Genomic DNA, 72,089 nt, shown 5'->3' with positions numbered 1-72,089 from the left:
TGCTTTGGGCCTCCGGGAAGCCGACCTAAAAACCCACCAGCACGGTGTAGTAGGCTTAGGCGACCACTTCATAAAGCCTGATGGAACAGTGACCCTACCTGTCTCCATAGGGTTGGGTCGAGAGAGAAGATCGGTGATGGCGGAGTTCGTAGTCCTCCAAGACTCGACGGCCTACAACATCATCATGGGGAGAAAGACCATCAATGACCTCTAGGAAGCGATCAGCACAAGAATGTTAGTAATGAAATTCGTCACGGATAGAGGAGCTGTGGGATCCATAAGAGAGGACCTAGAAACGGCAGTCGCTTGCGACAACGCCAGCCTCTCCCTGAGAAAGAAGTCCAAAGAAGCGTCAGGAGTGTTCCTCGTCAACCTAGATGCTAGAGTCGGCGACAACCCTAGACCCGAGCCAGAGGGGGACCTGGAAAAGTTTAGGGTCGGCGACACGGAGGAGAAGTTCACGTTCGTGAACAGAAACCTCCCACATGAATTGAAGGAACCTTTAGTGGAAATGATTAGGGCCAATGGTGATCTATTCGCTTGGACGCCAGCCAATATGCTGGGGATAGACCTCCAATTCATGTCACATCACTTGGTCGTCAAGCCAGAAGCCCGACCAGTGGCTTAAAGGAGAAGGAAGATGTCGCAGGAAAGAGCGGAGGAGGTGGCCAAGCAAACGGCCAGTCTCCTCGAAGCGGGGTTTATCCGAGTACTAGACTACTCAACATGGCTGCCCAATGTAGTTCTGGTAAAAAAGAACAGCGGGAGATGGAGGATGTGTGTGAATTACTCCGATCTCAACAAAGTATGCCCCAAAGACTGCTACCCCCTTCCCAACATCGATGCACTCGTCGATGCGGCGGCGGGGTACCGGTATCTAAGCTTTATGGATGCCTATTCTGGCTACAATCAGATACCGATGCACTGGCTTGACAAGGACAAAACAGCATTCATAACATCGGAAGGAATCTATTGCTACAAGGTGATGCCATTCGGGCTGAAAAATGCAGGGGCCACCTACCAAAGGCCGGTGAACAAGATATTTAGCGAACTCATAGGCAAAACGGTGGAAGTCTATGTGGATGATATCCTAGCAAAGACTACACGGCCTGACGACCTTCTGAGCAACCTGGGAAATGTGTTCGCATCCCTCTGACAACACGGCATGAGGCTCAACCCGCTCAAGTGCGCCTTTGCCATGGAGGCAGGAAAGTTTCTAGGATTTATGATAACCCAAAGGGGAGTGGAAGCCAACCCTGAAAAATGCCAAGCAATACTCCAAATGAAGAGTCCGGGCTGTGTCAAAGACATTTAGAGGCTGGTAGGAAGGCTCACCACGTTATCCCGCTTCCTGGGAGTGTCAGCAGCGAAGGCCCTACCCTTCTTCAACCTGATGAGAAAAGGTATAGCGTTTGAATGGACTCCTGCATGTGAGGAAGCATTCAATTACTTCAAGGAGATCTTGGCAACACCTCCGGTACTCGGGAAGCCTAAGGACGGAGAACTGCTATACCTATACCTGGCCATAACGGGGGAAGTCCTTGCAGCGGTTCTGGTGCGGGAAGAGGGGAAGGCTCAGCAACCAGTCTACTTCGTGAGCAGAGCGCTACAAGGAGCGGAGCTGAGGTATAGCAAACTGGAGAAACTAGCACTAGCACTCCTGACATCTTCCTGTAGACTAAGGCAATACTTCCAGGGCCACCAGATTGTCGTGAGAACGGACCAAGGAATCCGGCAAGTGCTCCAAAAACCCGATTTAGCGGGAAGAATAATGACTTGGTCCATTGAGCTCTCCCAATATAATTTACGATACGAACCTCGGCATGCGATTAAGGCACAAGCAATGGCAGACTTCCTGGTAGAAGTGACAGGGGACCCAACCGAAGAAACGAGCATACGGTGGAGGCTCCACGTGGACGGGGCCTCCAACCAAGCGTCTGGGAGAGCCGGGATCATCTTGGAAAGCCCATCTGGGGTCATATATGAACAATCGATCAAATTCGAGTTCCCCGTATCGAACAACCGAGCAGAGTACGAAGCCCTCTTGGGAGGCTTAGCCCTAGCCAGGGAGGTCGGGGCAACGAGGCTGGAAGTATGTAGCGACTCACAGGTCGTTACCTCACAAGTGAATGGAAGCTACCAAGCCAGAGACTCGCTGTTACAGAAGTACTTAGAGAAGGTCAGGGAGTTGAGAAAGCTATTCGAGGAGGTCACAATCCAACATGTTCCAAGGGAAAGGAACACACGGGCAGACCTCCTATCCAGGCTAGCAAGCACGAAACCGGGAGTCGGCAACCGATCTCTCATCCAGGGCATGGTAAAGGAGCCAGCGGTTGCCCTCCACTTGACAAAACTGGGTCCCTCCTGGTTGGATCCCATCACTAATTTCCTGGAAAGTGGCAAACCTCCTGACGACGAAAAAGCAGCTAAAGCATTGAGAAGGGAGGCAGCCAAATACGCGATCATTCAGGGACAACTGTTTAAAAAGGGACTCAGCCAGCTCCTATCGAAGTGCCTGCATCCTGACCAGATGGACTACGTACTCAGAGAAGTCCACGAAGGGTGCTGCGGCCACCACATCGGGGGCAAAGCCCTAGCGAGGAAGCTCATCCGAGCCAGATACTACTGGTCATCAATGATGGCAGATTCCAAAGAATTTGTGAGAAAATGCGTCAAGTGTCAAGAGAACGCCAACTTTCACAAAGCACCGGCTTTCGAACTAAGCTTGCTAACGTGTTCCCAACCTTTCGCACAGTGGGGAGTCGACCTCTTGGGACCTTTCCCGGTTGGCCCAGGGCAAGTCAAATACCTCATAGTGGCCATTGACTACTACACCAAGTGGATAGAGGCCCAGCCGCTAGCCAGCATATCCTCATCCAATTATAGAAAGTTTATGTGGAGGCTGGTTATAACCCGATTCGGCATCCCGAAAGTCGTCATCTTAGACAACGGGACGCAGTTCACTGACAAGAAGTTCGTAGAGTTCCTCACCGGTCTGGGCATAAAGCAGAAATTCTCTTCGGTAGAACACCCGCAGACAAATGGTCAGGTCGAGGCCACAAACAAGGTCATATTGACAGGCCCCAAAAAACGGCTGGACGGCAAAAAAGGTGCATGGGCCGACGAACTCGCCTCTGTCCTCTGGTCGTACCGAACAACAGAGCAGTCGTCCTTGAAAGAAACCCATTGCTGCCTGACACACGGGGTGGATGCAATGATACCCATCGAGATAGGCGAGCCGAGCCCACGACTACTTCTGAAGGGAGTAGAAAAAGCTGTGGAAAAAGACCTAGTAGATGAGGCTAGAGAGATAGCCCATTTGGCAGAAGTAGCGCTAAAGCAAAGAAAGATCCTGCGTTACAACACCAAAGTGCTCAAAAGAGAATTTGAGCAAAACGACCTCGTCCTAAGATGCAACGACATCGGGTTGCCGGCCCCAGGGTAAGGCAAACTGGCGGCAAACTGGAAAGGCCCCTACAGGGTCAAAGAGGTGATTGACAGGGGCGCCTACAAGTTGGAGGAGCTCGATGGCAAGGAGATCCCGAGAACTTGTAATGTGGACAACTTGAGAAGGTTTCATTCCTAGCTCAAACACGCCGATCAGGCGACCAAATGAGCTAAGTAGTTCACTTTTGATAAGTACCTTTGTTATGACAATAGACTTGTTTAACTATCGATTAAAGTTTACTTGTCAAAATTTTCACTTGTTCCGTTTACCTTTCTTTACTCAGTCGCCACGCAAACAACAAAGTTCCTCGCAATGCGTGTTAAACGGGACAACAGTACGCGGCCTCGGGACTGATCACCCCGGGAGCCCTCTAAGCTAACGCCATAGCAAACAGCTACAGCAAAGCCACGACCCGGCTTCGCCTCGGCTTCGCCAAAATACCAATAATACAATAAAACGAACACGAGCGACAAGCCAATACCAACAAAACGGTAACAAAGCAAAACGAAAACGCTATCAAATGAACAAAAAGATAATAATCACGAGCCAACCAAGCGGCCATCAAAGTGTATTAAAAACAAAGGTTCCATAAGTTCCACAAAGTCACCCAACCCACAAGATGCAAAAGGAAATTATTTTTTGGGCATATCAACGATCTTACCGTCTTTGATTGTCTTGAAGACCCCGATAGCCGACGTATCGAAGTCAGGAGCTACGACTTTAACCTGGGCTTTAAGGGCTTCCTCAGTCGCCAAGATCGCGCCTTTCCCCTGTTTCACGACTTCCTTATACTTCACTTTCCACTTTGCGAGCTCGGCCCGAGCAGCCTCGGCCGACGAGACGGCCTCATCGCGCTCCTTCTCCATGGCAGCCACCCTCCTTGAGCAGTATTGACTTGACCCTCCAACGGTGGCATCAGACGCCTGTAGCTTTTCCTCAGCAAAGGAGGCTCTCTCCTCGGTAGCACAAAGCTTCTCATCAGATTGGGAGAGTTGCTCCTGAAGAGTTTCGACTTCAACCTTGAAATCATTATTAGCCTTTGCAACTGATTCAAGCTTCCTACGCATGGACTGCATTCCAGATAACTCAAACTCGGCCTTCCGAGCTATGATGGCACCGCGAAGGAGAGTGCGATACATCCACCTCGCCTGCCCAGTAAGTTTGGTTTCATAGAAATGCTCCTCCGTACTAGGAAGCAGTTGGGAATCTATGAAGTTCCCGGCGTCGAAATTTTTCTCCATCACAGTGAGAGCTCCTTCGGGACTAGAAGACGGTTTCCTCTTCTTGGGGTGGGGAACCTTTTCCACGTCGTCATCGGTTGGTGGATTGGAGACCGAACCCTCGGGATCCTGGACTGGCGCCTCGACCTCCTGGGTCCCGGCTTCCTGGGCAAATGGAGCCTTGTCCTTATCCCTAGACGAAACCACCGACACTCTCGTCGACCGTCTCCTCATTACTCTCGGCTAGAAAGGTTTGGAACAAATCCTGGAGATCCATTTCTTCAGTAGACATCCCCACTGCAGCGGAAAAAGAAACCGTTTAGTCATGAAGATGTAAAGCAAGGCAGAGCAACAAGTAAAGAATACAAGTTAAAACTATTCATAAATATAATTTCTAGCGACCTCCCAATCACCCATAAGAAGGTGAGGGTTCACGTGGTTCTTCCCAAAAATGGCCAACAACACATCGGCAGTCTTTTTGTCCACATCGGACAACCCTTTGTATGACACCTTAATGAAAGAATTAGACCCTGCCCCGAAACTCCAATAGGTCGGGATGAGGCGTTCCCATTCTAGTGACAGCCAGAAGGGATGACGACCTTTGACGGGACGAACTTTAAAATACTTGTCCTTGAACCCGTGATAAGAATCTTCAAACAAACCGAAAATCCTCCTGCCCTGGGCAGATCGGAAGGACATAAACCGCTTCCTCGCCTTCCTCTCTTTGGAAGGATTTGTGAGGATGAAAAGGTAAAGGAAAACGTTGACGGACACTGGCAGCTCGAGGTACTCACACACCATCTCGAAATAGCGGATAGAGGCCCAACTGTTTAAATGCAGCTGCGACGGTGCCACGAAATTCCGGTTAAGGAGTGCCATCTGGAAAGCAGAGAAAGGGATGCGAACTCCCACTTGGGTAAACATGGACTTGTAAAACCAGATTCAATCGGCGATCTGGGGAGAGTAGAAATTGAGTTTGTACAGCCATTTGTGTGGGGCAGGCACAAAGACGTCATAGTTGGCCTCCTCGTCAGTGCTCCCGCACAGATACTCGGCCTGACGAAACTCGGTTAGCTCCTCCTCACCCATCTGGTTCGGGGAGTCCCTTTAGTCGGAAGTCACCCAAGCATATGGGTCGTAATCCGCATTGGAGGTAGAAGCTCGGGAGACGATGCGAGGCATACCTACAGTGGGGGTACCACTTGGTTAGTCTATGAGGTCGGGAGCTCAGAAAAACCCAGAAACTACACTTAACCTATTCTGCAACTAAAATCAAGCATGGCTAAAACAAAATCCAGACAAAAGCCTACCCTGGAATGGTAACCCCCCTAACACACCTACTTGACACTAAAGGCCATCCACCATACAAAATCAAGCAAACATCATGCATATAGAAGAAACAATGGCAAAAGCAAAATGAACACAAAGCGGAAAATAAAAAAATGAATGCTTTCCTAGATTGATTATGAAGATTTGAGGGAGAAGGCAAGAACAGCACTCTGGAAATTTTTGGAGAAGAAGAGGATGGAGATGGCTGGAGCGAAGGTATGAGGGATGCTAAAACAAAACGCAAAACTATTTTAAAACTGCCACTCAAAGAAGCGCGAAAAGCCTAGGGGCAAGATAGTCTTTGCACACATGGTTTTTAGCCCATTATGAGCATTTAATGCTCTGCGCGAGGAACGAGGCGACGAACGGTCATCCCAGCAACAAACAGACACGCGCGCAAGAGGCATATCCTCTCCATGGATGGCCGACCTGGCGACAACGTGTGAAAAAAGAGATAACACGCCACCAACAACCCTCACGACTATTACTGGCGCGTTGGGAGAACTGTTATGTCCTGGCCCAAATGTGACATGGGCCGGCCCGACCTACGAACCACCCGACCTGAACGGTCTGGTGCGAGGTGCCCAAAGGCTGACCCGGACACGCGTCCTGGACAGCTCTCCATCACAGCTGTATATGGAAGCTTCGAGGAAGGTGGATTCGGCCCTTGTGGGACCCGCTTCTGATACGGTATATATGGGGAGGGTCCTACCCCCCAAGGTACGTCACATACCACTTTTCCACTTTCCACCTGCGCACTTGACTGACTAGAGCGTCGGAGTGTCTTTGCAGGTGACACCCCCCACTCTCTATATTGAGACCTCGGCAGCTCGGCTAATCCACCTCCAGCTCAGCAGCACGCCAGGAAGGCGTTTTCCACCACCTCGAATCATCAACCGATCCGTCCGGTACCCGACAACCAAACAAATTCTTTTGTTGACCGTATATCTTGAAGACAATAGAAATTAATTTTCAAGTGCTTATACCTACTGTGAATTTGTAGCATCTGTGTGTTAATTACAGAAGAAGTAGAAGAGAGAATGTAAAGACATTTTAAAATGTCCCTTCCTTAGTCATGTATTTGTATCCTCTATGTTCATGGAAAAGACATTTTTCAGAGCAAATTTAATAACTTTGTTATACAGTTTGATGAAATAATTGAATGGCACATGCAGGACATATAGATACATATTTATATATTTTAAAATAATAAATATAAAAAATTAATTTTTAATTAATTAATATTAGTCAATATTTATTATAAAATTATTTTTAAATTCTTATTTTTTTTAAAAAAATTAAGATTTAAGATTTATAATTTAATATTTAAATTTATAATTTAAAATTTAAAATAAAAAATAATTTCAAATAAATTGACTAATAATATTTCTGACTACTGGCCAACTAACTACGATTTTTCTAGTGATGAAAAGTTTTGTAGTAAATAAATGATAAAATATAAAATTAAAATTATTATACTAATTTTTAAATAATTAATAAAAACATAAAATTAATTTTTTAATCAATTTATTGATTTTTCTAATTAATTATTTCAGATTTTATTATTGGGTGGAGTAGAAACAACACAAACACCATAGAATGGGCAATGGCAGAATTACTAAGAAACCCAAAAAACATTGAAAAGGTTAGAAATGAAATTCAACGAACATGTCCTTGGAAAAAATGAACAACTTGAAGAAAAACATATTTAGAAACTTCCATTTCTAAAAGCAGTGGTAAAAGAGACTTTTCGCTTACACCCACCTACCCCATTATTGGTACCACAGAAAGCACAAGAGGGTGTTGAACTATGTGGCTTCATTGTGCCTAAAAATGCATAAGTTTAGGTCAATGTATGAGCTATGGGAAGAGATTCAAGTATTTGCACAAATCCTAATGAGTTTATGCCTGAAAGATTCTTAGAAAGTGAGATTAATTTTGAAGGACATGATTTTGAACTAATTCCATTTGATGCTGGAAAAAGAATTTGTTCTGGATTGCCAATGTCTTATAGGGCTGTGCACATTTTGTTGGCATCACTACTTCATTGTTATGATTGGAAGCTAGCAAATGAAGATGAGGAAGAGGGTTTGGATATGTCTGAGAACTTTGGACTTACGTTGGGTAAGGCTCAATCTCTCGATCAAAGCTATTCCCATACAATCATAAACATCATGATGATGATGTTTACATAATGCTTGATTCTCCATATTAATTCTCATGTTAATTAGATAAACACATTTTCTTTGGCTTCTATGTTATTTTGTTTTAGCAACCTTTTCATTTATGCATATGTGTGTATATATATATATATATATATATATATATATATATAAATAAGTTTATGATATTTGTCTGTAAGGTATGTACACGTTCATTACAAGAAAATAAGTTTTTTGCCATGTTTTTAAAGCGTGTCGAAAAGTGCAAAAAAGTGTACCAATAGCTTTTTGCTACGCTTTTGGAGCTACCGGTATGCTTTTGAAAGGGTCACATCTGCAAGCGTGTCGGTTGATCTATCGTCACGTTTTTTTCGATTTGTTGGCACGCTTTACATTTTGCCACGCTTTTATCTATTTAAAGCGTGCCAAAAAATAGACATACAGCCACGCTTTTAAAGCGTACCAAAAGTGAAAACTTGTCGTTACACTTTCAAAGCGTGGCCTAATCCTTTTCAAATAAAAAAAAAAGAAAAAGTAGAAAATAAAATAGAAATATTAATAAATTAATCTTTAAAATAAAATAAAATACTAAAAAATTAACCTTCCATTGATTTATATGGATTATGTACATAATAAAATATGAATGTAACATTTAAAAAAAAAATTCAACTTCCAAAATAAAAATTTAAAAAAATTACAATTCTATATTAAAAAAAATCTAATCTAATTTACTTCTTCTAGTAACACTAGGCAACATATATAATTTTTTCTATATTAGAAAAAATCTAATCTAATTTACTTCTTGTATGATCATATATGTCATGAAATTATTTATTTTAAAAATTTAAATTAATAAAAATATATGAATAATTATATCTTTATTAATATATTCTACTATCTTGATATTTTTTTTCTTTTATAACAAAAAAAAACTGAAAATTTTTTAAATGTTCATAATATATATAGTATTAATGTACAACGGTAATTTGTTGAATACTTTTTTTTTTAATCAAAGATAATAGCTATAAGAAAATAAGTGTTCAAGTTATAAGACTATAGCACATAAAAAAAGAGACTCCAAAGTTATTACCCAAACTAATTTAATAGTTTTAATAGAGGCAAATAAATTGCTAATAGATGAAGAAAGAAATAACGTGAAAAAGAGAGAAAACTCAAACATCACAGGCGCACTTTACCTTCTAGTACGACACTGATGTGGCAGAGACGGTCAACTGCTCTCATTATCTCCATGGGATTCAATTTGGTGTTCTCAAAAATAAAGAAATTTCTTGATTTTCATACACTCCAACAAAGATTAGCCAGCAACTGTTGATCCCTCTTTCCCTTCCGTTGCTGCTTTAGGTAAGAGTTAATTGATTTCCATCCTTGCATAAAATTATTGAATGGATTAACTATTAGTGGGCTACTTTTCCAAATTTTCTTTGAATTTGGATATGTAAAAATACAATAGTTAATGATTTCAACATCAGATTAGCATTTAGGACACGTTGAATTAGTGTTTGAAAAGCGATGGTAGAGTAACTTCATCATTGGGAGACGTTTATGGAGGGTTTTCCATCATATGAAGATTTGAACTTTATATATATAGCACTTAGAATTTTTCAGATACTCTTCCATACTTCAGGATGTTAAGCTATGTTAGGATTTAGCTCAAAGGGCACATGAAAAAATTAGTACGCAATTCTATATCCTGAAACTACACTATACTATTTTGACTTGTTAAGAGCTCACTGTAATCATCTTCGCTTTCATCTGGCTTAATTGAAAATATTTTGTTATCGATCTCGGGGAGAACAAATCTTCAAGCAGGTTTTGATTCCAACTCAGATCATCTCTCAGGAGATTTTTAATCCTGTGCACAATTAAACCTGAAGGTGAGTCAGAAAGACCCGCATTAATTCTAAAAGGGCAACCAAGAATCTTCGAAGACACGGGTTGAAACACCATTTCCAATTTTCGAAACTAACTCGGTCCCTTCTCTAGAAGACGTCTCTTCAGTAGATTCTGCCAACTCCAAGATGGTAAGTGACCTATTTTAGCATTTGTCAAGTCACCATATCTAAAATATTTACCTTTCAAAGTTCTTGTAAGAATTGAATTTGGATGTTTAATGATTCTCTAACACTGTTTGCTTAGTAGAGCTAGGTTTTGAGCCCTTATGTCCTTTAAACCCAGACCACCTTCTTTCTTAGACTGCGTCATTTGATTCTAACTTATCTACGCCATTAGTCTCTTTGAGCCCTTCTAACTTCACCAGTAACTATTGAGAATGCTGTGAATTTCCAAAATTAATGAATCAGGCAAACAAAAACATGATAGGGAATAGTTATGAATTGCTTCTCCCACCACTCTGAGCATAATTTGTCTTCCTCAAGCTGATAAATAGTTCCTTTTCCAGCTTTGGATTTTTTTTCGAACTTTTTCTATGATTTCATTAAACATAGCCTTCTTAGACTTATGAACTAGGGATGAAAATGAGTTTCTCTTTGCAGTATCTTTTTGGTGGATTTGGAGGGATATGAACAATGACATCTTCCATCAAGATGATCCATGGAGTAAGGAAAAAATTGTTCACTTGGTTAAACATGCTACTCGAGATTTCTCTAATGTTGTTACCAACCAAAAACATATTATTCCTTCTTCTTTAAAATATAATTGGGAACCACCTCCAATGAATGTTTGTAAAGTGAACTGCGATGCAAGCGTTTTTGAAAATGAGCAATTAGCTGACTTTGGATGTATTATTAGAGACAGCATGAGAATTTGGATAAAAGGTTGTTTTGCCAGTATACCTCTTTCTAGTGTTCTCTGTTGTGAGTTTCATGTTATTTGGAGAGGGCTTGTTATGGCTTGGGATTGTGAGTGCAAAGAGGTCATCTGTGAAACTGATAATCTTGATGCGTTTCTTCTTGTTTCGCGAGGCACAACCAGCATGATTAGGAATGACTCTGATCTTCTTGACAAAATCAAAGAGATGCTCCAGCGCAATTGGACAGCTACTTTAGTTCTCATTTAGTGCACAGCAAACAGAGCGGCTGATTTAATGGCTAAGACTGTTGCTTTAAACAAGCAGGTGTATCTAGAGTGGTTACTGTCCCCTAATAATTTAGACATTATTATTAGAGAGGAGTGCTACTCTTTTTCTTAGATCTTTTTTCTTTGTGTTATGTTCAGTCACCAAAAAAAAAACTCTTAAATGGAGTTTAATATCGCAACAAATTAGTTCTTGGTCTACCAGGTTAGGGGATACCGTGAAAAACAAAAAAAATAAAAAAATAAAAAAACAAAATTTCTTACACTATTGCGCAATTGCTGTCTGCAAAATCGTAGGAACCACTGTATAACAACACAAGTATTAAGTCTAGCCATTTATTAGATTTTAGCTTTAGTTGAATTGAGAGAAAAAAGAAAAAAAAAGAAGGAAAAAAAGTTTTTGTCGCAATAACTCGTAGTAACAACATTAACTGTTTGAATGAAGGTAGAGATATGTTGATGATCAGATTAGAACTTGAATTAATTTGTTTTGTTTATTATATTAATATGCGTATAATATCATTCACTACACCAAATTAGTGGTATAGCTGGTATAGCTACGCTAAATTTGTGACCCTAATTCTAAGGGTTTCCATTAATTAACATTGTAACACTTATAGTATATTCTTTTTGACCGTCAGTAATGGAGTTTATATCTCTCTCCAACTTTCATTTTACTTTCCATTTCTTCCAAAAGCTTGTTTGCTGCCGTTTGAGATGAGATGAGAAGAGACTAGAAATAGAGAAAGTAACATCATAATCTTCACCGTTGCAGTTTGCATTCGCCGTTCACCATCGCAGTTTGCGTTCACTGTTCACCGTCGCTGCGTCACAGTTCGCGTTCGCTGTTCACCCTTGCGGTTCGTGCTCGCCTTTCACTGTTCGTCGTCCCTCGCGTCGTCGTTTCTCTTCCCCTCTTTTATGTGTTCAAAACCTAATTTCCTATTTGGCGACTTTTTTCTTCTCTTCCAACCCCACTGAACACTGATAGTGAGTATTTAATTGTTCTTCTACTATATTTTTTTTCTGTAATTTCTTTATTGTTGCTGCAATTTACCGTTATGATTATATCCTCATGTTCATACTTGCCATTGTTTCTTTGAATTTTCTTATATCATTTTAATTTTACCTGGACTCAGCATGTTCGATGAAATGCTTCAACCAGATTTCTTTAAATGCTCTATTTGTTATTTCTTCTCTTGATTCCTTTGATTTTTTTTAGGCCAGCAAGTTCATAATAATAATGTATGTGTGAGTACCAAATTGCCAACTTGAAGAGAATTATATGATCTCTAATTCACCATTCTCATGGAAGAGACATGTGTAGTACATTTAATTTGATGAGATTGAGATATTGTAGGTAGCTAGGAGCCTAGGAATCAAATGTAGAACCAACCAAGTATTTATAAGAGTTAGTTGTCTCATAATTGTGATAGAAAGTAGAGACCAATAGATTAAGTTAAAAACTTAAAATGGAACCACTATAGACTATCTGTCTATATGACTGATTTTATTAATAGTTTTAGTGTTTCATACACTTGTTAAACTTATCACATTTTTTAATAATGGTAACAATACTAAAATAATAATTAAAAAAATTGTGTCTTCCATGTGCATATAACTATTCATTAGCAAGAGTAGGATGGTATGAGATGAGACAGAACCTTATCTGAATCTGAATGTAATCCATTGCACACAATTCGATGAGCATGGGGTAAACCATTATTTTCTAACTCACTCATGCTATGGTGCGGATATCTTCTTATTTCTTCTACTCAATAAACTAAGTGCATCAATTTATTAAAATGGCAGCAGTTAAATTTATGAACTCTTGCTAGACATAAATTGTTCTAAGGACTTGCTACAAAATTGTATTCAAAGGAGTTGATTAAAAATGATCAAAGTATAGATTGATCAAAGTATCGTTAAGCCTTTATTATTGATTTGCTTCACAGAGCTCAGAACTAGTTATCTACTGTTAGTGCTTAAAAAAACAGTAAGAAAGCAACTCTAGTTTTTTGTCAAAAGTTGAAGAATTACTGGACAAAGAGGTGAGATCTCTAATACATGTTTGTTTCAAACCATTGTATTATTCTAGTTCTCTTTTCTTTCCCAAGTTTTCAACTATCACTATAACAAATTGAATATATAGCTACACTTATTGTTATTATTCTTAGTATTGAAAAAGCAAGAATAGCATTATACTAAATCTATATATAGCTGAGGGGGCTCATAACAGTGGTAAGGTTATGTGTTACTCTTAGCTTGGATGTAAGTTGAATGTGATGAATGAGTATAAATTTTCTATGACAATTATTTGTAACATTTTCACTTGATGCTTTATTTATTTTTTGTTACTATTGTTAATTATTAAATTTTTCTATCCATTTGGGTAGTTAAATGATGAATTTAAGCGCTCCCTGTCAAAGAGTGTTATCAGATGCAGAATAGATTGCTCATTTTCTTTATTGTTTCCTAAAAAAAATAATATAAAAATATAACATATAATTTGATTGACTTGTATAAATCAAATCACTTTTATAATTCAAATCCTTATTGCTCATTTTCCTTATTGTTTCCTTAAAACTCTGAAAGTAGAAGGGAGCCTCTATTGACGAACTTCCAGGACTAGCTTCCTTACCCAATAACTCTTCACTTTACTCTTTTTTGTTTTTCAAAAACATTTCTTCTATTTTCTCATGAATCGTTTTAGATTTTCATTTGATTTGAGAATACTCGTTTTTATCCGTGTTGTAAGTAAAAAAAGGACAATTCATTTTATTGCATCAATAAAATCTGTTTTTGAAAAAAAAATTGACAAAATGCTAAAATTAAATTCTAAAGTGCTAGGAAAGCATCTTCAACAGTAAGATGACATGGTTAAGACTTTATTATGATGAAATAAATATTATGAATTTGTTAATTAGACTCATTTTAATTAATTGGTTTTATATTAGCGTAAACAACAACAACAACAACAACAACAAAGCCTTGTCCCACTAAGTGGGGTCGACTACATGAATCAAACGACGCCATTGTGCTCTATCATGTATCATGTCTACAGAGAGACCATTTATATGTAGATCTCATTTGACCACTTTATGTATGGTCTTCTTAGGTCTTCCTCTGCTTTTTGCCCTTTGTCCATCTTCCATCTCATCCACCCTCCTGATTAGATGTTCTATCGGTCTTCTTCTCACATGTCCAAACCACCTGAGACGCGATTTAACCATCTTTTTCACAATGGGTGCTACTCCAACTCTCTCCCTTATATCTTCATTCCTTATTTTATCCAATCGCGTATGACCACTCATCTATCTCAACATCTTCATCTCTGCCACACTCAGCTTATGTTCGTGCTCCCCTTTAGCCGCCCAACACTCCGTACCATATAGCATAGCCGGTCTTATAGCGGTGCGATAGAATTTACCTTTAAGTTTTAAAGGCACTTTTTTGTCGCATATAAAACCAGATGCACTCCGCCATTTTGACCAACCTGCTTGGATCCTTTGATTTACATCCTGTTCAATTTCTCCATTATCCTGTATGATGCACCCAAGATATTTAAAACTTTTAACTTTTCGTAGGATGTTTTCTCCAATCTTCACCTCTATATTGGGGTTTTCCCTTCTCAAACTGAACTTACATTCCATGTATTCCGTCTTGCTACAGCTTATGCGCAGACCATACACTTCTAAAGCTTCTCTCCATAACTCCAACTTCTTATTTAGGTCTTCCCTTGACTCTCCCATAAGGACGATATCATCGGCAAAAAATATGCACCATGGTTCAGGCTCTTGGATGTGCTCTGTGAGTACTTCCAAGACTAATGTGAAAAGGTATGGACTTAAGGATGATCCCTGGTGTAATCCTATATCAATAGGGAATTCCTCTGTCACACCACCTTGAGTCTTCACACTAGTTGTGGCCCCATCATACATGTCTTTAATTGCCCGAATATATGCGACCCTTACTCTCCTCTTTTCTAAAACCTTCCATAAGACCTCCCTTGGTACCCTATCATACGCTTTTTCCAAATCAATAAACACCATATGTAGATCCCTTTTATTACTACGATACCTCTCCATCATCCTTCTTAATAGGTATATCGCTTCAGTGGTAGATCTGTCTGGCATAAATCCAAATTGGTTCTCTGTTACTTGTGTCTCTTTTCTCAACCTCCGTTCTATCACCCTTTTCCATAACTTCATAGTATGACTCATAAGCTTAATCCCTCTATAGTTTTCGCAACTTTGTATATCCCCCTTATTCTTGTAGATAGGTACCAAGGTACTCTTTCTCCACTCATCAGGCATCTTCTTTGACCTTAAAATCTCATTAAAAAGCTTGGTTAACCAGTTGATGCCTTTTTCTCCAAGACCCTTCCAAACCTCAATCGGGATATTATCAAGTCCTACTGCCTTGCCATTTTTCATCTGCTTTAGAGCTTCTTTTACCTCGAAGTCTCGAATCCTTCGATAGTAGTCAAAGTTTTGATCTTCTTCCCTTGTGCATAATCGACCAAGGCTCGGAAGAGTCTTCTGTCCCTCATTAAATAACTCGTAGAAGTAGCTCTTCCACCTTTCATTAATCTTCTCCTCTTGAGCCAACGCCTCTCCATCCTTATCCTTTATGCACTTAACTTGATCCAAATCTCTCGTTCTTCTTTCCCGGCTCTTTGCGATTCTATATATACCTTTTTCTCCTTCTTTCGTGCCCAAAGACTGGTAGAGACCCTCATATGCTCTTGTTCTTGCTTCACTTACAGCTACTTTTGTCTCTTTCTTAGCCGCCTTATATTTTTTCCAGTTATCTGCATTGCGGCATAAAGACCACTCTTTAAAGCATTCCCTTTTTATCTTTATCTTTTCTTGTATACTCGCATTCCACCACCAGGACTCCTTATCTCTTGGTCCTATTCCTTTAGATTCACCAAAACTTTCTTTTGCTGTTCTTCTAATAACTTCTGCCATCTCCCTCCACATATCTTCCGCGCTTTCATTCCCATCCCACTTTGCCTCTTCTCCTACCCGTCTTAGGAAGCTTCTTTGTTCCTCACCTTTCATCCGCCACCACCTCGTCCTTGGGTTCTTCGTATGATGTCTTTTCCTCAACTTTTGCTCAACGCGAAAATCCATGACGAGCACCCTATGTTGTGTTGTCAAACTCTCTCCCGGGATAATTTTACAGTTAATGCAAAATTTCCGGTCGACTCTTCTCAACAAGAAGAAGTTGATTTGAGAGCTTGTCATGCCACTCTTATAGGTTATAAGATGTTCGTCTCTCTTTTTAAAACATGTATTTGCGATGAGAAGATCAAAGGTTGAGAAAAAGTCCAAAATAGTTTTACCCTCAGCATTGATCACCCCGAAACCATGGCCTCCGTGAATACTCCCATATCCAGTCACTTCTCTCCCAACATGGCCATTTAAATCTCCTCCTAAGAAAATCTTATATCCCAAAGGTATGCCTTGAACCAAACTCTCTAGATCCTCCCAAAACCTAATCTTGTGTTGTTCGTCTGAACCCACTTGCGGTGCATAGGCGCTAATCACATGGAAAGCACCTCCCTCCACCACAAGTTTGATAGAGATGATCCGATCTCCCACCCTCTTGACATCCACTATGTCCTTCTTCCACTGCTTATCCACAATTATTCCAACCCCATTCCTATTCTTCACTTTTCCTGTATACCAAAGTTTGAAACCAGAAGTATCTAACTCCCTAGCCTTTGCACCAACCAATTTCGTTTCTTGTAGGTACATAATGCTAATCTTCCTCCTTGTCATGGTGTCTACCCCCTCCATGGACTTTCCTGTTAGAGTGCCTATGTTCCATGTCCAAAATCTCAACCTTCTGTCGTTTCGGCCTTTACCTTTTACTTTGTGAACTAGCTTATTTACCTTCGTCCGTTCACGAAAACGCGAGAACCCTTTCTCATTTAACACTACATCCGGGCACCGATGCAGCGGCTCTTGCTTTGACACCGTACTCGAGCCATACGGCGCGTTGCTTCCGGGCAACGACCTAGCTTTAGCGCAATAATGTCTTTGATTCATGTCTTGGGGGTTCGGCTATAATTTTATGCTGGTTGCCGAAGACCTAACACAACCCTCCTCCTTTAGGCATTACTTTTTTTTTAAGTTGTGTAATTGTGTTTTTAGTAGGGCAATCTGTGCATTATGAAGTCCATAAGTAATATAATATTAAGTGTTTTGCTGGATAGAAGATTAAATAATTATCACTGTCTTGTACACTAGAAGTAAGGTGCACGTGGAACATTGTTTGCTACTAGTCATAGGATGAACAATAACAATAGTCTTGTATTGAAGAATACATTAATAATTGAACACGGGAGAAAATTTGAATCTCTTTTTGTTAGTTTTTGAATCTTGCTTTACTTTTTTCTTTTTTAGTTTTGAATTATGCATCAAAGAAAAAGAACACGCATCCTAAATCATTCCCAAATACCAAATCTCTATGTCATTTTCTTTTCAATTTTTTTATCCTTTTTATTGAAATAATAATAACAATTTTTGAAAAACAGAATATTTGATAGCTGATGATTTCTCAGCTAAACTAGCTGATGGACTGGCCTATGTAGCTGGTCGTGACGAAGAATCCAGACCTGTTTTGGTAATCTCACTACTTCATTTATTTGACTTGAATTGGTTTGAATTGTTTAATTTATTCTTTATTTTTAATTGAGAGTGGTAGTGGTGACAGATTTTTCGGATGAAACAAGACTATACCAAGTTACATTCTCAAAAACTGTAAGTTACCAAACACGAGAACAATTCTTTTTTACTATTCTTGATATTTAATTACATATTCATTAGCTTTTGCCCTCAATTTTCAAGCAATTGAGAAAGTACAGCATTTCATGAGTTCTAGCATGGTTTAATTTCTTGTTCTTTACGAGTTGTTTCCTGTATATTTTTGTTTATTTCCAATATAGGGCATTAATGCCATAATCTTCCTTGCAGATTTGGAATCTTGGCCCTCCAAACCCTAATTTTAAATTGGATGCTCATCAGAAAGGAGTGAATTGTGTTGATTACTATACAGGTGGTGACAAACCTTACCTAATAATTGGATCTAATGATCACACTGCAAAGGTTTGCTTTCTGTTTTTCATTTTCTTTACACTTTGCTAAGATTTATTTGCCTTTTATGTATATATGGATTAGAATTATTACATGGATAAAACCTATGAAACAGGTATGGGATTATCAGACTAAAAATTGTGTCCAGACTTTGGAGGGTCACACATACAATGTATCTGCTGTATGCTTTCCTCATTTCTTCTTAACCTTTCCTCTCATGCTGTTTTTGTTAAAAGATTATACTCTATAGAGAGTTTTTTTCATGACAGTGATGCCTGGATTTGAGATTCACCAGAGTAGAATGGATTTCATCTGATTCTTCTAATTGTATTAACAATTTTCCCATCAATTAAGTTTTCCTTTCTAGATTTGAAGATTTACTAAAACTAGTTTGAAGTATGGTTGCAATTATGAATATATTGTGGCCATTTAACAATTATATGGTGGTGTAATCTGCTTTCAGGCTTGAGAATACATTGAACTATGGTCTTGAAAGAGTTTGGGCTATTGGATACCTCAAGGGTTCACGTCGGTGAGGTTTTTTTTTTTTTAAATTAGATATAGTTTCTACAAGTCTTGTAGAGGCTCATTGCTTATCCCCTTGAATCATGTCAAGTAGGACAATATTGTCATCTCTTGCCTCAATAATGAATGAAATCTTCACATTTGAGTAAATACTAATGAGAAAACTGTTTTTTCTTCTTATAAGTTAAGAAATACATGGGTACTTGACATGGGCACTATATTTTTAAAGATTGCCTGATTTGGGTTTCCAAAATAAAATTTGTATTAGTTTTGCTATCTTTGAAGTGAAATAATTATTCTCCAGGAAAATTTAATTATAGTGAGAATTATGTTTTCTTTTAGGAAAAGAAGAGTATCCGACCAACATTTTCAGCTGAACAAATATTTGGTGGCACTGTATTGGCAATGTGCTCAAATGATTTCATTTGCTTTTACAATTGGGCTGAATGCAGGTTTATTCGTCGGATTGATGTTAATGTGAAAGTAAGTGCTTTCACAAGGTGTATAGTCTCATATTTTGCAGTTTTACCCCTCTTCTTAATGTTGAGGGCGTATTGTTCTACTTTCTAAATTAGGAGTTCAGTTCTAAAGCTTGGTTCTAAGATGTCATATATGTGTCCTAGTTAAAATTATATACTTGTTTTTATGGTAGTGTGGCTTGATTCCTGGAATCATGAGGCATGATAGAGGATTCTCTTGAAGTAGCTACTGACCCTGACTATAGGTTCGATCTAGCCATGCAACTTGGGAGATTAGAGGTTGCAAAGATAAGTTAAAAAAATTTCATGTGCCTGAAAGGAGATAGCCTTTGACTAATGTAACTTACTGATTACTTTCTTGTTTCACTTTAAATTATGAGAACTACTCATCCTTTTTTCTCCTTTTCAATCAGAGCATTGCCACGGAAGTGCAGAGTGAATCTAAATGGAAGCAGTTGGTAGAATTAGCTATGTCTATTGGAAAGGTGCTTTTCTTTATAGATGCTGATCATAGTAGGATTTTAAATATTTATTGTTATTGTCACTGTCAGTAATGATCTAAGGGCTTTAATGTTGATCATTCTTCTTAACTAATGAATTTCTAGCATGGTTTAATTTCATCTTTATTAGCATGTTTATTTACTGCATTTCATGAATTCTCATAAAATTGTTATTAGCATTATTCTCCAAATGCATTCTAATCATTGCATTATCTCATTTGCAAGACAAGAGTTGCTTGTGAAGCAATTGTTGAAGCTAGATACTATTCAGGTTGAAGGTGAAGCGAAGTTGCGGAGAAAAGTTGAGGATTAAGTTACAAGTACAATTGTTAGTTTTATATGTTTGGATTAAGTTGGAATTTTTTGAATTTATATTTTATGGATTATGACTTTGTAAAACTTGTAGAATTCAACTTTTGAAATATATTGTTTCTATTTTGTAAAACTTGTGCGATTGAGTTTAAATTTGTTGAAATATAATGTCATTTATTATTTTGTTAGTAAACATATAAATTATTATTTATAATAGAAATAATTTTTGCAGTAATTAATAAAAGAAAGCATTGATGTTGGAAAGATTATGATAATTTAAAATAGTCACTAAATAAAAGAAAAAACTGTCATTAAAAATATTGTGACAGTTTAAATAGTCACTAAATATACCTAAAAACTGTTATAAGAACTAATAACTTAGTGACGGTTTAAAATAGTTATGAAACATAAGGAAAAACTGTTACAGGAGTTAGTAATTTAACGACAGTTTCAAAACGTCGCGAAATATATCATAAAAAACACCTTTACAAGTGTTACAAATTAGTGACGATTTTATACTTCAAAAACCGTCACAAACAATTTAGCGACACTCCTTACCAACGGTGGTCCAAAACCGTCACTATGTCAGTTAGCGACGCTCAAATCTGTGACACTTTTTTTAACTGTCGCAAAACTATTTAGTGACAGTTAAAACCGTCGCCAAGCATTAAAAAAACCGTCACGAAAATGCTATTTTGTTGTAGTGATTATAGTTATTAGTTGGCTAATTAGAATTATAAGTTTAGGATAACTTGAATATACTAGAGAATTGACTTTTATTAATATAAATTAGGATGACATATTTGTGTACTTTATGTTGTCGAAATTTGATTTTTTTTTAATTAATCTAAATTTAATGTAAAAATATTTAGATTTAGACTAATTATTATAATTTATTATTAATGAGATAAATGTTAATATATGATTAATAATTTTTTTAGAGATGTTGAATCTAATAAATTTTATTGTTAGAATATATATTTAATATTTAATTTTTTTATTGTATTTTTAAATCTTTTAAAAATTTATTTTTTATTTGTATCTTTTAAAATTATTTTTGTAAATAATATAAAATTTTAAGTACTATTTTATTAGTTTACTCTCTTTTATTTAATGAAGTTACTACTTAAAAAAATTTATTAAAAATATAACTATTAATATTATATCTCTTAAATTTTTTTTGAGAAGTAATATCATGATAATTTTAGTTACTTTTTGCCTAATTTTAGATCCATAAGATTTATAAAAAAGAAAATTTTTTTAATCGGAATACAAGGAATAATTATAGGGTCATAATCAATAATTTTCCTTATATATTTATGAGAGCGAAGATTTTGTATTCAGGCGAACACCTATGTGTGGGGGTAAAAAAGAAAAAGAAAGAACTACTAATTAATCGGAATCCTGCTCATTATTAAACCTCTTAATATTTTCGGACTAAGTAGGCGTTCAAATCGAATGAGTTCCATAAACAAAGGAGAAGCTTTCCCCGAAAGTTAAGTAAAGGAGTGAAAATAAGAATCAACATAAAAAACTTAATAACCAAGTTGGATTGGTTTAATGATTAATTTACTAATAATTTATTTAAATAAATGATAAAAATTTAAATTTTACTTTGTGTATGTAACAAATTTTTAATAAATTTAAAAAGTTAGTTTTTAATTAATCAATATTAATTAATTTTTTATTATAAATTTTTTTTAAATTTTAATTTTTTAAATATTTAAAATTTAAAATTTATAATAAAAATTAGGGTTAAGTATGATTTTGGTCCCTATCGTAGAGATCGAAAATTTATTTCGTCTCCGGCCTTTTTTTCACTACAAAATAGTCCCAAAGGTTTAATTTAGTTTTAAAATCGTCCTTTGGACGAAAATACTCCTCCCTCCCCTCTTCTTCCTCAATATTAACTAGAAGCAGAAGCAGATGCACAAACGCAAAACAAAAGCAGGCAACAATGGATAACAATCAGCAGAACAACAACAACAATAATAATGGATAATAGAATTAGAGCGAAAGCAGAAACAAAACCAGAAGCAAAAACAAAAATAGAAGCAGCAGAAACAGAAACAATCAAAGCATCAACAACAACAAGGAATAAAAGGAATAAACAGAAGTTACCAGAAGCATTATCAACAACAACAACAATGGAATCCTTTAAATCTAAAAAATTAAAGAAAAAAGAATAAAAATTTGAAACAGAGGAAAAGGGTTGCGGCGATGGTGGTGGAGGAGAGGCTGCGGCGGTGAACGACGATGCGGTGTTGGCAGACTACAAATTGCTACAAGGAGGGCGCTCTGGTGGTCGGCGACACTGTGGAGGGCTTCGTTCCTCTCTTCTCTTTCTCTCTCCCTCTGCTCTCTCCCCTCTTGCCATTAGTGTAGGGAGTAGTGGCAGATCACAGGCAACAGGGTGGCAGTGCGACGGTGCGGCTTCCCTTCCCCCTTCTTCCCTTCCCCCCCCCTCTTCTCGCGCCCCCCCTCGAATTCTCTGTATCCCTTTCTTTCCTTTTTATTTATTTTATATTTATTTTATCTTATAATTTTTTGAATGAGGGGTAATTTGATAATAAAAAAAATAAAATTGGTAAAAAGGACGATTTTAAAACAAATTGAAACTTTTAGGACCATTTTGTAGCGAAAAAAAGGTCGGAGACGAAATAAATTTTCAGCCTCTACGTTGGGGGACCAAAATCGTACTTAACCCTAAAAATTAATTTAAAAAAGTTAAGTGATATTAATTAGAAAAATTTTATTTTCTAAATAAATTCTAAAAGTTTACGGTATCCCACATAAAAATAATTTTTTTTCTTTCTATCTCTCTAGTATTTATTGTTTTTGTTTAATGAGATTTTTGTATATCAACCCTAACTCATCATTTCAATTATTTCATTTTCAACTAAAAAAAATCATAAACTTAAATACTAATATTTAAATATTTTTTCACATAAAAAAAGAACTCAAAAATCCAACACAAGTTATCCCAAAAAATGTCTATTTGATTGTGACTTTTGTTAAAAATGCTAAAGTTTACAAAACCTTCGTATAGGCATGTTTTTTTTTTTTTTTTGGGAGCACAGAACAAAACCCACTTCTAGAGACATTAAGTATATTCAATTGGTAACATATAATTGTTAAATTCTGAATATTTATGTTTTCTTCTTTGATTTGGTATGAGTTTACAAGATAATAATCTCATGAAAATATTTTTGTTCCATTTGTAGAATGATTGTTGTTTTTGCAACTCTATTTAAGCAAATTTAGATAGTTTTATTATAATGGGAATTGTAATTTTTTTTCTTCTAAAAGTATCAGATCCAGGTTCAATATGAAGAAAAAGAAACTAAAAAGAAAGAGTGAAGAACATATAAAAACAAAAAGAGAAATTTGAGATTATTGCATTCATTGTAATGAGTACCATACATTACATGAGCTTACTCTTATGTTATTTATAGACCTTGCTTACATGACACGTCACACTTGTTAACTAAGTCTAATAGTATCACTAATAGAAGTGTGCTGACCCACTGTAACTAACTTAAGCTTACTCAGCTCAACTCTTTCTAAAACTTACTGATCTTCTAGAGTCTTTTCTATACGTCTTAAATCCTTATTCTGCTAGCTATATTATCATTCCCGACCCCCTCAAACCCAATGTGGAAAGAGTTTGCACTTTGAGTTTGTCCCTAAAATGCAAAAAAAGACTCTGAAGGGATGGGCTTGGTTTAAACATATGCATCCTGTGCTTTTCTTAGAATATGACTGACTTGAACAATCCCAACGGTGACCAAATTATGAACAAAGTGCATGTCTATCTCAAAATGCTTTGATTTGGAATGCAGAATGGGGTTAGCTATTACTAAAATAGCACTCAGATTGTTGCAATAGATCAAGGGAGGAGGAAACCTGAGCTCACCAATAAGATTTTTGACCCAAATGAGTTCTACAACAAGATCAGCTATGCTTCGATACTCTGCCTCTATACTGGAGCGAGCTACTGTGGACTGCTTTTTAGATGACCAAGAGACGAGATTCTTCCTAAGAAAAACACAGTACCTCTCTGAGACTTTCTATCATCAGGGTCAACACCCTAGTTCGAATCACAATAAGCAACAATCTTCAGGGATAGATCCTTATCCAACAGTAAACCAGAAGTTATAGTACCAGCTAAGTACCCTAAAATGTGCTTAAAAATTAACCAGTGAGCATCTAACAAATTTTGCATATATTGGGAGACCTTATTGACGCTGTATGCCTATTCAGGTCTGGTATTGCAAGCTCCGCACAATAGACTGGTAGAGTTTAGGATCAGCAAAGGATGGACCACCAATACCCGTAAGCTTCATGGTGGAAGGCAAAGGAGTACGACATGGTTTGCACTCCTCCATACCAGCCTTTTTCAACACATCACCAATATACTTCTGTTGAGACAACAGCAAACCACATATGCCTGTTCTTGTGACCTCCATCCCAATAAAATATTGAAGCTCATCACCAAGATCCTTAAGAGCAAATCGCATGTTTAGTTTCTAAATCACATCTGCAACAACTTAGGAGCATTCACCAGTTATAATAATATCAACAACGTAGATAAGAATAAAGGTTCAAACCCAATTTAAGAAATTAGTAAATATGGAGAAGTTAGATTTGGTGGCCAGAAAACCAAGGTCTTTGAGGCCACCTGCCAGCTTACAATACTAAGATTGAGGAGCTTGTTTGAGGCCATGAAGTGCCTTGGTCAGCTTCCAAACTAGAATCTTGTCATCTTTAGTATATCCTTGAAGCTACTGCATATGTACATCTTCTCCTAGATCACCATGTAGAAAAGTATTGTTCACTTTAAGTTGCCGTATAGTCCAAGCATTGGCAAGTGATAATGTCAAAACCACTCGAATGGAAGTGGGTTTAACCACTGGATTGAAAGTTTTAATAAAATCAAACCCAGGTCTCTGTGCAAAATCCTAAGCAACAAGCCTCACTTTATACTTCTACAATGATCCATTTGAATTAAATTTGGCACGAAAAATTCATTTGCTACCGATAGCATCTCTACCCTCTCATAGTGTCACTAACTTCCCGATATTATTCATCATAAGTACATTGCACTCAACATCCATGGCTTCCTTCCATTATGGATTGCTAAGAGAAGCTTTGCATGAAAGACTCGAAGTTTGTGGATGCCAGCTTTAGCACGAGTCACCATTGGATGTGAGTTAAAGGGTTGAGGCTGAGGATATTGTTCATCAACAGCTGGCAAGACAATCTCAGAGTCTGATATAGGAATAGGAATAGGAGTGGATGATACTAGTTGTAAATGAGAAGAATGAGAGAAATGAGAAGATGTTGAAGAGAAGGATGGAGTATGACTAGCCGGAGCTATTAGAATTGGAGAAGGTGGTGTAGGAGTGAGATTAATATGAACTGGGACTCTAGGGATAGATGGAATTGTTGACATTGTTGGAGGAGCCTCTAAAGAGAGATTAATGACAAGCAATTTGGCAAAGGAAGAGTTAGTATCTTTGACGGGAAAAATATTTTCTGAAAACACCACATGTCTTGTGATAATAACCTTGCTAGCATTGGTAAGGCACTTGTAACCTTTATGTTGAACGAAAATTCAATTTGTGCCTATTATAGGCCCTTAGGTGTGAAAAACACAAACACCTAAAAACACGCAAATTATTGTACTAAGGCTTTGTGCTAAAAGCCTTCTGATGAGGTGAACAATGTTGTAAAATTGGTGTTAGAAGATAGTTAATGATTCTTGTGGCCGAAGTAAATGCTTCTCCCCAAAATTAGATGGCCATACCTGCTGCAGCTAACAAGGTTAATCCCATTCCAACAACTTGTCTATGCTTTCTCTCAGCATTACCATTCTGCTGATGTACATGAAGATACAAAAATCTGTGAATAATGCCTTTAGCCTGCAAATCTCTAGACAAATACAAATATTTAGCAACATTATCACTTTGAAAACCTTTCAACCGTTTATTGAATTGCAATTCAACCATAGTAAGAAAGTGATTAAAAACTAATTTGACTCGACTTCTGGCTCAAATTAAGTACAACCATATATACTTAGTACACGCATCAATGAAATTAACAAAGTATCTATTTTTGTAACTATCAGAAATAGGAGCTGGTCCCCATATATCTGAATAAACCAGCTCCAAATGTTCTTGATACATTATCTCAGAAATAGGAAATAGCAGTTGATGTGATTTGCCAATACAGCAAGCATAACACATTGTCTCATTTACAACAAAAGGAACATTACAGCTCCTAAGTACAGTAGCTACTACATGATTATTGGCATGTCCTAGTCTTGCATGCCATAGCAAGAACTTATCTGCATTGACTACTAAAATCAATGCTTGAGGATTATTATAAATAGTTGTCACATTGAAAAACTTATAGAGGCCATTTTTCACTCCTCTTTGGAGGAGTAATTCACTGGTTTCCTGTGATTTCACATAGCAGCCATTAGCATGAAACTCAAAGTAAACTCCATTATCATAACAAAATTGATACACATTTAAGATATTCTTAGTGATATTAGGGACATGCAACAGTTTGCTTAGCAAGAAAGTTCGAGCACTCAAATTTGATTTTAAAATAGACTTTCCTACGTGATGAATATGCAAACCTGAACCATCACTAACTACAACTTTCTCTGAGCCTCCATATTCTTGTTGCTCCAAGATATTCTGAGGATTTGATGTCATGTGATGTGTTGCACCACTATCTGGATACCAGCTAGGATCATCAACTGTTGTTAGTATGACAATCACATTGCTCAGATTCGCAGTTGCTTGATGCACATACCTATTACTGTTGTTGCTGTGATAGCTGTTGTAGCTGTTGTTCTCAGTGCCTCTAAAACCTTTATCAAATCTATAACAGCAGTTTAGAGCACTGTGACCATATTTTCCACAAACCTGGCACTAAATCCTCTCATATGAGCCATTACCTCTTCTTTTAGATTGAAATCGGCCACCAAACAATTATCTCTGCTTCCACTGAGGCCATTTTTGTCATGAAAATCGCCTCTGCTTGCATTGAAGCCTCCTCTACTAGAGCCTTCACCAAAAGTTCCTCTATGAGCACCTTCTAAACTATCATCATGTATACCAGATTTGTTATCAAACATTGTAGATCTGTCATAATTGGACTGAGGTCTTCCAGTTTTGCTTATTCTACCTCTTCTTCTATTCTGATAACCTCCTTTAAAATTTTCTTGTGCATGCTGTGCTATATTCGCCTGAATAACATACTTTTATGTGCCATTAAAACTGTTTCTAGCTCACCAACACTAATACTCTCAGGTCGTGCTATTAGAGAAGTAATCAGAAGAGAATATTCTTCAGTTAATCCATGAAGAATCGCGTTTACATTATCACTTTCACGAACAGGTTCTCCCACTGATGCTAGTGCGTCTATTGTGCTTCTAATTGCAAGTACATGGTCACTTACTAAAAATTCTATTTGGATACTGCTCAACCTATTTTTCAATTGCATCACCTTTTTCTTTTTCTGTGACGCAAAATAATTCTTGGGTCTTTGCCACCCTTCATGAGTAAATGCACATCCAACCATCCTCATGGTGAACGATTTCGACATAGACGCAAGGAGCCATGACTACTTCAGCAATGCATCTTACTTTTTTCATACCTTGTACTTCGGATTTATTGTTCTTGTATCTACATCTGCTTCGAATTTACGTAAGATATTTTTTTGGAATTTTTTCACCAGCAAAAAGACTCGGCATATCATTACTTTCAATGATTAATTCTGCTTGTTTTTTCTATTGTAGATAATTCTCATCATCAAGTTTCATTAAAATTGGAGTAGATATAAAGCTTGATTGCACTTAAACTGTAGAACCTGGATCTGTCATTACTGTAATTGAAACTGATCCGTCACCTTATAACTCAGTCTTTATTATGCATTATGAGTTATAACTCGGCGTTAACTATCATTCATTCTTTTGCTTGTAACTGACACCTTCATTACCGACTTAATGACCATTATTCTGACTTAATGATCAACGGTCATACCATCAACTCTATTACATCAACTTTATGCCTATAAAAGGCACCAATCTTTATATACACTGGACATTCTAGAGACATTCTAGAGACATTCTGGATATATTCTATATACATTCTATATTCATAGAATTATTAGAAGACATAATACATTCTATATTCATAGAATTATTATAAACACAACATAACACATGATAACTTTCATTTCATGTCTTACATTCTATATTCATAGAATTATTATATACCTCTTAAACACTTACTGACTTGAGCGTCGGAGTGTCTTTTGCAGGTACCCACCCCCTTGTTCTCTCCTTGCCGACGTATAACTCATCCCGACGAGAAGCTTGAAGACATTCATCGACGGACGAGCTATATACTGGCCAAACTCAGCAAGAACAATTGGCGCCGTCTGTGGGGACGAGTAAAATAATTCCTACTCCCCTTAGGTTCATAAAATTTGATTTACATCCAAATTTTTGAACCAATCTCAACAATCTTATTTAAGATTTTATTTAATACCTCTCATCAAATTTTAATCTATCGTAACTTTTTATAAAGTATGTACTTTATACATTTTAATTACTTTACTTTTACGTATCATAATCGATCAATTAACCAATTTGATAATAAACTCGGTTTTCAATCAATCCGAGAACAAACTCGATTTTCAATCAAATCGAGCACAAACTCACTTATCAATTTTACTTTTTTTTTTAAAGTTCTCTATTTACACAAGTAAAATTATATATTTTCTTCAACATAATTTTACATTTATATTTTGAGTAACTAATACTTACTGATTTATTAGTTATATTCAAACCTCAATATATGTTCTATACAATAATGACATATAACAACCATGTCAATTGCATTTTTATTTCATTATGTATTATATTCTATTGCTTAATAATTTCATTTATACAATTAAATGACAATAATGATGAGTTTAAATCTTAAAATTGGATTCTATCAAAAAATTAATTATATATCAATTGTATATAACTGTTACACTATTCATTTTATACTATTAAATTTTATGTTACTATTTGTTTTAATGTAGAAAATTAAACAGGCAATTTACTATTATTACACGAGGAATATCCCTCGTCATACTGTAACTGCTAGAAACATTATACTAAATGTATAATTCAATAACTGTTATCTTATTGCTTTATTATCAAATTAAAGCATGTCCTACAAAACAAAATTCAGATATTCACATTTGGCATGTATGACATTCATATATGTCGTCTTCTTCTCTACAATTATCAACTTTCAAGGTATATTTTATTTTATTTTTTTACTTTGAACTATTTTACTTTTACAATATATATTATTCAATATATGTTGTGACTTTATACCTATTCATTTTCTCAATTTATCTTATTCATGTCAAACCTTCACTATAAATTGTAAATATTCAATAACTAATTGCTTTGAGCGAGAAATTTATCAATAAGTTGTTGTGGGCTGGAAAAATTCCCAAGACAATTAACCATTATATCCTCGGATCATACAATCGATTCCGTCAATGGATATCTATCTCTGAACTTTTCAGTTCATATACAATCAAATGCTAAAATTGTTCTTAAGCGGAAAAGTATTCCCCACACAACTATCTTGATTGAACGACTCTTATCACTCAATTATTTTTTGAATAAGTGCCGACATAATAACCCGACTAAGCTTGGGGGCTCACCATATCATTATTCACTCATCTTTTAACCGAGTTATAACTCATTTTATTTTCTAAGCTTAGCCTGGATCATATGATCGGCGGACAAAGCTTGGGGGCTGTGATCCGTCACCTTATAACTCAGTCTTTATTATGCATTATGAGTTATAACTCGGCGTTAACTATCATTCATTCTTTTGCTTGTAACTGACACCTTCATTACCGACTTAATGACCATTATTCTGACTTAATGATCAACGGTCATACCATCAACTCTATTACATCAACTTTATGCCTATAAAAGGCACCAATCTTTATATACACTGGACATTCTAGAGACATTCTAGAGACATTCTGGATATATTCTATATACATTCTATATTCATAGAATTATTAGAAGACATAATACATTCTATATTCATAGAATTATTATAAACACAACATAACACATGATAACTTTCATTTCATGTCTTACATTCTATATTCATAGAATTATTATATACCTCTTAAACACTTACTGACTTGAGCGTCAGAGTGTCTTTTGCAGGTACCCACCCCCTTGTTCTCTCCTTGCCGACGTATAACTCATCCCGACGAGAAGCTTGAAGACATTCATCGACGGACGAGCTATACACTGGCCAAACTCAGCAAGAACAGAAACCAAAACTCTGATTCCATGAAAATATCAGATCCAGGTTCAATCTAAAGAAAGAGAGAAAGAACAGATGAAAACAAAAAGAGAGATCTGAGATTATTGCATTCATTATAGTGAGTATCACACATTACATGAACTTACTCTTATGCTATTTATAGACCTTGCATACATGACACATCACACTTGCTAACGAACTCTAACATTATCACTAACAAAAATGTGATGGCCCACTGTAACTGATTTAAGCTGACTCAGCTCAACTCCTTCTACTAGAACTTGCTAATCTTCTAGACTCTTCTTACATACCTCTTCAATCTTTACTCTATTAGCTACACTATCATCTACTACCTTAATAACATAGTATCTTGAATAGATTTCAAAGGCACCATGGTACGTAGTGTCATGGAACTCCCACACTTGCATCATATATATTGTTTGTGAGAGTTGTATTTTTTTGCTACTACTTTTTGGACAAATTCTTGAATGCTAAGGTTGATTAAGTATATGCATGTAATTATGGTTCAAACAGGAACAATGAACTATTTTTATCATTAAACTACCAATATTTTTATGAGAAATAATGCTATGCATCTTTCAAAATATCATCCTTTCAACAGTTTTTAAATTTAATCATTTAATTATAATAATTTTTTAATCACTATTTTTTCCAATTTTTAGGAAACCGTATCTATTGAAATTTAGTTTAATTTTTATATCCCTTAATTCTCTCTCATTTTTAAACTTTTTGCACTATTAAACTCTTATTAGTTATTTTATCTTGGAACGTTAAAAACACATTAAAAAAAATATCCCAATCTAATTAAACACAGACCTCTATCTTTTTATATACACTTGACTTTATAAAATTATCTTTTAATTTATTTATTTTTTCGTTAAATATTATTAGGTACACATCTAAAATAATAAATAATCAATAAAATTATTTTCAAAACACATATGCAAATATATATAATATAATTTTTTGATAAAATTAAGTAAACTCATCACATCTAAAATAACAAATAATAAACCAAATATTTTATAAACACGTCCAAAATTATCAAAAATCATAAAAATATGGATACTATGTTTATTTAGCTATGATAGCTTCAAAATTATTCTTACAAGAATGAAACGTTCTCTCTCAAATACAAACAGAAACATAAATTTAAAAAGATAGAATCTTTTATCACAAGAGGCCGAAAAGCGTTTATAGTTTTTTAGTGGTGTCTTTTGAAAAAAAAGTGATTTGATTTATGGTATAATTTTTAATTATATTCAAAACACATCCAAAATAATAAATAATAAATAAAATATTTTTAAAACACATCCGAAAATACATATAATATAAATTTTTTTGGTAAAATTAAGTAAACTCATCTAAAATAACAAATAACAAACCAAATATTTTATAAACACATCTAAAATTATCAAAAATCATAAAAAAATGGATGGGAGATAGCAGTTATTATATTTATTTAATTATGATAGTTTCAAAGTCATTCTTACAAGAATGAAGCTATCTCCCTAAAAAACAAATAAAAACATATATTAGAAAGATAGAATCTTTTAGGGATGAGCACGGGTCGATTTGGTTCGGATTTATGGTAAAATTAGAACTGAACCGATCAAAATATAATTGGTTCGGTTTGGTTTAGATTTGCGATTTTTTGTACATGTACTCGAACCAAACCAAACCGATTAAGAACGGATTGGTTCGGATCGGGTGATTGGGTACCCGATGACTTTGAAATTCAAAAAAAACCAAATTTTTATCTTAAAAATTCAACAAGTACAATAAACATGTAAAATGAATAGAAATAATCCAAACATGTTAAACACCAAATACGTTAAAATAAAACTAAACTCATTAAAATCCAAACATATCAATAGTGAATAATCATTGTCTAATAGAAAAGGCATATATATTTTTTATTTTTTTATTTAATTAATATATAATCGGGTTCGTGGGTTAGTTCGGGTCCCGCATCCCTAAAACCGATACCCGAACCAATTACTAACAAAGGCCATCAGTTTGGTTCGAGTTGGACCCGATTACCCGTTGATTCCAGAACCAATTTAATTGGTTTGGTTTGGGTTCGGACGGGTAATCGGGTACCCACTACCCGTGCTCACCCCTAGAATCTTTTACTAGAGGAGGCGAAAAGACGAAGAGCGCGTTATCCATCCAAATTCCGGCAGGAGATTGGAGTGCAGCGAAGATGGGAGGAGCACGGGACGGGAAAAGAGCGCGGCGCGACGGAGGAGCACGACTCGAGGGAGGAACGCAGGCAATGAAGAGCACAAGGCATGAAAGGAGCGCGGTACAGGGGAGGAGCAACGGAGGAGGAGTGTGAGGCACTGCAGATCTAAATTTTACGAGTGGTAAAAGGTTTAATGGAGTGAAATCTGTATTTTAAAGTATTAAAGGGATATTTTAAAATGCATTAGGATTTAAAAGATTTAAAATTGAATTATTAAATTTTAGTTTTATTTAAACTATTTTTTGAATTTGTATTTTAAATTAAAAATATTAAATCTATTTAAATGTATTTGTTTTAATTTTTTTAAATTAATATAATAAAAAATTGTTTAAAGAATAAAGTTAAAAAATACCTAATCTTACTATATTTTTATGGTATTTTATGATAACTTAAATAAGCTATTAAATCATTAAGGTGACTATTTATTTTTTTCGCATCGCACCGATACATTGACTAGTTTATCTAGAAAAAAGCTTAATATTGGGTCTCTAAATACCTGCGGGATTATAGAAAATTGGGGTGTGCATGTATATATTGAGGTTTAATTTGTTATGCTTTATAGGGTTCGTGTCTTGCAAATGTAACGATTAAAGACGGTATGTTACACTTTTTTTTGTGATCGATATATTTTTACGAAATATTGATAACTCCACTTTTTGGTATGATCAATTTTCTTTAAATCTTGTTTTTTTTTTTAATCATTATAACGGTTTATGCTCTGGTCCGAACTTCTAAACCGGGACTTATGAAGACAAAAAGGCCGACTTTGAGGTTTAATTTGTTATGCTTTATAGGGTTAGTGTCTTGCAAATGTAACGATTAAAGACAATATATTACACTTTTTTCGTGATCGATATATTTTAACGAAATATTGATAACTCCACTCTTTGGTATGATCAATTTTCTTCAAATCTTGTTTTCTTTGTCATTGTAACGGTTTATACCCTGGCCCGAGCTTCTAAATCAGGACCTATGAAAACAAAAGGGACGACTTTGAGAGGGGCCCTCTAATCTCTAGCCGACTCTTTTTAAGAGGTCGGACACCACCCATGTAGTCTAAGACGAGGTCACTGCTTCTAGAAGGCAGTGACTAAAATGATAAGATTTTAATAAACTCCGAAAATACAATATAAGATAAGATTATCGCTCCTAAGGAGGTCATCACATTCTACTATAAATACACTGGAACCCCTCAGGTATAACTCACATTCTGATCTACATAAAACCTGCCTAAAGCCCTTGCTAATTTAAACATCGGAGCCTCTTGCAAGTACCACCCCCAACCTCCTCACGAGAAACTCGGGATAGGCAGCACCGCGGCACCAACAAGTCGGACGCTGCCATTCGAAGGGATCCGGACCTCACGTTCAGACCCGACTCAACGTTTCAGGTAACTCTCGAAATATTGGCGCCGTTGCCGGGGATACACTAATAAAAATTCTTTATATTCATCTCTCTCTAAAAGTTTTCTATTTCAAACGCATTAATTTATGCTCCACAAACCGCGAAAGTCATTACCCGACCTTAAGTGGTCGGTAAGACAAAGCGACGAGATCCAAATTAATGTAACAAGTTACACAAGCGACTCGTATAAAGCGACTTCTAAACAGGTCGGGTAAAAAACAAGTTGCAAAAGTAACTTGATAAGGGCCCGATTCCACAAAGTCGGACCCAAGGATAAAAGGAAGATAAGATGTGTACACAACTTGTACCAACCCACCTTCAAGAAAGGAGGAGCGACTGAATCACTCGAGAAAGGGACCGACTACATAATGTCGGACCCGAGAAAGGGACTTCACCAAACTTTGAAAAAGCACCACAGCGGAAACACTAACACGCGTGCTAAACACTACTTAAAAAGTTGCCAAAACAACTAAAAGTAGAAAGTGTTTAAAAAACGGTCGCAAAATATTACTTGGCAAGTTGTCAAAAAACAACTGAAAATAAAGTAAAGTGTTTAGAAGACTACGGGCTATAATAAAAGTAAATTATTAATAAAACCCACAGGTCGGGTTACCTCAGAAAACAACTTAAACAAATTACAAAGGTCACATGTGGTCAAGGCTCTCCCCCGACACAGCATCCTTAGCCGGAGGCAAAGGAGAAATCACAGAAATCGGGACAACATCAATGATCTCGGGAGAAGTGATACAAGAATTATACCGATTCGGAATTCCACAAAATATTTTCGTTGTTAGTATAGTCCAAACCAATAGTTAATCTTCAAATCAAATTAAATTTGGTTTTGTCACAATTAACAAACCCCAAATAAGAATTAACCAGAGTATTTAGACTATGGATCATCTCACGAGGAATTGCAATAAAATGGTCAATTATTGGCTATGAAGGGGCAAAGGGGTTTTGATTTATATTTTGTTGCAAGAAAATAAATGACAAGAAAGTAAAATAACAAGAACTAATAAAAGAAATGGAAAGAACTCTTGGCTAGACATAGGTAATTGAGATCACCATCCTTGTCTACAAACCATATATTGATAATTATGAGAGGCCAAGCTCATTAAGTCTACCTCCAAAAGCTTTAAGTACGTATAATCTACTCCTAAGCTTGAGGTACGTCAAATGGCTTGATCAACATCAACCCATAAGGTCTAACCTCACTACTAATTAACCTAGTAGTAGGCTAGTGTCAATGGTTATCAAGTTGATCACCAATGGTTCTCAAATCACCAATTCATTGAGACCCAATGACTCAAGGTCACTCAATTTCCTTAGCCTAGGCCAAGAGTAAAGGAAACTACTCAAAAACTAGAGAAAATATTTCATCAAACACCTAGAATGCAATAAAAGTAAACATCACAAAATGCAAGAATTAACACAACCCACAACTATCATCAACAAGAAATCAACAATAACAATGAAGATAAACATCAAAAAGGACATGGAAACATAAAATTGCATTAAAGAAAATCAAGATCCAACAATTGTTAATCAACATTAAAGAGAGCAAAATAAGAAATGACAAGTAAAACTAGAAGAACCAAGATGTAGTAACAAGGAATTAAAAGAAAAAACTAAATCAAAATAAGAATTGAAAGAGAAATTTGAGAGTGATTAACCTAACTTTACCCTAATTTCTATCCTAAATCTAGAGAGAGGAGAGAGCCTCTCTCTCTAGAATTTTAGCCTAAAACATGATGAAAACTAAACTATGACTACTTGGTTCATTCCCCCCTCAATCATTGGGTTCAATAGCATCAGAAATGAGTTGGATTGGGTCCAAAATGAGCTAGAAATCGCCCTCAACGAGTTGCCCAAAATGGACCCACGCTGCTCCATCAGTGCGCACGCGTACATGGCGCACGCGTGCCCCTATACGTCAGGCAAATATGGCAAATTTTATATCATTTTGAAGCCCCGGATGTTAGCTTTTCAACGCAATTAAAACCGCCTCATTTGGACCTCTGTAGCTCAAGTTATGATTGATTGAATACAAAGAGGTAAGGCTTGACAGCTTTACGGTCCCTTCATTTCTTCATGAGTTCTCCCACTTTGCATGCTTTTCTCCTCACTTCTTTCATCCAATACTTGCCTTATAAACCTGAAATCACTCAACAAATATATCAAGGTATCGAATAGAATTAAAGTGAATTAAATTTAGCTATTTTAAGGCCTAAAAAGCATATTTTCACACTTAAGCACAAATCAAGGGAGAATTACAAAACCATGTTATTTCATTGAATAAATGTGAGAAAAGTTAATAAAATCCCTCAAAATAAGCACAAGATAAACCACAAAATCGGGGTTTATCAAGAAGCACCCACTGTGACCACCTTAGAACCATCCTCATCTCGGGCCTCATAAGTTGAAGAAGTCGGGCCAGACTATGCTTTAGGATCGGGCACTGGAATGTCATCCTCATCAGAAGCAGGAACGATCTTCTCCTCAACCACGATGATATCCATACTAAATATAGTAAGGTCAAGATTGGGAGATAGAACACGGACTTGATCCTTCATATTCTCATACATCTCAGCCATCCCCTTAACCACGTGACCCTGAAGCTCGGCGTGGTCATCATAGGCTGATTGGAGCTTCTCCTTCGTGTCAAACAGTTCCACATAAGTGCGAGAATAGCTCTCTTCAGCCCTCTTCTTCATCTTCTCTACCAACTTTGATGCCGCCTCAGCCTTGGTAGCCCGGACTTAGCCTTCTCCAAATCCAACTTCAACTTAGCATTTTTCTCTTCTAGTTCGGCTTTCAAACCATTCAACTTCTTCACATCATCCCGGGCAACCTTTAGAAATGCCCCAGTAGCGCTAATAGGAGACTTCTTAAATTCCTTGGCAGTGGTTGTGCTCAGACCAGCCATCTGGATGCAGTTCCAGGCCATATACTGAAGGTGGTTGAGAATGGACACATTGTCGGTAGAAGCTAAGCTGTAGGGCAAGATGTGCTCCTCACTCCAGCCAAAACCATCAAAGTCTTTATCATTAATACCCATCCCCTCAGTAATCTTCTGTTTTTTAAGGGCCGGCCTCGAAGTGGTAGGAGATGAAGGCATGCCTGAACTCGCCAAAAGGGATTAGGAGGAATCAAATGGATGCTAGGAGTAGGGATAGTCTTTCTCTAACCCTAAGGACCCGAACTCGGCTTCTTCGGAGGAAGTCGGGAAGAGCCTTCACCAGCTCCTTTGTTTTGGATATTCTGAGCGGTGAAAGTCTTCTTGGTCTTGCATAGGAACTTCATCAAAATAGATCCCGAATCCATCTCTGGGGAAAAGCAAGAAAACACAAAGGAGTTACTAAACACACATGCATAGCAAGAAGGAAAAGACACAAAGACAAGAGGTCAAAAACTACCTAACTCAGACCGGAGAAGGTTGGGATCTCCCAAAAAATTTTTCGTGTCCAAGTGAGGAGCTCGACCGCAGTGCTCTTCCAAAGCACCAACAAAAGCCTTCTCCACCTCATCTAAATTTTCTAAAGTATACTTAACCGCCACGAGGCTCTCTTGCCACCAGAGGGGAAAAGAGGGCTCATCACTCTCTTACAAAAAGAAAGGACGGACATCATCTATAGCTCGGACCTTAAAGTAGTAGTTTTTGAAGTTGTGAAAAGACTCATCGAAAATCGAAAATACTTTCCTACCCTGGACAACCCGAAAGGAAATCCAAGAAGCCTTCCTCTTTTATGACCCAGGCTTAGTTAAGACAAACAGGTACAGAAATAGGCTAATAGAAGGTCGAACACCTAGTTCTCGACACAAAAGTTGAAAATTTTTCATAAATGCCAATGAATTGGGGTGAAGCTGAAAAGGCGCTACATTACAGGTCCAGAAGATCTCGGTCTCAAACTCAATAAAAGGAATGGTAATACCCAACTTGGTGAAAAAACAGCCGTATGCATAGAAGAACGGGCGCTCAAAATTATCAAAAGGAGGAAAACAAACCCTCTCCTCGGGGTCAGGGGCAACTAACTCATAATCCTTCTCGTCCTCCCTATTGTCACAAATCCTATGGAATCTCCTAAATTGATCACAATACTCCCGATCTACCACTGTCACACAACACAGAACTACAGAATCTAACCAGTCACCAATGCCAGGGAGAACTTTTGAAGACATTTTCGTAAGATTTTTACGAGACATAAAGCTACACCTACAAGCACAATAATAAAGAAACGAAAACTATTACCACAAACAGCTCGGTCAGGAAAAAAGAAGTCGGGTAATTCACAAGAAAACCAAAACTTAACATTCCTTTCCAAAAAATATTTACTCAGCTAAAAAGCACCTCCACTTCGCGATGTCACCGCACCACAGCGGCACCTTTTGGAGGCAATACGAATACAAACAAACGCAGCCCCCACAAAAGAGGTACGAAAACCTCAAAAAGAACCAAGCACGTCATCCCAGCAGACACAACCATTTCAAAGCCAAAAAGGAGAAACAAAAGAAACCAAGTCAAACGGAAATCATTTCTAAAGAAATGCAGAAATGTCGTCGCCAAAAAGAAAATAAGACAAATAGGAAATCACTACTAACATCCACCAACAATAAAATAAGTTAGAGCTTCAACCAAACATTTACCAAAGAGCACCATTGAAGACAGTAAGAAGATAAAGAAAGCGAAGTACCAACCTGAGGGAGAGTCGAAAGGGAGAGTGCGGCAAACGGCAGTGTCACGCACGATCCCCTCCAAGAAAGGGAGCCTCTGAAAATTCAAGAAAGAGATAATCTTGGGAGGGGGCACTGTAAAGCAACAAAAAGAGAATTCGATCAGCAAAGGAAAATGGAAGGAAGAAGCACCACAGAAAATAAAAGAAGAAAAAGAAGGAGAAGAGGCGCTAGGAACTTTTATAAACGACTAAGGAATAAAGGCCCAATTAATGAGCCTTAAATGCACTCGCAAGAATCAAGGAAACTGTCGCGCTAATCTAGGCCCAAAGGACCAATCGCCCGACTTGCTCGAAGGAGAAGTGTCCGACAAAAAGACAAAGTCGTGAAATGCTTGAGCACGATCTATGAAAAGATCGAGGCTCAAGCAGGAACACTGTTCATATCCTGCCCCGAGCTTCTAAGCCGGGACCCATGAAGACAAAAGGGCCGACTTTAGGAGGGGCCCTCCAATCTCTAGGCGACTCTTTCTAAGAGGTCGAACACCACCCATGTAGCCCAAGGTGAGGTTACTGCTTCTAGAAGGCAGTGACCAAAAAGATAAGATTTCAACAAACTCCCAAGATACAATATAAGATAAGATTATCGTCCCTAAAGAGGTCATCATATTCTACTATAAATACACTGGAATTTCGCAGGTATAACTCACGTTCTGATCTACATGAAATCTGCCTAAAGTCCTTACTAAGTTAAGTATCGGAGTCTTTTGCAGGTACCACTCCCAACCTCCTCACGAGGAACTCGGAATAGGCGGCACCTCGACACCAACAAGTCGGATGCTGCCATTTGAAGAGATCCAGACCTCACGTTCAAACTCGACTCAACATTTCAGGTAACTTTCGGAACAGTAATATTAGTTAAATTTTTATTTTTTTTATTCTTATCAGCTTAATAATAAACCTGATTTATAATGATTATTTACTCATTTATTAATCTAATACGCATCCCATTTGATAAGGTAGTATTTTTAAACTTAAATTATATTTAATTACACAAATGTATAATGCAGGCATGGTTCATTGTTTCTTAATAAATAAGACATCTTGCTTTGATTAAGTTTCTAGATGCAGAACTTTTGAAGTACGTATTTATTTCTCTTATTTTCTCTTTATATTTTTTACTAAATTAATTCATTATTATTTTTAACGGTTAATACAAGAAATTTGTATTTTATACGAGTTAATTATTTTTTTTACTTGTATTATAGCATGTTTTATTCCACATATATATATATATATATATATATATATATATATATATATATATATATGTACAGAATGCTTCTGATACGAGTTGAGAGGAGGATCGGAAACCTGCGAGTTGGATCGGATGTTGGATGGCCCAGACGGAGCGGGGGGGAGGTACCTGCAAAGACACTCCGACGCTCAAGTCAGGATGGATCTAAGAGGTATAAGGTGTGAGGAATGGATGATTACCTGGAGGGATCTGGGTCCTCTTATTTATAGGTGATGGTGAATATCTTATCTTTATCTTATCTGGCTAAGATAAGAGGGGCGTTTAAATTCAAAAGTTGGTTAGGAGCTCTAGAGAGATGAAAATGGGTTGACCCGGTAAGCCGGGTTTGGGTTCGGACATGGGTCCGGGATCCGTGGGTCGGATCCGTAACAGTTGCCCCCGTAGCGACGGAGCGAATGACTTCGGTGTGTCGCTAAGAGTTCGAGGCGTTCCTCTACGTCTTTGGCGCTGGTCGGGTGCTCGTTTGGTGATGAGATCGGCTCCTCGATTTTGTTTAGGTAAAGGATTTCGTTCTGACCGTATCTTTGGTCTTTGACGTGACCTTACCATGCCTGTTGCGCCTGTTGCGTTCTTCGAGGCGTAATTGATTAGTTTACTTTTCCGAGGGGGCATTTATGGTGGGGGATTTTCCCTCTTTTGCCCCCGTGAGTTATTCATTGTGCCCAGGGTTATTTGTGTCTTTTTGCTTTTTGAAACCGTTTTGGTTTTTATTCCCTCGTCCGTTTCTTTTCAAAAAGGGAACTCTTCATTTTCTAAGAAACTCCTTGGTGATTTTTGCTTCCTGGTGCTGCTCTGCTTTGCCTCATTTTCCTATTTTCCTTCGAGTTTTTCTTCTGAATTTACCAGGTTGGTATATTCTGTTTTTGCTTTTTCTTTCGTACGCTTGTTTGTGTGTGCTTTTTTCTGTTCTTGCCATGCTTTGTTTTATCTGCTTCCTTTTTGTTTTGCTGTGTTTTGGTATTTCTGTCGAGTTTGGGGAAGGGGCTGAGCACCGCCGTTTCCTACTTTGACTGTAGTGGTGTTTAGGTTTTTGTTTTTTGATATTGTGCGGAGTTGGTAGGCTGATGGTGGTGCTCCTCCCTTGTTTTAGGTATGCAGCGTCGGCGAAATGAGAGTGTGGGTGCCCCGGTAGCCCCTTCCAGGGGCGTCCCCAATCGCTACGGTTGGGTGACCAGTGATGTATGGGGCGTTCCGTCGCGGATGACGGAGGATGATCTCCAACGGCTCCGCGATCAGGGGGCGATTTGTGGCGGTGGTGAAGAGGAGGGGCGATACGAGCTCGTCCTTCCTGATGCCGACGAGCGCGTTTGCTACTTGAACCTCCGTTCACCCACCGTGCCGGACTGGATGTGGGTTTATGAGTCCATGTTTACTCGGCTCGGTGTGCGGTTCCTGTTCTCGCCTTTTGTTCAGGGTTTGCTTAGCCGGTGTTCCGTGGCACCGTCTCAACTTCATCCGAACAGCTGGGCGGCTGTTCGGTGTTTTGAGTTGGTGTGCCAGTACCTCGAGCTCCCGGCTTCGGTTCCCGTTTTCCTCTTTCTTTTCTTGTGCACTCTTCCAACTAAGGAGGGGAAGCACAAGAAAGGATATATGTCTTTTCGTGCTCAGCCCCATCGCCGGATCTTCGGGTTGTTTGAAGATTCGTTTCATGGGTTTAAATGGGAGTACTTTAAGGTGCGCCCCGTTCGGGGGCACCACCCGTTTTGGCTTACTTTGGAGGGTGAGCGCCGGTTTCCGACCTATTGGAATTTTGGTGCCGGGCCGTCGGTTTTAACTAAGATCTCCTACGATGATTTGTCTCGGGAGGATAAGGATATTGCCAAAGTTTTGTGGCATTTGTTTGGTGAACGCCCGTTAAATCCTCGAGACGTTATGGGGGATCCTGAGGCGTGTCGGACATATATTGGTGTGTTTCGCTTCCTCTTTTTTTTTTTTTTTTTTTTTAAATAACTCCTTTCTTGTTTCTTCTTTTTAGTTGAGATGGCTGGTGGGCTGACTACATTGGCGAGGTTGAAGGCAGCGTTGGCTCGGGAGGAGGGGTCGTCGTCTCCTTCTCCGGCTCCGACTCCGGCCGCAGATTCTCAGGCTGTTCCTCAGGAGGTGGTTTCCTCGGGGGTGCACACTGGCGTTGGAGCTCCTCCCGGATCGCCGGAAGTCGTTGTGCTGGCGGCTACCGAGGCTTCTCGGAAGAGGAGTAGGACGGAGGAGCCGGGTAGTGAAACTTTTGAAGAGGAGGGCTTGGTCCCTAGTGTGATGGACCGGCGTTTTGATGCTACGGGTTTCATTGATCAGCACTTAATGCCTGGAACGGAGTCATTTTTTGATGGTTGTGACGTCTCGTTTCAGGCTGAGTCGGTTTACCGTGCTCTTCTTCGTTCTGCCGCGGTTGTTCGGAAGGCCGAGCCTGTGATGGCTCAAGTGGGTTTGTTGGAAAAGAAGCTTCGGCAGGCCCAAACCGATGTGAGCAAGTTGAAGGAAGAGCTTGAGACTGCAAAGACTGCAAAGGAGAAGGCGGAGAAGTCGTCGGAGGATGCCGGAGCGGAGATACTCCGTCTTGCCGGTGTTGAGACTTCGCTTCTTTCTCAACTGGCTGAAGAGCGGAAACGTTCCTCAGATGCGAGTTCTCAAGCTGCCTTGCTTCTCGCCGAGTCGGAAACTCTGAAGGCTGAGGTCGAAGCCCTGAAGAAGGAGAAAGCGGCTTTGTTGGCTGATGCTGGGGATGCCGTTGCTGCAACCGAGGAGACGATGAAGGCGCAATTTCAGGTGTTGGCCCCTGGTGTGGATGTGTCTATGACGGGAGCATTCAAGACCGTCCGTGATGGGCGGATTGTTGATATTTGAATAGTTGCTTTCTATTTAGTTTTGAACTTTGTGTAGATTTGTTTCTAGTGGCTTGAGAGCCGTAACTTTGTTTTGTGTGAAATTTATGACCGTTTTTTGGGTCTTCGTATGATCCGTTTTTGGGATGTTTTGTTTAGCCGTTCGGGCCTTAGGTGTTTCGCTTATCATAACCGTTCGTTTGGTCGGTTTTTTGGGTACCCGTGTGTTCGGGCTGGAGGGTGATCAGTCCTCCAGCGATGGCCGTATTCTTGTTCCGTGCTTTTGAGGAACAGTAATGGCTTGTAATGGGGATGAAGTGATAGTTACTTGAAAAAAAAGTTTATTTAAATGGTTGGGCCTCGTTAAAACCCTTCGTGAGGGAAAGAGTACCCGAGTTTCTAAAAGATAAAATAAAGGAAAAACAGAAAAACAAATGGTGTCTTAAAAAGTGATGGGGGACTCATTTAAGTATAGTATCTTCGTAGGTTGGCTGCGTTCCAAGTTCTTGGTATTTCGCTGCCGTCTAGTCGTTCGAGTTTATACGCTCCTTTTCCTATTACGGCCTTGACTCTGTATGGTCCTTCCCAGTTGGGTGCGAGCTTTCCTTCTCCTGGGGTCGGGAGGCCGATATCGTTTCATCGTAGGACGAGGTCGTTGTCCGCGAATTCTCGTCGGATGACGCCGTGATTATACCTTAGGCTGATCCTTTGTTTGAGTGCTAATTCTTTGACGTGGGCTATGCTTCTTGCTTCGTCTATGAGGTCTCGTTCTGCTTCTTCGTCGTTACCTCCAACCGTTTTTCTGGGGTTGGGGTCCCCGATTTCTACTGGGATGACAGCTTCTACGCCGTATGTTAGTCGGAAGGGTGTTTCTCCCGTGCTCGTTTGGGGTGTTGTTCGGTATGACCATAGGACTGATCCCAACTCGTCTGCCCATAATCCCTTGGCTTCGTCAAGTCGTTTCTTAAGTCCTTTGACGATAACTTTGTTGGCGGATTCCACCTGTCCGTTTGTTTGGGGATGTTCTACCGAGCTGAAGCGATGGGATACGTGCAATCCTTCTAAGAGTTCTCTGAATTTTTTGTCTGTGAATTGGGTTCCATTGTCGGAGATGATGACTTCGGGAATTCCGAACCGAGTAATGATCTGTCGCCAGACGAATTTCCGGCATTGGGTTGCCGTGATGGAGGCCAGGGGTTCGGCTTCAATCCATTTGGTGTAGTAATCTATGGCGACGATGAGATATCTAAGTTGGCCGGGTGCCGTGGGGAAGGGCCCGACGAGGTCGATTCCCCAACTGCCGAATGGCCGTTCAGCCGATATAACGCTGAGTTGGTGTGGGGCGGCTTGGTGGATATTGGCATGCTTTTGGCATTTGTCGCAGCTTTTGTGAGTTGTATGGAATCTCGAATGATTGTGGGCCAGAAATAGCCGGCCCTGATGATTTTTTGGGCTAGCGTTTTTCCTCCGATGTGGTGACCGCAGCAGCCTTCGTGGATCTCGCGGAGTATGTATTCCGTGTCCTCGGGTTCTACACATTTAAGTAGGGGCTGCGAGAATCCGCGTTTGTATAGCTGTCCTGCTATGATGGTGTAGTTAGCGGCTTCTCTTTTTATTTTCCTCTCTTCTTTCGGATCTGGTGGTAGGATTCCGTCGCGGAGATATTGCAAGATCGGGTATGTCCAAGATTCCCGATTTGAGGATGTTAGGTGTGCGTTGATTTCCGTTGATACGGAAGGCGACTTAACGACCTCCTGGATTAGCGATCTGTTGCTGTGTCCTGACTTCGTGCTGGCTAGCTTGGAAAGTAGATCCGCCCTGGCGTTTCGCTCCCTGGGGACGTGATGTATGGAGACGTTTTCGAATCCTTCTTTTGTTTCACTTACTTTTTTGAGGTATTGTTGGAGCAGGGGGTCCCGGGTTTGGTAGCTCCCGTTGATTTGGGAGCATACCACCTGGGAATCGGTGTTAACTTCGAGTACCTTGGCGCGGACTTCCCGAGCTAGGTTTAGGCCTGCCAAAAGGGCCTCGTATTCTGCTTGGTTATTTGATACTGGAAAGTCGTATCTTATTGATTGTTCGATTGTGATCCCATTTTGGTTTTCGAGTATAATTCCGGCGCCTCCGTGAGTGGAGTTTGATGAGCCATCGACGTGCAGTTTCCATGGTTCGGGTGTCAGCTTGGTCGGAGTCATTTCGGCGATGAAGTCGGTCAAGGCTTGTGCTTTGATGGCGTTTCGGGGCTCGAACCTGATCTGGAATTGGGATAACTCGATGGACCATGCTAGCATTCTTCCTGCTAGGTCGGGTTTTTGTAATACTTGTTTGACCGTTTGGTCGGTTCGGACCGTTATGGGATGGGCCTGGAAGTATTGTCGTAGTCGTCGGGATGCCGAGAGGAGTGCGAAAGCCAGTTTTTCTAGTCGTGAATAACGGGCTTCCGTGTCTTGTAGCACCTGCTTATGAAGTATATGGGCTTTGTTCCTTTTTCTCGTTTTCCCGGACGAGTGCTGCTGCGATTGTTTCTTCCGTTATGGAGAGGTACAAGTATAGTGTTTCCCCTGTTTGAGGTTTTGCGAGGATTGGAGGTTCTGTTAGGACCTTTTTGAAGTGTTGGAAAGCTTCTTCGCATTCTTTCTCCCATTTGAACGGAATCCCTTTTTCATAAGTTTGAAAAAAGGGATTGCCTTTTGTGCCGAGGCTCCGAGGAACCGGGATAGTGCGGTTAGTCGGCCGGTGAGCTTTTGGATATCTTTGAGGTTCTTGGGACTTGTCATCTCGAGGACGGCACGGCATTTTTCCGGGTTTGCCTCAACTCCGCGTTGTGTGATCATGAATCCGAGGAATTTTCCTGCTTCCATTCCGAAAGCGCACTTTGTTGGGTTGAGTCGCATTTGGTGCTTTCGCAAGGTGTTCATTATGACCTTTAAATCGTCGGTTAGTTGCTCACCGGATTCCGTTTTGGCGAGCATATCATCGATGTAGACTTCTATTTTGTTTCCGGTTAAGTTGCGAAATATCTTGTTAACGAGTCGCTGGTAGGTGGCTCCGGCGTTTTTCAAGCCGAAGGGCATTACTTTATAGCAGTAGGTTCCGTCTGGGGTGATGAATGCTGTCTTTTCTTCGTCTGGTCGGTGCATCGGGATCTGGTTGTAGCCGGAATATGCGTCCATGAAGCTGAGGTACCGGTGTCCGGATGCTGCATCTACTAGTCCGTCGATGTTTGGTAGGGGGAAGGCGTCTTTTGGGCATGCTTTGTTGAGATCTGTGTAATCAACGCACATTCGCCACTTCCCGTTAGACTTTTTAACTAGTACGACGTTGGCTAGCCAGGTCGTGTAAGGGAGTTCTCGGATGAAGTTGGCTTCGAGTAGGGCTTTTACTTGTTTTTGGACCTCGGCGGCTCGGTCTGGTGACATTTTCCGTCTTCTTTGCGCCACGGGTTTGGCTAGGGGGTCTACTGCCAGGTGGTGAGACATCAGGTCGGGACTTATTCCCGGCATATCGGCTGGTGTGAATGCGAATAGGTCTCTGTTTTGTTTCAGAAGTTGCGAGAGTTCTTCTTTGAGGTTGTGTGGGAGGTTTCTGTTGATGAACGTGTATTCATCTTTGGTTGGCCCTATTTGTAGTTTTTCCATGTCCCCTTCTGGTTCCGGTCTAGGTTGGCCGTTAAGCCGTGCGTCTAGGTCGGCAAGGAATATTCCGGCCGCGTCTTGGGATTTTTTCCTTAGGGCTAAGCTATTGTTGTCGCATTCGGCTGCAATTTCTCGGTCTCCGTGAATAGTTCCAATGGTGCCGTCTTCGGCTTTGAATTTCATGAGAAGGTATTTGGTGAAGATGACTGCCGAGAAGTCGTTGATTGTTTTTCTCCCGAGAATGACGTTATAGGCTGTGGAGTCTTTTAGGACGACGAATTCGGATAGGATCGTCTTTCTCTGGTTGCTTGTTCCTATGGTGATGGGGAGAGTAACCGAGCCGTCTGGTTTGAGGAAGTTATCTCCGAGGCCCGTGACGCCGTGGCGATGAGTTTGGAGGTTGTCGTTGCAGAGCCCGAGTTTGTCGAAGGCTCCTCGGAAGAGGATGTTGGAGTCGGCACCCGTGTCCACGAGTATTCTTCTTACTAGTCCTGTTCCGATTCGGGCTGATATGACGAAGGGGGCATCTCCGGCCGAGGTGCCGTGCTGGCAGTCCTCGGGTAGGAAGGTTATCGTGCTGTCGGCAAAGGTGACTGGGTCGTGGTTTTTGACGGCCATTATCTTGAGGTCTTTTTTCATTGTTAGTTTTGACTTATTTGGCACGTCCTTGCCCGTGATGACGTTCACTATGATGGTCGGATCTTCTTCGGTGTTTTCCCTGGGTGGTTTTTGGGTTCTTGGGTTGCGTCCTTCTCTTTCTGGTGATTTGTCTCTGTCGGCGCGCCTTGGTTCTCTGATGATTTTGACGAACTCGGGGAGTTTGCCGTCTCGTATGGCCTGCTCAAGAGCGTCTTTAAGATCGTAACAATCTTGTGTTTTGTGGCCGTATCCACGGTGATAGTCGCAGTAGAGGGTTTTGTTTCCTCCTGTCCTTTCCTTGAGTGGTCGGGCTCTGGGGATGATGCCTCGATCTGCTATTTGGTGGTATACCTCAGTAATTGGTGCTGTTAGGGGAGTGTAGTTGGAGAATTTTCCTATTCTTGGTGGTCGGTGGGTCGGTTTAAGGTGGTCTCGTTGGTTCTCTTTGGGTGGTGCGTTATGACGGGGAGTCGGGTTGCCGTGTTGGGTGGCGACGTGCTGCCGTTTGTTGGCAGCGACGACCTGGCTGACTTCCTCGTCGTTGATGTAATCTTTGGCGACGTTCTGGATTTCGTGCATGGTCCACACTGGTTTGGTGGTGAGATGTTTGCGAAAGTCTTCATTCATGAGCCCGTTAGTTAGGCAGAGGCTGGCAACGGAGTCCGTGAGTCCGTCGACCGTCAGGCATTCGTCGTTGAAGCGGTCGAGGTATTTTCTCGTGGATTCTTCTTGCCTTTGTGTGACCCCTAACAGGCTGATGGGGTGTTTGGCCTTGGTGATTCGGGTTGTGAACTGGGCCATGAATTTTCTTGTGATGTCGTGGAAGCTAGTTATGGATCCGTTCGGGAGGGCGTTGAACCATTTGATCGCTGGGCCGGCAAGGGTTACTGGGAAGGCTCTGCATCGGACTGCGTCGGATGCTCCTTCTAAGTTCATTCTGGCCTCGAAGGCCGTTAGGTGCTCTTGAGGGTCTTTGGTTCCGTCGTACTTCATGTCGGTGGGTTTGTCAAAACCTCTGGGGAGTTTTGCTCTTAAGATTTCTTCCGTGAAGGGTGTAGCTCCCATTATGGTATGGTCGCTTCTCGTGCGTTTGGTGCTTCGGTATCTCCGGTCTTCATCTGAATCATGTTGACGATTTAGATCCCGAGAAGCGCTGCGATGGTGTTTCTTGTCGTATCTTCGTTCGGGTGATTTCTCGCGTCTGCGGTTGCGTGAGGTGCTGCGATCATCTCTCCTATTGTGTTGCCGAATTGGCGATCTGCCTTGGTGGGATCTTGACCTGGAAGTTGCATGGCTTCCATGCTCGTTATTGTGTTTTTCTCTGTTGTTTAGTTTGCCTTCAAGTTCTTGGACCCGGAGGCAGAGATCCTGGATGATTTGTGCCGCTTTGTCCCTGGCTTTCTCGGGATGTTGTGGGTCCGTCGTGACGTGTTCGTTTGCGTGCTGGATGGTGCTTGCTATTTTTGCTTGGTTTGTGGCTTCACGGTGTTCTGAGACCGGACGACGCGGTTGGGAGTCGTCCTGGCTTGATGGGTTATCCTCCGGGATGTCCTCCATCTGGTCTGATTGTAGCAGGTCCCCACAGACGGCGCCAATGTACAGAATGTTTCTGATACGAGTTGAGAGGAGGATCGGGAACCTGCGAGTTGGATCGGATGTTGGATGGCCCAGACGGAGCGGGGGGGAGGTACCTGCAAAGACACTCCGACGCTCAAGTCAGGATGGATCTAAGAGGTATAAGGTGTGAGGAATGGATGATTACCTGGAGGGATCTGGGTCCTCTTATTTATAGGTGATGGTGAATATCTTATCTTTATCTTATCTGGCTAAGATAAGAGGGGCGTTTAAATTCAAAAGTTGGTTAGGAGCTCTAGAGAGATGAAAATGGGTTGACCCGGTAAGCCGGATTCGGGTTCGGACATGGGTCCGGGATCCGTGGGTCGGATCCGTAACAATATATATATATATATATATATATATATATATATATATATATATATATATTAGTGCATTCACGTATGTTTTGGATTAAATCACGCACTTTTAACTTATATTCATTAAGTATACAGAGATAATTTTGATTTTTGGTGTACATAATAACATGGTTGTTTTTTAAATGATATGTGTATTTAAATTTTTGTTCTTTCAATATTACAAGGATAATTAAGATTTTAAATCATCACTCAATGTGTATTGCATATTATGATTTTGCTATATAGACAACGAAAAATATAAACAATATAAATAATAGATTATATTATAGGTTCATTAAACATAAAAAAAATATATTATTTATCTTTACATTTAATTACACATTTCTCCTTTTTTGTTACCCTATTTACACTATAGCTACTCCGATCTCCTCTCTCCTATCACGCCGTCAACGTCGTCAGCAAATTAAAGCCAGACCTTAATTTTGCAATAAAAAGAAACATTCATGTATAATAAAAAGCAACATCCATGTAAAATAAAAACTAAATATTCATGTACAATAAAAAAAAACATACGTGAGGCTGTGTGACGTGATTGATAGAAGGTGGAGGGCAACCCTGCATTGCAGAAGGAGAAAAAGAAGAAGAAGACAGCAGCGGAGGGACACGATGGAGGACGACGATGCGAGGGCTGCTGCGATCGTGTCATCGGCCCGACTTCTCCCTGCAGCAGCGACATGAAGCCCGACAATACAACAACAACGGTTGAGAGCAGTCCTTGCGACACGATAGAAGCGTGACGAGGTTGGACTGTCTGCAGCGACGGGCGAGATGGAGGCACGACGAGGCTAGGCTGTGTGTGACGGTTGGAGAGGCATGACGAACTATGGATGCGTGCAGCGATTGCGAACATATGAAGGAGTTGGAACGCATGCGGTGTTTCGCGAGAGTCCAACAGGAAATTGTGGGGAGCAAAAGTGAGATACGGTGCTAATGTAGGGGGAAGGGTTTGTGATTGTTGACGGAGAAGGGAAAAACATGATTATAATACATGTATTTTGCTAATTTTTATTATTCAAAATGTTTTTACTGTTGATTATTCAAATTTTAATTTTTAAAAGCATCTAAAATTAATAATTATTTGTTGGTATTGTTTATGTTGTTTAATGGAAGTGTTGTATGTACAATTGATAAACGTTTTTTTAATTAGTCATTATTGGTTCTATATTCTTATACCTATCATTTAGGTTTTATGTTTTGCAATTAAAGAATGTTATGAGATTAGCAGATTTTGTAATTTGTAGTAATTAATTAATTATTATTAATATTTTTAATAATGTAAAATTATATCTAATAATATATGATTATTTATTTATTTTTTTATTGATTAAGTGTTAACTCTATAGACTTTCTCTTTGCAATTTATTAGGGGTGTGCATGGGTCGGGTGAAACCGGATTTGATGTGACCCACACCCGATTCAAAATATATACCGGCCATATTTGTTAGACCCGAACCCGACCCTAAACCCGATGAAATCTATACACTTTCGGGTCATGATTATACCGGGTAAAAACCGAGTGAAAACCGGGTGAAAAACGGGCCGTTAAGATTACATTACCTTGATACCTTCTTATAAGCTAGCATGTGAAAATATCAAAATTTTTAAGACTCCAACCATTATTTGACATGGTAAAATTCATTTAGAAAAATATAACAAGAACCAACTCTTCTCTAAAATTAAAGCATAACCATAATCAATATTAATATTGTCTAATAACACCAAATATTTAAATCAATACAAATAACACAATATTATACATTAGTCTAAAATCTTATGCATTTTAAACATAAAACATTAAGTTATAGTCTTATAATAACTAATAACACAAAATATTAAGGTTTACAATACTTAAATTCCACATAAGAATAGTCATCATCCATCACTAATAACACAAAATATTAATTGTATACGATGATCGAGCTACCAGACCGAGTTCGGGTGAGTCCGAATCATGGCGCAGACCCAACCCGAAATAATGACCGAGTTTATTTTTGAAACCCTTATCTAACTCTAAATCCAATGAAATCACACCAAATTAGCCCATAAAATATTCGGAGCGAGCCGAATCTATTTTCGAGTCGGGCTGGGCATGCACGCCCTTACAATTTATTAATGAATTATGGTGCTGGTTCATGCCCATGCGTGAAACACATGGGTTTCTTCCTAGTCTACTTTAGTTGGTGGCAGGTCTTTTCTCAATTAACATTGCTATTTTAAGATTATATTTAACATGATGGATTGAGTTAAAATTCGGCTAATATGTATTTTAAAAATACATGATAAAATTATTATTAATAAAAATTTATAAATTTTTTAAATAAATATAAAATAAATATATTAAAAAGTTAATTTTTTATATTTTAAATAAATATTTTAATTTAAAATATTAACATATTTTTTTAGAACGCATAATATCTAAACTCATATTATTAATATTGAAACCTATTATTCGTTAATACTTAATAGAAAAGAAGTGTTAGATGACACAATAAATAGATTAAAAATTTAAATTCTTTATTTTTTTTTATAAAAATTTGTAATTGCTATACTCTTATATATTCTACTCGTTTAAAGACTCTAGAAAAACTAACAATGAATAAATTGAACAAAATTTTACATTCAAATAAATTATGGTGTTGCAAAATATCTCCAACAAAATATATTTGTACAGTCACGTACTCTCTTCTCCCCCATCATAAAATGATTAAAATCCGACAACATAATTGAACACATCTATTTTAGTTGGTGGTAGGTCTTTTCTCAAATGTTGATGCTATTTTAAGATGGATTTAGCTATTTTGTATTTTTAGAACATATATTAAAATTATAAATTAAAAAATTATTAAAAATATAAAAAAATTAAATTTTGAATATATTTATTAAAAAATATTTAAAATATTATAAATTTAAAAGTGATTAAAGTATTACTTTATCACTTTATTAATATTATTATTTTAAAAGATCTTCTTTCATTTATTAATAATTAATAATAAAAAATACATACACTGGGTGACCAAATTAATTTTATAATTAAATCTAATTAAATATTTTTTAAGTGTATTTTTTAATTTATCTTATACTTAAGTGCCCAACTTTCAACCTCTTTTCTTTCTCTTATTCATTTCTCTCTCCTTTTTTTTTCTTCTTTTTCTACTTCTCTTTCATTCTTCTACATTTTCTCTTTCTTCTTATACAACTTCTTTATTTATTTATTTGATTATTTTTTTGTGTATTTTTTAAAATCTTATGCTGAAGTAGAAGAGAAAAAATAATAATAATAATGCTTAAAAAATCATAGAAATTCTTTGCACAAAACCAAAATATTTACCATGAGAACATATAAATTTTTAGAGAAAATTCTACTCCCTTTTTCTAATTAAGAGATACTAAAATGACACTCCTCTCTTCTCTATTTGTAAAATATACATTCTCTTCCCTTATAATTTTTAAAAAACGTCCTCTTTAATTTATTTTAATTTTTTTGTGTTAACTAATATCAACTTTATCTATTTTTCAAGAAAAAATAAACTATTTTTTACAAAAATACCCTTTAATAAAAATTTTATTTTTTTTTCATTGAATTTTTCTTACCAAATAAAATATTCGTTAATAAATTATTTTTTATTGATTAAATTCTATTTTTACCAATTTTTTTAAATTTAATGATTAAATTATTTTTCTAAGATACTCTTCAATAATTTTTTAATTATCAAATTATGATTTTACCAAAATTTTCATTAACAATTATAGTTATATTTTACTATTAATTTTCTGATATCAATATATATTATTTTAATATTAAATATAAAAATCTTGGTAAGATTATTTTCCTATATCAATATATATTAATTGTTATACATATTAACAGTGGTAAGATTTTTTATTTAATGTTAAAATAATATATATATATATATATTAATATCAAAAAATTAATAGTAAAATATAAAAATAATTGTTAACGAAAATTTTGGTAAAATTATAATTTAATAATTAAAAAATTATTGAAGAATATCTTTAAAAAAATAATTTAATTATTTTTTAAAAAATATTTTCGTAAAATACAATTTAATCAATAAAAAATTAATTTATTAAAGGGTGTTTTGGTAAGTCAAAAATATAGAAAACAAAGAAAAAATATAGAAATTTATTGATAATATACATAAATTGTGTGATGATAAACATGTAAATAATTTGAAGGTAAACACAATTTTTTGAAAAAATATGATAAGAAAAGATAGAAACTTACTGAGAAAAACACAAAATAAATTTTAAACAAAGCACAACTTTTTGTAGAGAGAGAAAGGAAAGAAAATACAAAAATTTATTGATGATAAAAACTTTTTGAAGGTATTGAGGAAAATAGAAAAATTTTACAATGATCTTTACGGTAAACACATAATTTTTTTAACAGAAATAAGAGAAGAAAATACAAAAGCTAATTGAGGATATATACAAAAAATTTGTAATGATAAACACTATTTTTTTTTTAAGTAAACACAATTTTTGAAATTGAAACATAGAAAAAATACAAAAAAGTTATTGAGAAAAATAAAAAATTTTATAACAATAAATACAAATATTCTAAAGATAAACAAAACTTTTTGAAGAGAAACAAAAGAAGAAAATATAAAAATTTACTGATGATAAACGCAAAAATTTTGTGCTAATAAAGACAAAAATATATACAAAATAATTTGTTGTCTCATTCAACTAATTTTTTTATATTTTTCAACTAAATTTTTTATATTTTTTAACTAAAATTTATGTTATTATTTTGTGTCATTTAGTTAAAAATATGTACAATCCAAAAAAATTTGTGTTATCAAATATACTTTTGTGATATTTAACTAAAATTCATGTTTTACACTTTTGTACCATTCAATTTTGACCAAAATGCTGAAAACTTGTTATAGTTTTCACATATGCGAAAAATGATCTTTTAAAACAAGAAGATTAGTATAGTGAAAAAGTAAAAGTTATTATTTATTTATTATTATTTGTAGAAGTTGAAAATATAATAACTTCTCAGAAATATTATTATAAAACTTCTGCAATTATATAGAAGATTAAAGTGTAAAATTACTAGTACGGTCTAAAATAAAAACTAAAAGAATCACACTACCCTTACTTTGCATATAACTCTCAAGTCTGAAACTAGGGCTATATATATAAGTTCCATAGAGATTAGCCACATACATATATATATGAGAACCAATGACGATAATCATGGAGTATCTAGCACTACTTCTTATAGTTTCTTTTGTGTTCATAAGCATTATTATTCATCACATTCTCAAATCCAAAATTTGGTTCATCGCAAGCAACCGATTTTGTTGGTCGCTAAAATCGGTCGCTATTTTAAAATTTTTTTTAGTGTGAGAACACTTAAATCAACCAAATTCCCACCAGGACCTAGTATTGATGTTTTGATACCTAATATTTTTCATATTGTAAATGATACATGTGTATTTTTTTAAATTTTATATATTTCATTTGTAAACGAGATAAAACCAAATAAAATCGTGTCTTATCTTGTTGACCGTATAAACGAAATATAAAAAATTTTAATTCGTTTACACTCTATACAAAATAGGTAAAAAATTGAAAATTGATAAATATGCTACAAATTACTTATATTCGTAAATAAAATATTTAAATTATTTATTTTAAAAAATTTCCTTATTCTACTCATTTAAGAACTCTCTAGAAAAACTAACAACGAATAAATTGAACAAAATTTTATATTCAAATAATACATTATGGTGTTGCAAAATAATTTTACGGTCCATACTCTCTTCTCCACACCCATCATAAAATCCGACAACATAATTGAACAGAACTATTTTAGTTGGTGGTAGGTGGTATTTTCTCAATTATTGATGTTATTTTAAGATTATATTTCACTTAGTGATCGAAATAGTGGAGTGTTCAAATTAAAGTTACTAGCTGCAACATTATTGTTAATATTAAAATCCTATAATGGGTAAATGTTAATCGGAAAGAAATAAATGTTAGGTGACCAAATCAAATTTGTAACTAAATTTAAATAAATATTTTTAAAAACATGTTTTTTTATTTATCTTATATTTAGGTGCTCAATTTCCACCATTTTTTTCTTTTTCCTTCATTTTCTTTTTTTCTTTTTCTACTTCTCTTTTATTCTTCTATATCTTCTCTTTCTTCTATTTATTTGATTATCTTTGGTGTATTTTGAAAATTCGTATGCGAAAGAAGAAGAGAAAAAGAAGAAAAACAAAATTCGTATTTTGAAAATTCGTATTTTAAAAATTCGTATGATGATAAACATAGAAGCTTTTTTTTAAGGTAAACATAATTTTTAGGAGAAAAACAAAGGGAAAAAAAGGAAATATTTATTGAGAAAAAAAAACACAGAAATTTTACAATAATAAACACATAAATAATTCTTTGAAGGTAAATATATATTTTTTTTATTGACAATATACATAAATTATGATAATAATCACATAAGTATTTTAAAGGTATACACAACTTTTTGAATAAAATATGAGGAAAAAAACACAAAAACTTAATTATTGAGAAAAACACAATTTTTTTTAATAAAAAGCATAACTTTTTGAAGAGAAAAAAGGAAGAAAACACAAAAATTTATTGACGATAAATATAGAAACTTTTTGAAGGTACAGAGAAAAATACAAAAAATTTATAACAATCTTTATGGTGAACACACAATATTTTTAAGAGAAACAAAAGAAGAAAACACAAGTTTATTGAGGATAAATAGAGAAATTTTATGATGATAAATACTAATTTTTTTAAGTAAACACAATTTTTTGAAATAGAAACATAGAAAGAAAATACAAAAAATTATTGAGGAAAAAATAAAAAATTTTATAATCATAAATAAAAAAACGTTTTACATATAAATGGAACTTTTTGAAAAGGAACAACAGAAGAAAATATAAAAGTTTATTGACGATTAACACGAAATTTTCGTACTAATAATAAAGACAAAAAAACAAAATAACTTGTGTCTTATTCGAATAATTTTTTTATATTTTTCAACTAAAATTTTTATATTTTTTATTAAAAATACATTTTATGTTATTTAACTAAACTTCATGGTTTATTTTTTTGTACCATTCAATTTAAACTAAAATGCTGAAAATATGTTATAATTTTCACATATTTAGGTAATCCGAATTTCAAATCATATATATGTGAAAAAAATGTCCTTTAAAACAAGAATATTAATATAGTGAAAAAAAATAAAGGTTATTATTATTTTTTTATTTATTATTATTTATAGAAGTTGAAAAAATAATAACTTCTCAGAAATATCATTATAAAACGTCTGCAATTATATAGATGATTAAAGTGTAAAATTAATGGTACGGTTTAAAAAAAATTAAAACAATCACACTACCCTTACCTTACATATAACTCTCAAGTCTCAACTAGTACTAGGGCTATATATATATGTTCCATAGAGACTAGCCACATACACATATGAGAACCAATGATGATCATGGAGTATTTATTAGCACTACCTCTTATAGTTTCTTTTGTGTTCATAAGCATTATTATCCATCAAATTCTCAAATCCAAATTAGCCATGAGAACACCTAAATCAACCAAATTCCCACCAGGACCTAAACCTTTACCAATCATAGGAAACATCTTAGAACTTGGTACCCAACCTCACCAATCACTTGCTAAGCTTTCTCAAACTTATGGACCAATAATGACACTTAAGCTTGGTACCATAACCACCATAGTTATCTCATCTCCTATGTTAGCCAAACAAATCCTCCAAAAATATGACCAAATTTTTTCTTATAGAACAATTCCGGATACCATTAAAGTACTTGATCACCACATGTATTCAGTGGGATGGTTACAACCTTCGACTCAATGGAGGATCCTTAGGAGAGTTTGTGCTACAAAAGTGTTCTCTCCAAAACAACTTGATTCCACGCAAGTTCTTCGACAAAAGAAACTGCGAGAATTAATGGATTTTGTGAAAAACAAAAGTGAAAAAGGCGAAATCTTGAATTTCAGTGAGACTTGTTTTACAACTGTACTTAATTTTATATCTAACGCTTTCTTTGCAATGGATTTGGGTCATTACGACTCTTCTGAGTCTCAAGAATTCAAGGATATAATTTGGAGCGGTGGGGAAGCAGCAGGAAAGCCTAATGTAGTGGATTTTTTTCCATTCCTTGGATTACTTGATCCACAAGGTGCACGTGCAAGGATGACCAAGCATGCTAAAAAGTTGATTGCCTTTCTTGATGGTCTTATAGAAGAAAGATTGAAGTTAAGGGCTCTAGAAATTGAGACTACCAATAAAAGAGGCAAAGATGTGTTAGATTCTGTTTTAGAAGTTATGCTGGAAGAGAATTCTCAAGTGACTCGTCTCCATGTTGTGCATCTCTTCTTGGTCAGTATCTTATTCAATCCATTGTTGTTTAAATTATTTTTAATATATATGTTTTGTTTTTTAATATATATATATATATATATATATATATATATATATATATATATATGTAACTAATTTTTTGTGTATATCTAATATAGTTGATATTTCTATATTTAACATTTGAAATCATGAAGGTTTTTTTTTATTGGTATATTTATATAGAGTTTAATTTTGATATCGATAATTTAATTGATTTTGAATAGTAAATTTAAAAATTAATTATTTTTGGTGATATGGCAATGCAATTGATTATCCGTATAATTTTTTTTATATATATATCGATAATAATGTATTAAAGTTAATTTCTTTTATATATTGGTTAATTCTTACAGAATGAATAATTTTAGAATAAATTATATTTATTTTCTTTAAGATTTGATAATATTTCATATGACACGTTTCCTTTATAAAAAATACACACGTTTTTCTTAAGGTTCATCAAGTTATGTATATTTATATATAGCTATTCACCGGTACTATTGTGCATATATTTTGTGGTGAAAATTTAGGTGCAGTCGACTTCACATAAAATTGATAGTTGAGAGCTGTTAGAAGAAAATTTAGTCAAATTAATCAAATCATCTAACCGCTCTTAACTATCAACTTCACGTGAAGTCGACTGGACCTGAATTTCCACCATATTTTATAACATATGACATAAAACTTCTTTATAAAAATAATATTGAAGGATAATTAGAGCTGCCTAACTGGCAATAGGTAGGATAAAGTAGGGTTTAAATTCTATTTTAATCTTATTCGCGAGTTAAAAATTTCATTAAAATTCTACCATATTTTATTCACATGTTGAAAATCTCTTAATTCTAATTCTACCTGCACCTTAAAATTTTAAACTCTACTCTACTCGTAGAAATATCAAATTTTTTTAAAATAAATATAAAATTTAATCATTTTGAATTTCATACATATTAGTAAAATAAAAAATAAAAAACTAATATTCTAAATTATTAAATTAACTAACTAGTTTAATGGTTACTCATTTATTGTAAGTTATTACATGAGAGAAGTTATAAGTTTAACTCTCATCTCTTTTACTATATACTTAATTTTTATAAAATATGTGTGATATATGGGTACGAGTTATACCGACAAATTAAAGAATGTCTTAGGCTAAATCTTCACATAATACTACTACACTAATAATAAGCAATTTGTTGCGCAAACATTAACCTCCCAAAAGTGTACTTAATAATAATAATAAGAGTAAAGGTAGGGAACCAAAAGCATATCAGCCAAAATCCAGCCAAATACTTTTGAATGAATTCAAAATCTCTACGAATTAATATATATGGATGTTTCTTCTACTAAGTATCAGAATGTTTCTTTTTCATATTAAATGGATGTTCTTTTATATATTTTTCGAATTTGTGATTGTTGGAAGTAGATATGTTAATGTGAGAAAAAAGAGGAAGGTTTTTATAGGTTTTAATTAGGTTTACTTAATCAATTTAAAATTTTTTAAATTTTGAATTTAAAAAATTAAAATTAATTAATTATTAATATAAATTAATGTAGTTTTGTTTAGTTTTTGGCTGATAAGCTTTTGGTTCCTTATACTTTTCCTAATAATAATAATATATCAAGTATACTGAAAATTTGTAATGGGATGTAATGAAGTCAATAATCAACATTAAATTTCCTCTCAACTTGTGAATAAATCTAAAATGTATACTATTTCATATTGGTGCTTACTTAGATAAAGAGGTAAAGTGTAAAAAAAATATAGAGAAGAAAAGGAGTCAAAGTGAACTATATGTATTATGGATCTCACTCTTTAAAAATGTTTATATTAAAACATAATTGTCATATACTTTTTTTTTTTGGTATTCTATGCACATTATTAATATATTTGAATGTATCTGAATATTGTCCTTTCATCTTTTAATAATTTGTATTTTTTGAAAACTTGTCATATCAGACATTATTTGTTGCTGGAGTAGACTCAACATCAATCACCATAGAATGGGCAATGACAGAGTTATTACGTAATCCAGAAAAACTTGAAAAACTTAGAAAAGAGCTTCATTGTGTTCTTGGCAATGCTGAACAAAATGTTGAAGAATTACATATATCAAAGCTTCCTTTTCTAACAGCAGTGATTAAAGAAACTTTACGACTGCATCCACCGGGTCCATTATTAGTACCACACAAGGCCCACGAAGACGTTGAGATAAGTGGTCTCATGATACCTAAAAATGCACAAGTTTTGGTTAATATATGGGCCATGGGGAAAGATCCAACTATTTGGGAAAACCCTAATGAATTCATGCCTGAAAGATTCTTGGATAGTAAAATTGATATTCATGGACATGATTTTGAATTTATTCCCTTTGGTTCTGGAAGAAGAATATGCCCTGGATTACCATTGGCTTATAGAAGTGCACACATTGTGTTGGGTTCTCTTCTAAATGGCTATGATTGGAAGCTAGCAAATGGAGAACAACCAAAAGATTTGGATATGTCTGAGAAATTTGGACTTACTTTGCATAAGGCTCAACCTCTCCAAGCCATTCCTATAAAATCACAACCATAATGAAGATGCTGCTTATTACAAATAAAAGAGCAATGTTACTGCTCTTCTTTATTGCCGTTTTTATTTTGTAGATTTTATGAAGCATTAAATAAAATACTTTAATTTTAATCTATTAGAAGTGTAAAATAGTTTTATATGTATATTTAGTTCATGATTTTACGTCAGTAAAAATAATTATTTTTTATAATGAATCTGTGAATAATATCTATAGTGGTCATTTAAAATAACAGATGTAATTGAATAATTGTATCACTATATATAAAAAATTACTAGAATAGTAACCGATTTTAATGACCGAAAAAATTAGTTGCTAATACTGACTGATTTAGCGATTGATATAAGATTTCTATGACAAAAAAAAAAAATTGGTCGCTAAATCGACCATTAAGTTTTATTTCTCGACCGATTTTAGCAACCAACAAAAATGGTCACTAATAACAACCGATTTGGCGACCAATAATATTTTTTTTTAGATCAGAATGAAATTGGTTGCTAAAATCAGTCGCTATTTTTTAATTTAACGACTGATTTAGCAACTGAAATAAAAAAGTTAATCTTTGGTTCTTTAGGTCACAAAATCGATCGCTATTTCTGTATTAATAATGTATCAAAATTAAACTCTAAATCAAAATTAAACTATAAATAAAAACTAAATCCATCGAATAATTCAAGTTACTTATCATTTATATTTAATTATACATATGGATAGATTAAGATGATTCAAAATATTTTGGTATCTACATTTAAGGATTATCCTTATATATATATTTACTATACCTCTCTTTTTACTTACTGTTTCTTTTATTTGGTAAATTATTAAATAATATCCAAAAATTTATATCGCTGATAAAATTAATTTTTAAATATACGAACGACGAATAAATACTTGAATAATTTGAAAATGTATTAAAAATAATCACTAAATATTATATTTTTATAAATGGTAATTTTTTTTATTTAAAAAATGACTAATCTATTCTTTTTAATTTTTGTGATGATATATGAATAAGTATTTAAAAGATACACATAAAAAATTAAAATAAAATTTGATCTTTAGAATTTTTTTTAAAAAACTTAATCATTTACACTAATTTTAAAAAAAATATAAAATTATCAAATTTTAAAGATTAAAAAAATCTTTTTTTAATAGTTTTTGTAAAAAATTATATCAAAATTTAATATCTAAAATTTTTTATTAGAATATATATTTAATATTTAATTTTTTATTATATTTTTTTATTTTTTAAGATATTTTTTTATTTATGTCATTTGAAATTATTTTTGTCAACGATGTGAACTTTTAAATATGATTTTAATAATTTATTCTCTTTTATTTAATGAAGTCATTACTTAAAATTTTTTATTAAAGATATATAACCATTTATATTACTTTTTCTATGAACTTAAACTTTGAAAAAAAATAGTATAATGATAATTTTAGTTACTTTTGCCTAATAATTTTTTTAGATCCATAAGATTTATAAAATAGAAAATTCTTTTAGATCGGAACAAGGAATAATTATATAGGGTCACAATCAATAATTTTCCTGATATATTTATGACAGGGAAGGTTTTGTATTCAGCCGAACTTATGTGTGGGGATATAAAAAACAAAAGGAAAAAAGTAATAATTAATCGGAATCCTCCTCATTATTAAATCTCTTAATATTTCGGACTATATAAGGCGTTCAGATCGAATGAGTTTCATAAACAATGGAGATGGTTGCCAAAATTTAAGTAGTGAAAATAAGAATCAACATAGAAAATTAATTTTTAATTACTTAATATTAATTAATTTTCTTATTATCAGATTATTTTTTAATTCTTAATTTTTTAAAAGATTTAAAATTTAGAGTTAGAATTAAAATTTAGAATTTAAATTTAAAACTTAAAGTTTAAAATAAAAATTAATTTTAAAAAATTAATTGATGTTAATTAAAAAAATATTTTTTAAATAAATTCTAAAAATATTTATATTATCCCCCCACATAAGAATCCAAACAATTGGCCACCACACATTTAACTTGAATAATTGGTGGTCTTTTGTATACCGAATCATTAGCTAATTAAATGCTATCTCAAACATTTGAGTACAATAATAATGTGGTAAAAATATTAATAGTCCAATCTTTTGATTATTCTCTTATTTTTTAAATAAAGAAAAGTGTTTCAATTTCTTATCTTTCTGATATTTTCAAAATAACATAAGTATAAATTTTTACTTATTTAAATATTAAAATATAATTAAAATAATAAATTAATATTCTCTATCATTACTCATAATATAAAATTGAAAATATATGCATGTTCATTGGCTGTTTGTGTAATCTATCTACAATGACTTCATTGGCTGTTTGTGCTGTCGTTATATGAAGTACCATTATTAAAGTTTCCATAAAATTGGTTGGCATACATGCAAGAAATATGTACATTTATATGTATATATATTGAAAATACTAAAAAAAAAAAATTCGTTATGAAATAATGAAATGGAGAAACCAAAATTATCTTGCGATTACTTTACAACGAAATCTTAGGCATTCATTTTTTATGCTACTATGTGTATTTTTATTTTCACAATATTCATTATTTTAGAATTTCTTTTTTTGTTTTTAATTCATTCCACATGATTTAGTGTTTTAGAACAGCGACAAAACATATGTATTAAGTACGATTATGATGGTTTGTGATTGATGATGTTCTGCACCGTCCAAGATAAAAAGCTACATATAGTACGAACTCACCATTTCCACCCACTATCTATCTATCAATTTCTGTTCTCTCTCACACAAAATTCTACTCTCTCAGATCTCAGCCTTTCTAGAATTATATATATTAGTAAATAATTTTTTTTTTGTTTATATATAAAAAAAATCCAGATGCTAGATTTTTATTTTCTTTATTGCTCTGAATTTCTCACCGATTCCTTTTCAAAGTGAGATAAAAGCCAATTCATATAATAACACTACGTCAAAAATTTTATTGGTTGAAGATTGAATATCCTCACGTGTAGATTTCTAGAACAGCGACAAAACATGTTCATTACGAACATGAAGATTTTAATTGTAGACACAATTTGAACGTCACGTTGTCACCATGATGTTTATATTGATGATGTTCTGTGCCGTCCAAGTCTCTTTCTGTACTCGCTAGTTATCACTTCTCCTTTTGTTTTCGCATCTTTATAAATTCTTCATTCTTGTATTATTTTTTAATATATATATATATATATATATATACATATGTATGTGTCGTGTCTTCTTCTTTTTAGAAATATAATAATTTATATATCTCCTTTTATCAGTTTAAATTTTTCGAAAAAATAATTTTATGACATAATATTAAAATTTTAATGTTCGAAAATTTTACAGTTCGATTTTTGATAAATTCTAAAAAAAAATTTAATTAGACAAAACAAAATTCTATACAAAAATTTAAATAAATTCAAAAAAATTTTATCTCTTGTTTGAAATGGTATATTAAAATTTAAAAATATAATCATTCATGTATTTCTTTTAATTAACTGAAAGTTTTGGGAGAAATAATTTTGTGATTAATATGTATATTCAGCACAACATTCTACAAATTACTATTTTTTGGATTAGCTTCTTCAACTCTAGAAGACAACTTAAACTCAACATATAGTTTCAATGGCGGATTTTGTGATCGGTCTTTGTGATAAATTGAAATTTTTTTTGCATGCTTATTTTATCGTAATATACCTCGTTTGGAATTGTATTTCACCAAATACTAATGTATGATATCTATAATCAAAATAGTTATTACTCTCTTTAATATTTGAAATTCTATCATTTCAGAAATTACTCCTTTAAATTCATCAAATAATATTGTAACAAAAACAATAAAATCACATAAACTTTTATATATATCTTCAAGTGTTTGGAGTAAAATTTGACCATTTTAATATACTCATAAATGGAATTCTATTATCCATTTCTTACTCTCATGAACTCTTATTTTTCTAGAGAAAACTCAAAGAAAAAGAACGATTAGCTGGGAAAAGAAAAATGAAAAATTGAGAAGAGAATAAACGTACTACAAGAAAACAGCTTATTGCTACACTTTTAAAGCATGTCAAAAAGTAGAAAAAAAGCATGATGACAGTTTTTTGCCACTTTTTTTGAGTTACCAGCACGCTTTTAAAAGGGTCACATCCGCAAGCGTGCCAATTGTTCAATCGCCATGCTTTTGTTGATCTATTGGCACGACGCTTTATTTTTTGCTACGCTTTTATCTATTGGCACGCTTAAAAGTGTGGCCGTGTGTATAACCCTATCGCCACGCTTTTAAAACGTGCTAAAAAGTGGACATACAATCACGCTTTTGGAAACATGCCCATTGGTTTGGTTTTGGTTACGCTTCGAAAGCGTGCTAATAGGGAACATACAACCACGCTTTTTTAAACATACCTATATGTGAATATATTGTCACGCTTTTAAAGCGTGGCTGTATCCTTATCAAATTAAAAAAAAAATTCTGGTATATATGTGCTTTTATATGTACTCTAATGCGCTCCAAAAATAATAAAAAAATATTGAAAAAAACTGTGAATATCATTTAAAAAAATTAATCAATAAAAATTTAGTATTACATTAGGAGAATTCAAACCAAATTAGTCATTAAGGTAATAAGATAAAAGACTTAAAAGAAAAAGTATATCTAATTTTCTATAGCAGCCTAGCAAGAGCATGGAATAGGCAACAAAACATTTAAAATTAAATCATTGAAAACTACATGACCTAGTTGGCCATCACTTCTGGTCTACGTTATCAGAATCAACTGCAAGATCTTAACTAGGGTTACTTGCTTCTGTTGTGGTTGTTTCATCAACTCTTCTACCAAGAACACGGCATGGAGGAAGGATAACAGAGATTGGTAGCACGAAGGGAGTGCAAAAGGAGAAACAGAGGGTTCGAGGAAAAGGTAATTATTAGAGAGGCAGTGACGTTTGAGGGAGGAGCGACAATTGAGCCATAGAAGGAGGAGCGACAGTTGAGGGATTGCGAAAGAGAATGAGCACGACGGAGGATTTGCAAGAGAGAGTGAGTGCCCAGACGGAAGAAGCGTTGATAGAGGGAGTGCCGATGGAGGGAGCACCGAACGAGGGGTTGTGAGCGAGGGTTGCGCAATGAACTATGTGTTTCGCGATGAAGAGGATTGGAGGGGTTGGACGCGCGATAAAGAGGGTTGGAAGCACGATGAAAATGGTTGGAAGAATGAAACTCTGGTGTTAGGGTTTTCTGTTAGGAAATTATTTAATTTCCTAATTTGTTCATGGGCAATACATTTATTAATTATAATCACAAATTATGCTATTTCAAATTAAATGACTTATATAATGGTGTTCTCATTTATTGTTATAAATGCTAAATTGAATAAGTTATAATTACTTTTGATTTGGAATAAAATGAGAATAAAACCAGATATTATCTTTTGGACATTAGATAATTATCTTTTGGATTTTAGATATATTATCTTTTAGACTTTAGATACTATTTTTATTTGGATTTTAGGGTTTAATTGGTGCCATACTCAAATATAAATAGTGCCTTCAGGGTTTCGATCCCCAACATACCAAATTCGCTTCGGCAACTCTTTTCTCATCAAAGAAGTTACAATTCAGCTGCTTAGAGATACAGAAAGTTTTGGTTGAGGAAGATCAAAAGAACCACAATATCCAAACTCTTCCCATCATGATTCATGTTTATGAATTTAGGTACACTTCCGCATTCAAGTATTTTATTTCTTAATTAGGGCTGCACATGGATCGGATAATATCTGCATATCCGTGGTAATTATCCGCATCTGATCCAAATTTTGCGGATATTATCCGATCCACACTGTGGTAGGATCGGATTGCGGATTTGTCAGTGATATCCACGGATTCGATCTGCATATCCGCACTTCTCATATAAATAGCATAGTTTATGATATTTGGTTTTTAATTTTTTATGTTCTACTTCAACTTAGAATAATTAAACTTAGATCTTGTGTTATTATTATTATTATTATTATTACTATTATTATTATTATTATTATTATTATTATTATTTTGCTATTCAAGAGAACTTTTATTCATAATATTTTAGAAGTAAATAGGTTTAAACAGGTAAAAAATAGATTTTTCGAATTTTTTATTGTAAAAACAGTTAAACAAGACGTGAAAATAGTGTTTTTTTTTAATTATGCGGATATACCTGATATCCGATCCGATCCGATTCGCAAATATGCGGATCGGATCGGGTCGGATCGGATCCAACTTGAAAAACCTGCGTATCGTATTTGATCCGATCCAATCCGATCCGTGTGCAGCCCTATTCTTAATGATTTAACATGGATAATCGTTGGGCTAAGGAATTCTTTGAAAATTTCAACCCTTTCTTAGTAGCTAGTTTAATGAGTAGAGAAGAGTGAATAATAGTGAAGTGTTTTTCTCAGTAGTTTAACATAACTCTATTGGCACACTTTAAAAATATTACTGTAACGTAACTCTATTGGCACAGTTTAAAGTTTGCCTGTTGCTCTCTATAGTCACGTTTTAATAAGTGCGATATTAAAGTGTGCCTGTTGCTTTCTATGGCCACGCTTTAATAAGCATGACATCAAAAAGTGTGGCTAAATCTCTAATCAACTGTCACCTTCATAAAAATGTGGTTATTGACCCCTTTCGGCCACACTTTTGAAGCGTGACAAAAAGAGCATAGCCAAATCTCTAATCAATCGCCACCCTCATAAAAACGTGGCTATTGACTCTTTTTGGTTACGCTTTTGAAGCATGGTAAGAAAAAGCATAGTCAAATCTCTAATCAATTGTCATTTTTATAAAAGTGTGGACATTAACTCTTTTAGTTACGTTTTTAAAGTGTGACAAAAAAAAGTATCGACAGGCTTTGCTTTTTTTATGTAGTAAAAAAAAATAACAATTCTAGAAGAAATAAGAGACACTCGTTACTCTAATTGCACTTTCGTCCAATTATTATTATTATTATTATTATTATTATTATTATTATTATTATTATTGAAAACGGCCTTATCGTCTGACAAAGCAGCCACGTTTTGTTTTTACTGAATTTTTTCCTTAACGAATTTAAAAATCGTCCCCTGCATTTTGTTTTGTGCACTTAATTTGCTGGGCATGTAACCCTCAACAAGAGGCATATGCATGTTCCATATATATAATATACATAGACTAGCCAGAGCAAAATATATCTAAAATCCCATAATCATGGACTATCTATTACTTCTTTTATTTTTCTTTATGTGGCTAAGCATTCATACTCTCATCTCCAAATTAGTAATCAAAACTTCAAAATCCCTCAAACTTCCACCGGGTCCTAACCCTTTTCCAATCATAGGAAACATCTTAGAACTTGGAAAACACCCTCACAAATCACTCACTAAGCTTTCTCAAATCTATGGACCCATAATGACTCTTAAGCTTGGTTACTTAACCACCATTGTTATTTCATCTCCACAATTAGCCAAAGAAGTGCTCCATAAAAATGACCAAAATTTCTCTTATAGAACTGTTCCGGATACCGTTAAAGCTCATGATCATCACTTATATTCGGTGGGATGGATGCAACCTTCATCTCAATGGAGAATACTTAGAAAAATTTGTGCTACCAAAGTGTTCTCTTCACAACAACTTGATTCCACACAAGTTGTTCGTCAAAGGAAAGTCAAAGAATTGATGAATTTTGTGAAGAAAAAAAGTGAGACGTGCGAAGTTTTGAATATTAGCGAGGCTATTTTTACAACCGTGCTGAATTCGATATCAAATACTTTATTTTCCATAGATGTGGTCCAATTTGGTTCTTCTAAATCTCAAGAATTCAAGGACATCTTTTGTGGTATCACTGAAGAAGCTGGAAAGCCTAATGTTGTGGATTACTTCCCAATCTTTCGCAAGATTGATCCACAAGGTGCACGTGCTAGAATGACCAAATATTACAAGAAGATGATTAATTTTTTGGATGGTATTGTAGAAGAAAGATTGAGACTATTGAAGGGTCTAGAAATGGATACCAAGGAATATAAAGATGTGTTAGATTATGTGTTAGAAGTGATGTTGGAGGACAATTCTCAAATCAATCGTATCCATGTCTTGCATTTACTTGTGGTGAGTATCTTGGGCCCCTTGACTATTTCATTTTGTTAGTTTTCTTTTTAAGAGTGCCAATTTTTTAAAGTAAAATCTGAACTTTTTTTTTTAATTATGAAAAACAAAATACATTATTGATTATTGCCTTTAATTACTTTTTCTTTGTAATTAGTACTTTTAACTATTGTTTGTGTTTAATTTTAACAAGGAGTAGATGATGGTTGATGATTATTTTTGTTGTTTTTAATTTTAATATGAATTTAATTTTATATTTTTGTTTTGTTAGTATGTTTATAAAATATAAAATGATTAAATATTGTGTTTGATTGAAAAAAAAAAATTTGATTTTGTTACGAGTAGGATCGAATAGAATCGGGTGAAAAAATTTAGGGTACGGATAGGTGTAGACGTGTAGGATTGAAGATCCTAAACTCAGAAGTAGGATACACATGTTAAATTTTAAAAATATTATATGCCTACAGATAAAATTAGGGTGGAGTCTAAATTCTATCCTATTCTAGCCATTGCTAACTCTAGAAATAATATATAACATAATTTTGAGTTAAATATAACTATAAACAAAAATTTGGATTAAATATATTTGTAGTCTCTTTAAATTTCTTTGTTGGAATTTTTTTTATTTTTTTTTCTTGTTCTTAGTTGTTCTTTTTATTGCATATATATATATATATATATATATATATATATATATATATATATATATATATATATATATATATATATATATATATATATATATATATAGTCAGATTTTGTTGTAAATATTTAAATTATATTGATTTCTTTTATTTTTTTTTTTTTTGTTATCTATGCTATCCCCCAACTCAATAAATAAATGAATAACATGTGGCAGATTTGATCAAATTTTTTTACTTTGGTCCCTTTCTTTTTTTGGACATTTCTGGTAGCGGTCAGGCACTGAAGCACTCAGGCCGGCCCAATAAGTTTGGTCCTTAAAAAAATAAGTCCGGAGTATGTTTTGACCTTTATGTAACACATTGCAAGTGAAATTGAATATAAATGGTATGAACCAAAATCTAAATAAATAACACATTTACGACTAAAATAGATTTAAACATATCATTTTATATAAATGAGTGAAAATGCATATAAAAACTATAAAAAATAAATATATTCTATTGTCTAATTAAAATAATTTAAATATATAATTAATTAATAGTAACAGTTTTTTTTTATATAAATATTAGGAACGTTTATCAGTCTGTATAAATTAGTGAAAATGCAATTTAGATACATAATTAATAATAACACTATTTTTATGCTAATGTGAGGAGTGTTTAGTATATAAATATTGTTCTTGATTTTGATAATGTATTTTACAAACTGATTATTATAGGATTTATTCGTGGCTGGAATAGACACAACGGCAAGCACTATAGAATGGGCAATGACAGAGTTACTATACAACCCAAACAAACTACAAAAAGTGAAAAATGAACTTGAAGATGTTGTTGGCAAAGAACAACAACAAATTGAAGAAAAACATATCTCAAAGCTTCCTTTTCTAAGAGCAGTGGTGAAAGAAACGTTTCGCTTACATCCACCTTTTCCACTAATACCACACAAGTCCAAGGAGGATGTTGAATTATGTGGCTTCAATGTGCCTAAAAATGCACAAGTTTTGATTAACATATGGGGTGTAGGAAGAGATTCAAGTATTTGGAGAAACCCTGATGAATTTATACCTGAAAGATTCTTGGAAAGTAGAATTGATTATCAAGGAAATGATTGTGAGTTAATTCCATTTAGTGCTGGAAGAAGAATGTGTCCTGGGTTACCATTGGCTTATAGAGGTGTTCACACTGTGTTGGGTTCTCTTCTACTTTGCTATGATTGGAAGCTTGTGAAGAATGGACAAAAGGAAAAGGATTTGGATATGTCTGAGAAATTTGGACTTAGTTTGCATAAGGCTAAGCCTCTTGAAGCTATTCCCATGCAATCATCATCACAATGAAGATTATGTTTTTAATTTTATAGAAATGGATTCTTTATATTAATTCTCTAGCTTATTAGCTTGCTTGTGAGTAATTGTGTATGACATCCTAACTGTTTTATATCTTTTGTTGGATATAATTTAAGGTGTGTATGCCTTTAAAACATATTTTTGGGAGAAAAACACTACTTTTTTCTTTGGAAAATGAACTTTTTAATTTTATTTTTTTAAGAAACTGGAATTTGTGAAATGGTGATTATTTTTTAAAATTATGTAAAAAAAAATAAATTGTAGATTTTTTTTCTTTATAAATTTGAAATTAAATAAATGAGGGATGTGAATTTTGAATGAATATTATATTGTCGGTTTGACTCTTTAGTCTTTAACTCTTTATAGAAGAAGGATTTTTTAAAGTAAAAAAAATGAGAGTTTGACATTAAATTTATAATTTTTGTTATGTGTAATACATATTTTAATTCAAAAGTAATTAAATTCTTTTTTATTTTTCCATTTTAGAAAAATTGATCCAGTTTTCATTTGATAACAAATTAAATATGCTGTTTCATTCACTAGCTATATAAAAAATAATTATATCTGAAAATTGAAAAGTATATTTTATTAATTTTTTTGAATTCGTATTAATGAGACATATCCAAATTGAAATATGTCCTTAAATTATTAGGAGTAGAGAAAATTTAATTTTATAAATATGTCCCTCCCGGCGGGAATAATTTGTATGTCTCCGTATGGTTATTTTTGATAATTTGATAGTCACTTATTAGTTGAGTAACTTGAGTTGTCCTATCATATATGTTAATAGAGGGTTACCACACATTCAAGGATTTTTTTATTCAAATAGATTTAACACCAATAAAATCTTTCTTATTAAAAGAGCGTGATTATACGCGCATCTTTTTCTTCTCATGCTTATTTATATGTATGGAACTTCTTTTTTTCACGCTCGTTTACACACAGAGCGTCTTCTTCTTCTTCGCCTTCTTCTTCACGTTCCTCCTCCTCCTTCTTTTTCGCGTTCCTTCTTTTTCACGTATTTTCTGTTTAACGTCATTCTTTTGTTGTTATTGTATTTTTTTCTTTTCCTCCTTCTCCCTAGTGAAGAAGTAATAGAAGATGAGGAGAAAAAGTTTTGAATTGTGTAGAATAGAAATGAACCTAAATTATATTTAGAATGAACCAAAATTATATTCAAAATGAACCGAAAATTATATTCAAAATGTAAACTCGTTTCAAAGCAAACACAGACTAAATGTACCTTATTTAAATCTAGAATGAATCGAAATTACTTAATGATTGCGACACACAAACTTAATTCGAAAACAAACACACAAACAAAATTGAATCATGAACAAAAATATAGCCAAATCCATCAAGTGATTTTACAGCATTATGTGTTTCTTTTTCTTTATTTGATTAGATGAACATGATAAAAAAAAGAAGAACATGATGAGCAGTTTTGAAAAAATTTTTGTTTTTGTTTCTTTTTTTTGTTTGATTTTTTTTCTCTTTTTTTTTTGGTTTTATTCCTATCAAGATAGTGAAACAAGAAGAATCATAACAAAATAATTCACTTAGAAATGAAACGAAATTATATTTAGAATGAACCGAAATTATATTCAGAATAAACCTAAAATTAAATTAATAATGTAAACTCATTTTAAAAGAAGCACAAACCAAATGCACCTTATTTAAATTCAAAA

The 72,089-nt window shown here is 35.2% G+C and overlaps 3 protein-coding genes and 1 pseudogene across 3 annotated transcripts; 3 read left to right on the top strand and 1 right to left on the bottom strand.

Moving 5' to 3' along the window:
- The first annotated feature begins 6,527 nt into the window (after positions 1-6,527).
- LOC130963485 (cytochrome P450 76T24-like) lies at positions 6,528-8,192 on the top strand (annotated as a pseudogene).
- Positions 8,193-25,224: 17,032 nt separating this feature from the next.
- LOC130963484 (uncharacterized) lies at positions 25,225-27,285 on the bottom strand. Its single transcript, XM_057889594.1, has 4 exons — positions 27,074-27,285; positions 26,214-27,029; positions 25,945-26,069; positions 25,225-25,733 (listed from the first exon to the last, which is right to left on the bottom strand). The coding sequence occupies exons 1-4, from the start codon at positions 27,283-27,285 to the stop codon at positions 25,225-25,227; spliced, it is 1,662 nt and encodes a 553-aa protein (XP_057745577.1).
- A 29,449-nt stretch (positions 27,286-56,734) lies between these two features.
- Positions 56,735-60,409, top strand: LOC130960395 (cytochrome P450 76T24-like). Its single transcript, XM_057885778.1, has 2 exons — positions 56,735-57,678; positions 59,657-60,409. The coding sequence occupies exons 1-2, from the start codon at positions 56,755-56,757 to the stop codon at positions 60,269-60,271; spliced, it is 1,539 nt and encodes a 512-aa protein (XP_057741761.1). The 5' UTR covers positions 56,735-56,754; the 3' UTR covers positions 60,272-60,409.
- A 7,051-nt stretch (positions 60,410-67,460) lies between these two features.
- Positions 67,461-70,541, top strand: LOC130961783 (cytochrome P450 76T24-like). Its single transcript, XM_057887789.1, has 2 exons — positions 67,461-68,414; positions 69,775-70,541. The coding sequence occupies exons 1-2, from the start codon at positions 67,518-67,520 to the stop codon at positions 70,390-70,392; spliced, it is 1,515 nt and encodes a 504-aa protein (XP_057743772.1). The 5' UTR covers positions 67,461-67,517; the 3' UTR covers positions 70,393-70,541.
- The last annotated feature ends 1,548 nt before the right edge of the window (positions 70,542-72,089 follow it).

This window comes from Arachis stenosperma, chromosome 2 (assembly GCF_014773155.1).
Source record: "Arachis stenosperma cultivar V10309 chromosome 2, arast.V10309.gnm1.PFL2, whole genome shotgun sequence".
Taxonomy (NCBI): Eukaryota; Viridiplantae; Streptophyta; class Magnoliopsida; order Fabales; family Fabaceae; genus Arachis; species Arachis stenosperma.
Note: the sequence above shows the minus strand (reverse complement) of the source record. Positions and strands in the feature narration are given on the sequence as shown.

Bases quoted from the DNA above. Each gene is read 5' to 3' on its own strand.
- LOC130963484 (XM_057889594.1), bottom strand. From the start codon at position 27,285: ATGTTTGATAACAAATCTGGTATACATGATGATAGTTTAGAAGGTGCT. The intron at 27,030-27,073 runs GTTTGTGGAAAA...CTGCTGTTATAG, and splicing joins ATGAGAGGATTTAGTGCCAG to ATTTGATAAAGGTTTTAGAG. The intron at 25,734-25,944 runs GTATGGCCATCT...TTCAACATAAAG, and splicing joins AACCTTGTTAGCTGCAGCAG to GTTACAAGTGCCTTACCAAT.
- LOC130960395 (XM_057885778.1), top strand. From the start codon at position 56,755: ATGATGATCATGGAGTATTTATTAGCACTACCTCTTATAGTTTCTTTT. The intron at 57,679-59,656 runs GTCAGTATCTTA...TTGTCATATCAG, and splicing joins ATGTTGTGCATCTCTTCTTG to ACATTATTTGTTGCTGGAGT.
- LOC130961783 (XM_057887789.1), top strand. From the start codon at position 67,518: ATGGACTATCTATTACTTCTTTTATTTTTCTTTATGTGGCTAAGCATT. The intron at 68,415-69,774 runs GTGAGTATCTTG...TGATTATTATAG, and splicing joins ATGTCTTGCATTTACTTGTG to GATTTATTCGTGGCTGGAAT.